This window comes from Oncorhynchus clarkii, chromosome 7 (genome assembly GCF_045791955.1).
Source record: "Oncorhynchus clarkii lewisi isolate Uvic-CL-2024 chromosome 7, UVic_Ocla_1.0, whole genome shotgun sequence".
Lineage (NCBI taxonomy): Eukaryota > Metazoa > Chordata > Actinopteri > Salmoniformes > Salmonidae > Oncorhynchus > Oncorhynchus clarkii.
This window is the reverse complement of record NC_092153.1, coordinates 71,341,954-71,414,042: the sequence shown is the minus strand read 5'-3', so window position 1 is coordinate 71,414,042 and position 72,089 is coordinate 71,341,954. Positions and strand designations below refer to the sequence as shown.

Below are 72,089 nucleotides of genomic sequence, written 5' to 3'. Positions count from 1 at the left end.
GAGGTGCGGAGGGCTGCCTCAATCGACATCCACGTCTTTGGCGCCCAGGGAACGGTGGGTAGCATTTCGCTACACCCGCTATAACATCTGCTAAACATGCGTATGTGACCAATACAATTAGATTTGAATTGCCTTGTTCAGGGGCAGAACGATAGATTTTTATCGAGGTGTATTCAAAAGGACTACTCCTGACTTTAAGTTGTTAAAACCTGTTTGGGAAAGGCGTGCCGCTAGTGGGACACCTCGACAACATCTGGTGAAATTGCAGAGCGCCAAATTCAAACTAAATTATTATAAATATTTAACATTCATAAAATCCCAAGTGTAATACATTAAAATAAAGCTTAACTTCTTGTTAATCCAGCTGCTGTGTCAGATTTCACAAAGGCTTTACGGCGAAAGCAAACCATGCGATAATCTGAGGACAGCGCCCCGCATACAAACACATGAAAAACATATTTCAACCAGGCAGGTGCGATACGAAAGTCAGAAATAGCGATATAAAACATGCCTTACCTTTGATGATCTTCTTCTGTTGGCACTCCAAAAGGTCCCAGTTACATCACAAATGGTCCTTTTGTTCGATAATGTCCTTCTTTATATCCATTAAAACTCAGTTTAGCTGGCGCGCTTCAGTCAATAATCCACCCAGTTTCCCTCCATCAAAATGCATACAAAACGAATCCCAAATGTTACTAATAAACTTTAGGTAACCTAATATGCAAATAAACAACAAAATTCAAGAAGGAGAATTGTTATTTTCTTTGCCTGAGAAAAATACCAAAGAACACGCTCTCCTCCATGCGCTTGGAAACACTACAGCCAAAATGGAAGCCACCAAGAAAAAGTACATTTATTTTCCAAAAACCAGCCTGAAACTCTTTCCAAAGACTGTTGACATCTAGTGGAAACCCTAGGAACTGCAATCTGGGAGGACTTGGCCTTATAATTAAAGTGCTATAATAAAAGTGTCCTCGGGTTTCGCCTGCCATATCAGGTCTGTTATACTCACATACATTATTTTCTCTAGAGTGTTTTCTATCCAAATCTACCAATTATATGCATATCCAAGTGTAACAGTATAAATTTAGACCGTCCCCTCGCCCATACCCGGGCACGAACCAGGGACCCTCTGCACACATCAACAACAGTCACCCACGAAGCATCGTTACCCATCGCTCCACAAAAGCCACGGCCCTTGCAGAGCAAGGGGAACCACTACTTCAAGGTCTCAGAGCAAGTGACGTCACCGATTGAAACACTATTTAGCGCGCACCACCGCTAACTAGCTAGCCGTTTCACATCCGTTACACTAGCATATTCTGGGCCTGAGTAACAGGCAGTTTACTTTGGGCACGCTTTTCATCCGGACGTCAAAATACTGCCCCCTACCCAAAGTTAAACAGTTACAACGCATTGGTTTAAATAGTGCTAATATTACATTGATGTTTGCCAAATAGTGTGCTCATATGACTGTACTGTTAATGAATATTGCTGTTAGTAATTCTCAGTGCAGTATTTGACCATTTCAACCAACATGCTATGACACAAACTAATAATAATCACCTTTACAAACTTATTGTCGAGTTAGAAGCATAGGCTTTAGGTTAAACACATACAGAAGGGCTGCTGCTATGATTCCAGAAAACCCCTGCATACATATCCTGTAAATATATGCAGAGATTCGGCAAACTGAACCAAGACGTCATTGGAGCATTCAGTAATCATATCCTGGTCATTCATTTTTTGATAATTCCCTGGTGCAATGGAAGAAAATAGCCGAAAAACACACGCATTTCTCCAGAAAAAGATTTTAGGCTATGTCTGAAAGAATGAATCAGGACAACAACTCAAACTGATCATGGATAAACATCGCACAGCATTGCGCTACAGAAAACAACCCTAAAAGTTACTTCTAAAACCTTTTTATGGTAGAGAAAGTAATAACTTGAGGTATGACACAGCAAATAACAAAACAACAATATACTAAGGCACCAAGGTTACAAAGTACTTTTTTTTTAGATTAACAGAGTCGATGTTTCACAGATGGCGTATTCAACCAATTATTGAACAGATTTGACGATACGCACGTTAGGGTGGAGCTTGTCATTTTCTTCATAGTTTTGGGGAAGTCTTCAAGCAAGTTTGGATGACCAACTTCCATGATCAGGGTTTTTACAGTGGACAAACTGTTTAGCCTACTATTTTTTGTCTATTTTCCTTGACATATTTGTTTTATATAATATAGCACAATGTCGTGTTATCAGAGAACAATTACAATGTTGACGTTGTATGTGCAACTTTCAGTCACAGTAGCAGGAGGATGAAAGATGTAATGGATTTCAGAAGTAGTGAAAGTTTTAGGACACAAACGAATTCTTCAGGTACATTTCTTCATGGAAGTCACTGTATTCTCTATTTTCAACTAGAATATAGGCATATATTTCGGATGCAACGTCTACAACACCTCCCCTTTAATTTGTCTGGGTTCTACAATGTAACCCATCATGAAACTCCATGCCATTCACACAAGCTTACAAACAATTACAATGGCAAAGTCACAATAATCACAAGAATGGCTTCAGATCAAAGTCTACGTTGAGACCGAAGGGAGCAAGAGTCTTTAAGTTAAATAAGTATTTTGTGACTTTGCCATTGTAATTTTTTGTAGCTTGTGTAGTCTAAAATGAATCTATGATCGTTTGCTATCCATGTGTTTTTTGTATGCTGTTCTTTGTATGCCATTTTAATATTTCAGAATTAATCAATGATATTAGGCCACTCTTGGCCGTGATTAGACACCTGTGTGTCTTTTGACACTATATAAACGACTCATCCCGCAGTGTTTGTGATTATACCCTGAGGATATTACATTTTTGCATCTGAGCTCCTAGAGGGTGCGGCTCTCCTTTATTTTCAGAGTGATGCACAGCCATCAGCGTTTGGACTCACATTTCACAAATTTGCCCAGGTAAATCCTTTTGACTGTGTAACGGACAGGCTTCCTTTGCTTATTGCTTGTTACTGTTCATGTAGACCGGCTTTGTGGTAGTCTATACGTGTGCCCACGCGACATTTGTAGTCAAAGTGGAAGACTTCACAGCTATCATATCATGTCCTCAACACTATATATATTTTTCTCTCGCTCTCTCATGTCCTCATATTTCCCATTGCACTATTATCTATATGATCCTTTGGGACACAGGTGGAGGCGGGGACTGATTTCCCCCATCTGACGTTCTTCCTGCTCACCCACAACATTCGGCCTCCAGGGGGCACCAACCTGTCTAAACTGGCCATCAGGGACTTCGTATCTGAGATAGCACCCTTTCAGAGTGGGGGAGATGGTGGTGAAAGGCTTCCAGACCTTCACCATCGACTCACTTCCAGATATACAGTACCAGTCAAAAGTTTGGATACTCATACAAGGGTTTTCTTAATTCTTTTTTTTACAATTTTCTACATTGTAGAATAATATTGAAGACATCAAAACTATGGAATCATGTAGTAACCAAAGTGTTAAACAAATCTAAATCTATTTTATATTTGAGATTCTTCAAATACCCACCCTATGCTTTGATGACAGTTTTGCCCACTCTTGTCATTCTCTCAATCAGCTTCAATATTACTCACTGGTCACCATGGCAACACCCACTCGTAGTACGCGCTCCAGCAGGTATATTTTACTGGTCATCCCCAAAGCCAACACCTCCTTTGGCCACGTTTCCTTCTAGTTCTCTGCTGCCAATGACTGGAAAGAATTGCAAAAATCACTGAAGTTGGAGACTTATATCTCCCTCACTAACTTTAAGCGTCAGCTGTCAGAATAGCTTACCGATCTCTGGAACTGTACACAGCCCATCTGTAAATAGCCCATCCAACGAACTACCTACCTCAACCCCATATTTGTTTTTGTTGTATTTCTACTTTTTTTTATTTTTTATTTACACATCCTCATCTACACATATATCACTCCAGTGTAAACTGATAAATTGTAATTACTTCTCCACTTTTGGCCTATTTATTGCCTTACCTCCTTGCTTAATTTGCACACACTGTATACAGATTCTTCTATAGTGTTATTGACTGTATGTTTGTTAATTCCAGGTGTAACTCTGCGTTGCTTTTTGTCACTTTGCTTTATTTTGGCCACGTCGCAGTTGTAAATGAGAACTTGTTCTCAACTGGCCTACCTGGTTAAATAACGTTGAAATAGAAAATGAGGAATGCTTTTCCAACAGTCTTGAAGGAGTTCCCACATATGCTGTTGGCTGATTTTCTTTTTTCCTTCACGCTGCGGTCCAACTCATCCCAAACCATCTCAATTGGGTTTAATTCGGGGGATTGTCGATGCCAGGTCATCTGATGCACCACTCAATCACTCTCCTTCTTGGTCAAATACCCCTTACACAGCCTGGAGGTGTGTTTCGGTTCATTGTCCTGATGAAAAAAAAATGATAGTCCCACTGTGCGCAAACCAGATGGGATGGCTTATCACTGCAGAATGCTGTCATAACCATGCTGGTTAAGTTTGCCTTGACTTCTACTTAAATCACAGACAGTGTCACCAGCAAAGCACCACCACACTATACCTCCTCCTCCTCCATGCTTCACGGTGGGAACCACACATGCAGAGATCATCCGTTCACTTACTCTGCGTCTCACATACACACAGCGGTTGGAACCAAAAATGTCTAATTTGGACTCATGAGACCAAAGGACAGATTTCCACCGGTCTAATGTCAATTGCTTGTGTTTCTTGGCCCAAGCAAGTCTCTCCTTCTTATTGGTGTCCTTTAGTAGTGTTGGTTTCTTTGCAACAATTCGACCGTGAAGGCCTGATTCACGAAGTGTCCTCTGAACAGTTAATGTTGAGATGTGTCTGTTACTTGAACTCTGTGAAGAATGTATTTGGGCTGCAATCTGAGGTGCAGTTAACTCTAATGAACTTATCCTCTGCAGCAGAGGTAGGTCTGGGTATTACTTTCCTGTGGCGGTCCTCATGAAAGCCAGTTTTCTTGATGGTTTTTGCGATTGCACTTGAAGAAACTTTAAAAGTTCTTGACATTTTCCAGATGAACTGACTTTCATGTCTTAAAGTAATGATGGACTGTCATTTCTCTCTACTTATTTGAGCTGTTCCTGCATTAATATGGACTTGGTCTTTTGCCAAATAGGACTATCTTCTGTATACCACCCATACCTTGTCACAACACAACTGATTGTCTCAAATGCATTAAGAAGGAAAGAAATTCTACAAATGATCTTTTAACCAGACACGCATGTTAATTGAAATGCATTCCAGGAAACTAACTCTAGCTGGTTGAGAGAATGCCAAGAGTGTGCAAAGCTGTCATCAAGGCAAAGGGTGGCTACTTTGAAGAATATCAAATATATTTAGATTTGTTTAACGCTTTATTTTAGCTTCTACATGATTCCATGTGTAATTTCATAGTTTTGATGTCTTCAATATTATTCTACAATGTATAAAATAGTAAAAATAAAGAAACGCTAGAATGAGTAGGTGTCCAAACTTTTAACTGGTACTGTAAGTCATGAGAAATCTGTCTCTCCTCAGTCTGTCTGTCACACAGGTCGTGTTAGGTAGCCATAAAACGCAAGAAGAGTACATTTTTATTATACATTTGATTGAATGTCGGTACTACCTGGACCTGTCTAATAACAGATTATGAATGGTTAGGTACCACCTGAACCTGTCTAATAACAGATTATGAATGGTTAGGTACCACCTGGACCTGTCTAATAACAGATTATGAATGGTTAGGTACCACCTGAACCTGTCTAATAACAGATTATGAATGGTTAGGTACCACCTGAACCTGTCTAATAACAGATTATGATGGTTAGGTACTACCTGAACCTGTCTAATAACAGATTATGAATGGTTAGGTACCACCTGGACCTGTCTAATAACAGATTATGAATGGTTAGGTACCACCTGAACCTGTCTAATAACAGATTATGAATGGTTAGGTACCACCTGAACCTGTCTAATAACAGATTATGAATGGTTAGGTACCACCTGAACCTGTCTAATAACAGATTATAAATGGTTAGGTACCACCTGAACCTGTCTAATAACAGATTATGAATGGTTAGGTACCACCTGAACCTATCTAATAACAGATTATGAATGGTTAGGTACCACCTGAACCTGTCTAATAACAGATTATGAATGGTTAGGTACCACCTGAACCTGTCTAATAACAGATTATGAATGGTTAGGTACCACCTGAACCTGTCTAATAACAGATTATGAATGGTTAGGTACCACCTGAACCTGTCTAATAACAGATTATGAATGGTTAGGTACCACCTGAACCTGTCTAATAACAGATTATGAATGGTTAGATACCACCTGAACCTGTCTAATAACAGATTATGAATGGTTAGGTACCACCTGAACCTGTCTAATAACAGATTATGAATGGTTAGATACCACCTGAACCTGTCTAATAACAGATTATGAATGGTTAGGTACCACCTGAACCTGTCTAATAACAGATTATGAATGGTTAGATACCACCTGAACCTGTCTAATAACAGATTATGAATGGTTAGATACCACCTGAACCTGTCTAATAACAGATTAGGTTCACTTTTGTTTTCTGTTTCAAAAGGTTCTGCTAGTGTGTCCCACTGAACAGGACCTCAGGCTCCACTTGAACTATCAAACATGACCATTGTGAGAATGATTACAATATGGATTTTTACATTGGTTTGGTTGTGTTTCTACAGCTGGGTCTCATTATGTTGTGACATATACTGCCCTCATCAATGGAATGGAATTAATGGAACAGGGTCAAACGTGGATTCCGTGTGTTTGATACCATTCCATTAATTCCATTCCAGTCTTTACAATGAACTCATTCTCCTATAGCTCCACCCACCAGCCTCCTCTGATAGGCATTATTTCAGGGTAACTTTAACTGTTCTCGCTCCACAGAATGGCGTCAGTATGTTTGGTCCAGCGGTGGCTAATTTAACACTAAGGGTGAACTCCATGGACAAGGTAACTTAGTATGGACTTTTTAATACAGTAGCCTGCCTCACCTTACAGATGTTTTATTACAGTTATCAGGTCACAGGTTTGGCCATGACCCTGATACTAATTTCCTTCTCTATATTGAATATTATGTAAATATCTCATATGACCTACTTTCAGAGTCACCCCAATCACGGTGTCCACTTTGCTGACTTCTTTCGTAGCTCTGTTTTTTCCTGTGATTTACTCCTCCCGTGTATGATAGTTTTTGCCTGCCTCACTAACGACGCCTTTTGCCTGCTTGTACTTTAGCCTATCGGATTTCCTGTTATCTACCCATTGACGGATTTTCCCCAGACTACGTTACTAGCCTTTTCCCTGCCTGTACTGTTGTCCTTTTGGACCAGTGTGTATGACCTAACTGTCCCCTGGACCCAGCTACCTGCCTCCTCCTGTGGTCCTTTGTAATAAACACCTGCTGCGCCCTGCGCTTGAAACCAGCTCTCTGTCTCCCCTCGTGTTCATTACAATTGTGTCTTATACTCTAGGCTTATATGATATATTTATATTCTGACTAGACTGAAGTAGTTGCAATTTAGTCAGCATCATTATGTCAGGATGCTTAGAAGTTAAGGTACAGCCTGCTGGGGGCTACCTCCAGTCTGGAGAGCAGCCATGTTCAGATGTACAAGGATGTGATCCCCACCCTGCTGGTCACGCTGCGCTCCCAGAATCACATGTCCCAGCAGGCTGAGCAGCGCCTCCTGAGCGTGCTTCACAGCCAGCTGATGGGCATGGAGGGCAAGCTGAAGGAGGCGCACGTGGTGCATGGCAGCCCAGTGTAACCTGGAGACCATGGAGCAGATGGCGGCAGAGCACTGCAGAGAGGCCCAGGAGAAACCCGGGCAGAGGTGCTGTTTCAGCATGCCGGCCAACAGGTACTGTCTGTAGGGGCTATCGCCAATCCAAAAATCACTGGCTCATGTAGAGATCAATGTGACTTGTGGACAAGAAATTGGTTAAACATGCCAGAAATGGCTCCTACGGGCACAGATGGAGAACCCACCCCCTAGTCCAGGGCTGGCTTGGCTAACACTGTTCCTGGAAAGTGTGGGTGTGCAGGCTTTTGCACCAGCATTGTGCTAACCCCCCCTGATTCAGCTAATAATGCTGAAGACAATGGTTAGGTGATTATTTGAAGCAGGTGTGGACTGGAGCAAAAGCCTGCACACTGAATAGCTCTCTATGGCACAAACAATATATATTTATATTTAGACAGGCTAAATAAAGTATTTCACACTTTTCCTTGACTCTGGTCTGGTTGATTCTCCAGGAGCTCCTCCAATGCAGTGCCCTCCTGGAGAAGCTCCAGCGCACCCTGCTGGCGAGACACGAGGAGGAAGCTGCCAAGGTCCAGAGGCATATTGTGGAGTGGAGGAGAGTAGAGCTGCACAAAATCTTCTCCGAGGTACACGAGGAAGCCACCAGGATGGGCGAGCTGGAGAAGACTGTGGCCAGGAGTCTCCTGCATGACTGCTTCACCTACCAGATAAGCTAGTGAGCCAGAGCCTATATCTGGTTTACGTTCAGTATGAACAAACAGACGAAAACGGGCAACAGAGAAAGCATTTATATAGTACATGTTCAGGTTGTAGATATAGTTTTTAGAAATGTTGTGTGTGTGTGTGTGGTGTTTGTGTGTGTGTGTGTGTGTGTGTGTGTGTGTGTGTGTGTGTGTGTGTGTGTGTGTGTGTGTGTGTGTGTGTGTGTGTGTGTGTGTGTGTGTGTGTGTGTGTCTGAATGTTGTTTCGGGCTCGGGGAAATACTGTGAAACGGAAACTAGTTGTGCTTCTCATTTCATGGCATCTCTTCAATCAATCAAATGTGTATATATAAAGCCCTTCTTACATCAGCTGATGTCACAAAGTGCTGTACAGGAACCCAGCCTAAAACCCCAAACAGCAAGCAATGCAGGTGTAGAAGCACGGTGGCTAGGAAAAACTCCCTAGACAGGCCGGAACCTAGGAAGAAACCTAGAGGAATCAGGCTATGAGGGGTGGCCAGTCCTCTTCTGGCTGTGCCAGGTGGAGATTATAACAGAACATGGCCAAGATATTCAAACGTTCATAGATGACCAGAAGGGTCAAATAATAAAAATCACAGTGGTTGTAGAGGGTGCAACAGGGCAGCACCTCAGGAGTAAATGTGAGTTGGATTTTCATAGCCGATCATTCAGAGTATCTTTCTAGGGAGTTGAAAACAGCAGGTCTTGGACAAGGTAGCACGTCTGGTGAACAGGTCAGGGTTCCATAGCCGCAGGAAGAACAGTTGAAACTGGAGCAGCAGCACGACCAGGTGGACTGGGGACAGCAAGGAGTCATCAGGCCAGGTAGTCCTGAGGCATGGTCTTAGGGCTCAGGTCCTCTGAGAGAGAAGAAATAGAGAGCATGCTTAAATTCACACAGGACACTGGATAAGACAGAAATACTCAAGATATAAGAGACTGACCCTAGCCCCCTGACAGATAATCTTTTGCAGCATAAATACTGGAGGCTGGGACAATGCTGGGGGAAAAGGCCCAAAAAATTATACAGACAATGACTTCATCAAACAACACTGTTTCAAGATGCATCAGTAACATGGCAGGAGATGTATTGAAGCAATTACTGCTTCACATACAAGGCAGTGAATTATATGCATTACAGCTGGATGAGTAAACAGACGTGGCGGGCCTGTCCCAGTTCCTGCTATATGTCCATTACATTTATGGGGGGTCAATTAAGGAATATGTCCTCTTCTGCAAACCACTGGAAACCAGGACAACAGGACAACAGGAGAGGATATTTTAAAGTACTGGACAGCTTTGTGATAAATGGACTTTGGTGGTCAAGATGTGTTGATATCTGTACTGATGGTGCAAAAACCATGACTGGGAGACATAGTGGAGTGGTAATGTGCATGCGAGCAGTTGCTCCCGACGCCACTTGGGTACACTGCAGCATCGACCGAGAGGCTCTTGCTGCCAAGGGAATGCCTGACAGCTTGAAAGACGTTTTGGACACTAGAGTGAAAAGCAAGGCCCCTGAAGGCCCCTGAACTCTGGTGTATTTTATGCATTATTCACTGATATGGGCAGCGACCTTTTAATGCTTTTACAACATACAGAAGTGCGCTGGTAATCAAGGGGCAAAGTATTGACACGTTTTTTAAAATTGAGAGACGAGCTTAAAGTTTTCTTTACTGACCATAATTTTCACTTGTCTGACCACTTGCATGATGATGAGTTTCTCACACAACTGGCCTATCAGGGTGATGTTTTTTTTCTCTCCTGAATGATCTGAATCTAGGATTACAGGGACTCTTCGCAACTATATTCAATGTGTGGAACAAAATTGAGGCTATGATTAAGAAGTTAATGCTCTTTTCTGTCTGCATTAAAAAGGAAAACACACAGGTCTTTCCATCATTGTATGATTATTTGTGTGCAAATGAACTCAAGCTTACGGACGATGTCAAATGTGATATAGCGAAGCACCTATTTTAGCTGGGTGCGCAACTACGCAGATACTTTCCCGAAACGGATGACACAAACAACTCGATTCGTTATCCTTTCATGCCCTGTCTCCAGTCCACTTACCGATATCTGAACAAGAGAGCTACATCAAAATGGCAACAAGCGGTTCTGTGAAAATTGAATTTAATCAGAAGCCGCTGCCAGATTTCTGGATAGGGCTGCGCTCAGAGTTTCTTACCTTGGCAAATCGCGCTGTTAAGATACTGATGCCCAGGCCTCCCGGGTGGCGCAGTGGTTAATTAAGGGCGCTGTACTGCAGCGCCAGCTGTGCCACCAGAGACCCTGGGTTTGTGCCCAGGCTCTGTCGTAACCGGCTGCGACCGGGAGGTCCGTGGGGCGACGCACAATTGGCCTAGCGTCGTCCGGGTTAGGGAGGGCTTGGCCAGTAGGGATATCCTTGTCTCATCGCGCACCAGCGACTCCTGTGGCAGGCCGGGCGCAGTGCACGCTAACCAAGGTTGCCAGGTGCACGGTGTTTCCTCCGACACATTGGTGCGGCTGGCTTCCGGGTTGGATGCACGCTGTGTTAAGAAGCAGTGCGGCTTGGTTGGGTTGTGTATCGGAGGATGCATGACTTTCAACCTTCGTCTCTCTCGAGCCCGTACGGGAGTTGTAGCGATGAGACAAGATAGTAGCTACTAAAACAATTGGATACCACGAAATTGGGGAGAAAAAGGGGTAAAATTCCCCAAAAAGAAAAAAAGATACTGATGCCGTTTGCAACCACGTACCTATGTGAGGGTGGATTCTCGGCCCTCACTAGCATGACAACTAAATACAGGCACACACTGTGTGGAAAATTATGAAGACTGAGACTCTTTCCAATACAACCCAACCCAGAGTTATGTGCATCCTGTCAAGCACACCCTTCTCATTAACCTGTGGTGAGTTATTCACAATTGTTGATTAACAAATAAGGTTATATATGTAAGATGGCTAAATAAAGAGCAAAATTGTTGATTATTATCATAGTATTTGTTCCCTGTCACTGTGACAAAACTCACACATTCTTATGTTTAATAAATGTATCGTATAGTGTGTGAGTGTGGCAGGCTTACAATGATGGAAAAAGCAACATTTGAGAGTGCGCTGACCCTGGTGCTAGAGGAGGTACACAGCTGGAGGTTGAATGTTTGAAGGGGTACGGGACAATAACAAGTTTGGGAACCACTGCAATAGAGAATAGAACTCTTGGAGCAGTTTGTGCCGTGCAACATATGTTTAGGCTTGTGTCTGTCAGTGAATCACACCAGCACAATGTGTTTCTTGTCAGTAAACGCTGAATGCAGTTTGTTTCACATCTTAAAGGCTTATAAGACACATTCATCATGTCAGTTGAATCATGTATTTTGGCTCCTATCAACGGAAATTGAATATGGCCCCTTTTTGCCATTGTAACTAGCTACCTGTCAAACAAATAGCCAGCCACAAACATAACAGCATTCATTTAGGAATCTAGTAGCAAGCTAAGACTTTATTGATCATACAGGGGGGTGCTGGCATTTCTGTACACATGAGAACGTTTGGCTGAACCAGCGAAAAGACCTACCTGCAAAAGTTTGGTTATTCCCCCAATTTTACAGCACTGTTGAAGTAGTGAGACCAATCAATGGGATCTCACTGAGGAGGAAAGAATACTACTTCTGTGCATCATATGTTCCCATCTGCCTATGATACATTGGCTAGGAGCATGGAACACTTCTGTCAACGTCCTGTCTGGCCTGGCCAACATTCTGTTTGGACTCTGTTGTTCATGTGAATAATGCTCTTTGTTTGAGGACGCCTGGCCTGGGACTTGGCCTGTCTATTCAGGGCAGTTCATGAGAATGTTAACTTAAGTAGCATAATGTCCATCTACATCTGCTTAGTTACCCTGGCCATCAAGTGAATCATTTATATAATTAAATGTATTTTTATGACTTGTATTTGACAGGGACCATGTACAATAAAAAAAAATCAAAACACATCAAGGGAAATGTGATGCATTGTAGATGTATTCTTGATATAACTAGAGAGTTCATTTCCTTCTCCATTCTGGGCTGTTTTCTCAGGTGGCCAGGGGGAGCAGGTAAATCTCTGCTTGTCAGACTGAGGGAGGATATGGTGGAGAGGAATTTCTCAGCCCACGCAACGGACCAGGACCGAAACCAGTGAGTGGAAGACAAAGACCCTCAACTTTCTTCTGGAGCTTTTATTTCCAATGTGGATACACTTTATCTAAGGCCCCAATTAAATTCTCAGAATATTGACCATTTAGATTTTGTATTTAACCTTTATTTAACTGGGCATGTCAGTTAAGAACAAAGTCTTATTTACAATGACGGCCTACCAAAAGGGAAAAGGACTCCTGTGGGGACGGGAGCTGGGATAAAAAAAAGTAAGATATAGGACAAAGCACACATCACGACAAAAGAGACACCACAACACTATATAAAGAGAGACTTAAGACAAAAACACAGCAGGGTAACAACACAACATGACAACAATATGGCACTAACACAACATGGTAGCAGCACAAAATATGGTACAAACATTATTGGGCGCAGACAACAGCACAAAGGGCAAGAAGGTAGAGACAGCAATACATCACACGAAGCAGCCACAACTGTCAGTAAGAGTGTCCATGATTGTGTCTTTGAATGAAGAGATTGAGATCAAATTGTTTGAGTGTTTTTTTCAGCTCTTTCCAGTCACTAGCTGCAGCAAACTGAAAAGATGAGCGACCCAGGGATGTGTGTGCTTTGGGGACCTTTAACATAATGTGACTGGTAGAACAGGTGGAGGATGAGGGCTGATAGGTAGGGAGGAGTGAGGCCTAAGAAGGTTTTATGAATAAGCATCAACCATTGGGTCTTGCGAAAGGGTATACAGAGATGACCTGCTTAAAGAGGAGTATAGAGTGCAGTAATGTGTCCTATAAGGAGCATTGGTGGCAAATCTGATGGCCGAATGGTAACGAACATCTAGCCGCTCGAGAGCACCCTTACCTGCCAATCTATAAATAACGTCTCCGTAGTCTAGCATGGGTAGGATGGTCATCTAAATCAGGGTTAGTTTGGCAGCTGGGTGAAAGAGTTGAGATTACGATAGAGGAAACCAAGTATCGATTTAACTTTAGCATGCAGCTTCGATATGTGCTAAGAGAAGGACAGTGTACTATCTAGTACTTGTATGAGGTGAATACCTCAAGCTCTAAAACCTCAGCGGTAGTAATCACACCTGTGGGGAAAGAGGCATTCTTCTTACCAAATCACATGACCTTTGTTTTGGAGGTGTTTAGAACAAGGTTAAGGGCAGAGAAAGCTTGTTGTACACGAAGAAAGCTTTATTGTAGAGCATTTAACACAACATCCAGGGAGGGTCCAGCTGAGTATAAGACTGTATCATCTGCATATAAATGGATAAGAGAGCGTACTACTGCCTGAGCTATGTTGTTGATGTAAATTGAAAAGAGCTTGGGGCCTAGGATCGAGCCTTGGGGTACTCCCTTGGTGACAGGCAGTGGCTGATACAGCAGATGTTCTGTCTTTATACATTGCACTCTTTGAGAGAGGTAGTTAGCAAACCAGCCCAAAGACTCCTCAGAGACACCAATACTCCTTAGCCGGCCCACAAGAATGGAATGGTCTACCGTATCAAAAGCTTTGGCCAAGTCAATAAAAATAGCAGCACAATATTGCTTAGAATCAAGGGCAACGGTGACATCATTGAGGACCTTTAAGGTTGCAGTGACACATCCATAACCTAAGTGGAAACCAGATTGCATACCAGAGAGGATACTATAGACATCAAGAAAGCCAGTCAGTTGATCATTCAAGGTTTTCCAGCACTTTTGATAAACAGGGCAAAATAGAAATTGACCTATACAGTTAGGATCCGCTTGATCTCCCCTTTAAATAAAGGATGCACTGTGGCTGCCTTCCCAGAGAGGAGCGACAAGTTTAAAAGGTCAGAATTAGGCTATCCCGATGATAGGGGCAGCAACCTTAAAGATGAAAGGGTCTAAACCATCTGACCCAGATGTTTTTTGGGGGAGAAACTTTGTAGCTGGTCAGGGGAAAAAGAGGGAGGGGCATCGGGGCTATTCACATTAGAAGGGAAGGGAGATGAGATGTTGGACAGGCAAGGAGACATGGCTGAGTCAAATAGGAATCTTGACTCAATGAAGTGGTGATTAAAGTGCTCAGCCATGTGCTCCTTGTCAGTAACAACCACATCATCAACATTAAGGGATATGGGCAGCTGTGAGGAAGAGGGTTCATTCTCCAGGTCTTTAACCGTTTTCCAGAACTCCTTGGGGTTAGACCCATAGAGAGATGGTTATTATAGGAAACACCATTATAGGAAACACCAGACTGATAACTATCAGGATTATTTGTGAGGTTAACATCGAGGAGAGTAGCCTTTTCTGGGTGTTTGTAGTCATACCTTGGTTGGTAATAATCTGAGAAATAGTTAGGGAGTTCCATTGTTTTAAGACTTGGTCAGGTGGTTTAACTTCTTACGGCTGAGATCCCGTTAACGGGATCAATATGACAACAGCAGGTGAAAGTGCAGGGCGCCAAATTCAAACAGAAATCTCATAATTAAAATTCCTCAAACATAGAAGTATTTTACACCATTTTAAAGATACACTTGTTGTTAATCCCACCACAGTGTCCGATTTCAAAAAGGCTTTATGACGAAAGCACACCATTTGATTATGTTAGGTCAGTACCTAGTCACAGAAAAACACAGCCATTTCTCCAGCCAAAGAGAGGAGTCACAAAAAGCAGAAATATAGATCAAATTAATCACTAACGTTTGATGATCTTCATCAGATAACACTCATAGGACTTCATGTTACACATGTTACAGAGAGCCGCATCAATTTACAGAAATACTCATAGTAAATATTGATAAAAGATACAAGTGTTATGCATGGATCTTTAGATAAACTTCTCCTTAATGCAACCGCTGTGTCAGATTTCAAAAAAGCTTTACCGAAAAAGCACACCATGCTATAATCTGAGTACAGCACTCAGAGACCAAAACAAGCCATACAGATATCCGCCATGTTGTGGAGTCAACAGAAGTCAGAAATAGCATTATAAATATTCACTTACCTTTGATGATCTTTATCAGAATGCACTCCCAGGAATCCCAGTTCCACAATAAATGTTTGTTTTGTTCGATAAAGTCAATTGTTTATGTCCAAATACCTCCCTTTTGTTCGCACCTTTAATTCACAAATCCAAATTCCCGACGCGCAGGCCAGACGAAAAGTTTTAAAAAATCCATTACAATTCGTTGAAACATGTCGAACGATGTATAGAATCAATCTTTAGGATGTGTTTAACATAAACTTCAATAATGTTTCAACCGGAGAATTACTTTGTCTTTAGAAATGCAATGGAACGCAGCTACCTCTCACAGGAGCGCGCCTGAATGAGCTCATGGCCTTCTGGCAGACCTCTTACTCAATCAGCTCTCATTCTCTCCTCCTTCACAGTAGAAGCCTCAAACAAGGTTCGAAAGACTGTTGGCATCTAGTGGAAGCCTTAGGAAGTGCAATCGGACCAAATTTACACTGTATCTTGGATAGGCAAAGAGTTGAAAAACTACAAACCTCAGATTTCCCACTTCCCGGTTTAATTTTTCTCAGGTTTTTGCCTGCCATATGAGTTATGTTATACTCACAGACATCAACTTGGAGACAACCGAGCACTGAAAGTGATCCTTGGTAAAGATTGCCACTACACCCCCTTTGGAAGATCTGTTATGCCGAAAAAGGTTATAACCAGAAAGGTTAACATCAGTATTCAAAACACTCTTCCTTAACCATGTCTCAGTAATGACCAACACATCTGGATTCGAGCTGTTAACTCACACTTTCAATTGATCCATTTTAGGTAATACGCTTCTAGTGTTAACGTGCAGAAAACCCAGGCTTTTACGAGAGCAGAAATCAGTGAAGCAGATATCAGAGCACAAGTCAGAATTGGGGCTAGCAACAGTAGATGGGCCAGAGTGTACATGCACATTTCAAGATATCAGCAGCAGTAGTACAATCATGGCACTGCATATGACAGGGAGAGCTCTGCGGTGTTGATTTATGACATTTGAATGTGCATTAGATGGCAACAAGATCATATTGTACAGCAATTTCATCAGGTAACATGAATACAAAGCTGCCGAGAGGTGGTTAGAATAGGATGGGAGGCCAAGAGTCTGTGTAGTCAATAGAGAGTCAGAGGCCCAAGTGAGAACAAACAGTCTGTCCCACGGTTGGGTGAACAAGAAAGTTCATAGTCAACAAAGCATGCAGGAGTCAAGAGGCAAATAGCATAAGTTACAAGAAAAAAATATAACGACTTTGTGCTAGCCATTGTAAGTTCAGAGTCACTCGCCTCAACAGTGCGTGTGTACTGGAGGTAAGCGAAAGCTCGGGAGAGAGGGTGGAGTGTGGCAAGGGTACCTGTACCAGACAGGGGGAGACAGGCCAGGGCAGACGGTGAACAGCTCGCCAGGTGGAATCCAAGCAGCAGTGCAGCAGGCAACGGGAGTAGGTGTCACACCAACTTGGGAGAAGCTTTTTTCTGGAGGCAGATTTCTTGTAGAAAAAAACAGTGGATGGTCTCTGAACAGCGGAAGGTGGCTTCAAAGGCCTTGACTCCTGCAATTGTTGGGCTCAAAGGCTTTGACACCTCTTACTTCACACCTCATTGCTAATTGAAGTTGTATCTGTTCTGTCCTAGCAAGCTTTGCAGCTTTAACTTAGCATTCAGTCCCCATAAAGTAAAATATATCATTGTAATGTATTCTTTTATTTTTTCTTGGCTTTAAATAAAGCATCAGACCAAACATTACTCACTCATTTCCAGGTTGGATGGTGTCCTCAGGTCTCTGCTGTTTGTTTGCCAGAGCACCCACTGTATAGCTTGGAAAAATGAATCCTTGGTAGTAGGAAACCTTCCAGGTAATTTTGTCCAAAATCAAATTGTAGGTTGGGAGTTTGATCTGGAGTGAAGGTTGTGCTATGGAGGGTAGCATCATGTATATGTCCCTGCCAAAAAATCCAAGTTTATCTATCTTTTTTGTAAAAACATGCTGAAAAAAGCAGGAGCTCACATGCAGCTGTGTTTCTCTCTCTATCTCCCTCTTAAACGTATCAATACAATGCTAACGAGGACAGGTGGGTCTGTGTGAATTTAAAAAGGTTAATACCTCAATAATGATAAAGCATAGCGACATTGAGTGGTACATCCATTTTGGTCCCAAAATAACAAAAGCCTTTGTGAACCCTAATTGAATTGAACATATGGGTATGTGTGCTAATTACAGTACATTCAGAAAGTATCCAGACCCCTTTTTCCACATTTTGTGACGTTACTTCCTCATTCTAAAATTGAATAAATTGGGGGTTTTCCTCATCAATCTACACACAATACCTCATAATGACAAATCAAAACAGTTTTTTTTTTTATTCTTGCAAAATATTACATTTACATAAGTGTTCAGACACTTTACTCAGTACTTTGTTGAAATACCTTTGGCAGCAATTACAGCCTTGAGTCTTCTTGGTTATGACACTACAAGCTTGGCACACCTGTATTTGGGGAGTTTCTCCCATTTTTCTCTGCAGATCCTCTCAAGTTCTTTCAGTTTGGATGGGGTACATCGCTGCACAGCTATTTTCAGGTCTCTCCGGAGATGTTCAATCGGATTAAAGTCCAGGCTCTGGCTGGGCCACTCAAGGACATTCAGAGACTTGTCCTGAAGCCACTCCTGGTCTGAAAGTCCTTTAGGTGCCTTTTGGCAAACTCCTGGCGAGCTGTCATGTGCCTTTTACTGAGGAGTGGCTTCCATCTGGCCACTCTACCATAAAGGCGTGATTGGTGGAGTGCTGCAGAGATGGTTGTCTTTCTGGAAGGTTCTCCCATCTCCACAGAAGGACTCTGGAGCTCTGTCAGTGACCATCGGGTTCTTGGTCACCTCACTGAACAAGGCCCTTCTCCAACAAGGCCCTTCTCCAACCACCAAGGGTCTTGGTGGTTCCAAACTTCTTCCATTTAAGAATGATGGAGGCCACTGTGTTCTTGGGGACCTTCAATGCTGCAGAAATGTTTTGGTACCCTTCTCCAGATCTGTGCCTCGACATAATCCTGTCTCAGAGCTCTACGGTCAATTCCTTTGACCTCATGGCTAGGTTTTTGCTCTGACATGCACTGCCAACTGTGGGACCTTTCCAAATCATGTCCAATCAATTGAATTTACCACAGGTGGACTCCAATCAAGTTGTAGTTGTAGAAACATCTCAATGATGGTCAATGGAAACAGAATGCACCTGAGCTCAATTTCGAAGTCTCATAGCAAAGGGTCTGAATAGTTATGTAAATAGGTATCTGTTTTTTATTTTTTTTAAATTTGCAAACATTTCTAAAAACCTGTTTTAGTTTTGTAATTATGGGTTATTGTGTGTAGGTTGATGAGTAAAAATTGTTATTTAATCCATTTTAGAATAAGGCTGTAACGTTACAAATTGTGGAAAAAGTGAAGGGGTCTGAATACTTTCCGAATGCACTGTAGGTGCTTCAGAATTCCTAAGGAAATGTCATGATCTTCATTTTCCAGGTTTCAGGAGAAGAGGCAGAGCCTGCTAGAGAGGCTGTTCCTCAAACCCAGACCTGAGGCTCCCAGGGACGACATTCAAGTGTTGGTCCAGGAAAAGGGGAGGGAGGGAGTTCTTCGACCCACTCCACAACAACCCACTCCCAAACCAGTCGCGACTGGAATGAGCCAAACCACAACCTCGGAACAGCTCCAAGACTTTGTTCCGATTTCAGTGGGAGGAGGAGTAGAGGTGGACAGTGAAACTGTGTTTGACTCTACTACTGCAGCAGAACCCTCCACCTCTGGCCTGGGGAACGATGCAGTAGTACTGGACATCCCCACTACGGGGGAGATGGTGTTTGTGTTCCACACCCCGCTGGAACCCCAGAACACCACGGGAGCCACCAACAGGAAGAGGAAGAAGAGGAACTTCCTTAATCTGTTGGTGGTTTTAGACGACCAACCCTGAGTTTGTTGGTCCGGATTGGTCGTCTAAAAATTGGTCATAGGATCAATTCTGGGTACAGAAGATTCCTACTGGTCCTATACTGTAGTACCAAGTCTGGTCCCAGATCTGTTTGGTGTGACAAGAAACAAATAAGTCATTACAGATGACAATGGCCAAAACAGCATAAACAGATCTGGGACCAGGGTAGGGGGGACCCTGTTAGATTCTGCTATGTGGTCTTAAATGTCACACCAGTATGTTACTCACTGATGGTATGATAAAAATGAACAGAATTATTTATAATAATTTTGTTGAAATAGTCAGCAAGCAATATAAAATAGTCAGATAGTTGCAGGCTTTGTCTTTAGGCAGGTAGTTATTAGAACAAATGAGTTGCACGTCTTGTTAAATACATATTTATTCACTATTATCAATATTTTAACACATTTCATGAATGACATTATGATAAATTAATTACATTTTTATCAAAAACATTATTTTAGTGTTCTTGTCAATTGTATGTTAAACATCTGCAACAGTGCAGTCATCTTATAGCTCTGTTTTTGGCCAGTTCCAAAATATATATTTTTAACACATTTCAACCAATGTGTAATAACTATCAATACATTTAAAAATATATATATATTTAACCTTTATTTAACTAGGCAAGTCAGTTAAGAACAAATTCTTGTTTAAAATGACGCCTACCCCGGCCAAACCCTAACAACGCAAGGCCAATTGTACGCCGCCCTATGGGACTCAGTGATACAGCCTGGAATCGAACCAGGGTCTGTAGTGACGCCTCCAGCACTGAGATGCAGTGCCTTACATGCTGACCAAACCACATGCACACGTGCGTTCACATGCGCTTTGCGCGCTAGTTGATTTTGTTCATCTACTCCAAAAGCGATCAGAAAACGCAGGTTGAAATATCAAAGCAAACTCTGAACCAATTATATTAATTTGGGGACAGGTCAAAAAGCATGCTAGCTTGCTGTTGCTAAATAATTTGTCCTTGTAATATAAACATTGGGTTGTTATTTTACCTGAAATGCACAACGTCTTCTACTCCCACAATTAATCCACAGATAAAACGGTAAACCAAATTCGTTTCTCGTCACCTCTTCCTCCTTCCTTCAGACTTATTTTACTTCTTTGGACTTTATATGGCTGTTGGCAAACAACTTTACAGTATTACTATAACCGAACAGTGTGGACCTAAGTTCATCTTTCAATCACCCAGGTGGGTATATGCTCCTAAAAACCAATGAGGAGATGGGAGAGGCCGGACTTGCAGCTCATTGAGCTTCACATAGAACCAATTTCTATTTTAGCGCCTGGCCACGCAGACACTCGCGAGCAATGTGGGTGCAATGATTGAATAACAAGTATGTGTAAATGTATTTTGCAACGCTCACTGCACAACTCTTCGAACATATCGACAGCATCATTGTGCAAAATTGTAATGCAATGACTGTCGGTGTGTCCGAAGCATAACGCCATGCCCAAACCAGACGCGTCGCGTGTGCGAGTGTTGCAAAATAAATGTACACATACATGCGTTATTCAATCATTGTACTCTCACTGCTCGCGAGTGCCAACGAGCGTCTGCGTTGTCAGGAGCATGTCCTGCCTCTCCTATCTCCTCATTGGTTTTTAGAAGCATATACCCATGTGGGTGATTGAAAGATGAACCGAGGTCACTTGTGGTAATGCACCTTATTATGAAAGTTAGTTACCAATCACCATATAAAGTCCAAAGAAGAAAAAGAAGAGTGGAAGAAGGAGAGCTTACTTGAAATGGTTTGGTTGACCGTTTTATGTGTGGATTAATTGTAGGAGTAGAGGACCTTCTGCATGGCAGGTGAAATAACAACTTAATGTTTATATCCCTGGACAAATTAGCTAGCAACAGCTAGCTAGTTAGCTAAATAGGACAAATTAACTAGCAACTGCAAGCTAGCTAGCTAAATTGCCATAAATGTTTAATGCTTTTCGACCTGTGCCCAAATTAATGTAATTGTTCAGTGTTTGTTTTGATATTTAACAAGGTAAAGACAGTTTCAAGTTGGATATTCGCGCTTTCAAACATGAATAGCCTTCAAACCACTTGAGCCACAGACTCCAAATAAGTGTCATGATGTTGGAAAAATTGTGCACAACATTGCACAGATCTTAGTTTCACGATTTGGACATTCATTTGCTTTCCAAAGCAAATAAACATGTGGAAATGTGAGCAGCTTTTTGTATTCCTAGTTGAATTAGTTAGGGAGCATAAACAAAGTACAAGGTGCAGAATGTCCACTGACTACCCCTCTATATTGCACACCCTTTAGTTTGTCCATTTTCATCTCACACGTTTTTACATTAATTTTTCAAAATGTAAAACTTCAATAGCTCCTTGGTCATGTGACCTACTGGACTCAAACAAACTTTAGAATGTCCAAAGACTAGCTTTATATATTGCACACACTTATTTGTGTACTGTAAAATCACAGTGTAATGTACATTTTTCATAGTTTTAAATGTCAATAGCTCCTTGGTCATGTCAATTACACACCTAAGAAACGTGCAGTGGATATGCACACATATTGCATAACCTTTAGTCATGTATCTTCTATATTGTTGTACATTAATAAACTCAGCAAAAAAAGAAATGTCCCTTTTTCAGGACCCTATTTTTCAAAGATAGTTAGTAAAAATCCAAATAACTTCACAGAACTTCATTGTAAAGGGTTTAAACACTGTTTCCCATGCTTGTTCAATGAACCCTAAACAATTTATGAACATGCACCTGTGGAACGGTTGTTAAGACACTATCAGCTTACGGTAGGCGGTAGGCAATTAAGGTCACAGTTATGAAAACTTAGCACACTAAATAGGCCTTTCTACTGTCTCTGAAAAACACCAAAAGAAAGATGCCCAGGGTCCCTGCTCATCTGTGTGAACGTGCTTAACTTCTTGCTCCTACTTGAGACGCAGACGTCTCAAGTAAGCACCTGGAAATGCAAATGCGCTACGCTAAATGCTAAATGTACTCGTTAAAACTCAAACGTTCATTAAAATATACATGTAGGGTATTGAATTAAAGCTACACTCGTTGTGAATCTAGCCAACAAGTCAGATTTTTAAAATGCTTTTCGGCGAAAGCATGAGAAGCTATTATCTGATAGCATGCAAAACCCCAAAATGCCTGAAGGCGACGTAAACAAAAGAATTAGCGTAGCCGGCGCTACACAAAAACGCAGAAATAAAATATAAAACATTCATTACCTTTGATGATATTCTTTGTTGGCACTCCTATATGTCCCATAAACATCACAAATTGGTCTTTTTCCCAATTAAATCCGTCCATGAATGCCCAAAATATCCATTTGTATAGCCTGTCTGCATCACAAAAAAAGCTATCTTCCAACACGCAACATCATGTTTAAAAATTATATAAGTTGCCTATATTCTTTGACAAAACACTTCAACCTACTTTTATAACCCAACTTTAGGTATTTGTAAACGTTAATAAGCGATCAAATTGATCACTGGGCGATCTGTATTCAATAGCAGCTACAAAAGAAAACAGTGTCCATTTTTCAATCTTCCAAAATCGATTGAGGTAGGCTGGATGGTATCACGGATCTATTGATAATGTCTCAATGGATTTTTGTCAATGAAAATGGTGACATCGTGTGGAAGCTGTAGGAATTGCATCCGTCTCCATATTAAATTTGGTTTCCTTTAAATAATCCATGAAAGGGGCGCATGGATACTTTTTTCAGATTTCAGTGACCAGTTTTTCTTGCGCTTTTCGATGAAACACACGCTCTGTTATAGTCACAGCCGTGATTTAACCAGTTTTAGAAACTTCAGAGTGTTTTCTATCCACACATACTAATCATATGCATATACTATATTCCTGGCATGAGTAGCAGGACGTTGAAAAGTTGCGTGATTTTTAACAGAATGTTTGAAAAAGGAGGGGGTAGGATAAAGAGGTTAAGGCATGCTGCGGGGAGTCATGAGGACTGCAAATGTGACCAGGGCAATAAATTGCAATGTCCGTATTGTGAGACACCGCTACAGGGAGACAGGAAAAACAGCTGATCGTCCTCGCAGTGGCAGACCACGTGTAACAACACCTGCACAGGATCAGTACATCCGAACATCACAACTGCGGGACAGGTGAAGGATGGCAACAACAACTGCCCGAGTTACACCAGGAACGCACAACCCCTCCATCAGTGCTCAATTCTTCGCAATAGGCTGAGAGAGGCTGGCTTAGGGCTTGTAGGCCTGTTGTAAGGCAGGTCCTCACCAGACATCACTGACAACAACGTCGCCTATGGGCACAAACCCACTGTCGCTTGACCAGACAGAACTGGCAAAAAGTGCTCTTCACTGAAGAGTTGGGGTTTTGTCTCACCAGGGGTGATGGTCGGATTCACGTTTATCGTCAAAGAAATTAGCGTTACACTGAGACCTGTACTCTGGAGCGGGATCGATTTGGAGGTGGTCCGTCATGATCTGGGGCGGTGTATCACAGCATCATCAGACTGAACTTGTTGTCATTGCAGGCAATCTCAACGCTGTGCGTTACAGGGAAGACATCCTCCTCCCTCACGTGGTACCCTTCCTGCAGGCTCATCCTGACATGACCCTCAAGTATGACAATGCTACCAGCCATAATGCTCGTTCTGTGTGTGATTTCCTGCAAGACAGGAATGTCAGTGTTCTGCCATGGCCAGCGCAGGGCCCGGATCTCAATCCCATTGAGCACATCTGGGACCTGTTGGATTGGAGGGTGAGGGCTAGGGCCATTGACCCCAGAAATGTCCAGGAACTTGCAGGTGCCTTGGTGGAAGAGAGGGGTATCATCTCACAGCAAAAACTGGCAAATCTGGTGAGAAGAAGATGCACTGCAGTACTTAATGCAGCTGGTGACCACACCAGATACCGACTGTTACTTTTAATTTTTACCCCCCCCTTTGTTCAGGGACACATTATTCAATTTCTGTTAGTCACATATCTGTGGAACTTGTTCAGTTAGGTCTCAGTTGTTGAATCTTATGTTCATACAAATATTTACACATATTAAGTTTGCTGAAAATAAACACAGTTGACAATGAAAGGACGTTTATTTTTTTGCTGAGTTTATTAGTTTGACAATTAGGGGGTTCAGTCCAGTGTTGTGTTTACCCTTTTCTTTAATATTTATCTATAATAATTGGTAGTTCTAAGTACTTATTTTCCTTGTTTAAAAAAAAACTTCTACAGTATTTAACAGCGGTACACAATAGGGGAGAGACAGATAATATCTCCTTTTATCATTAATATCCACCTTAAAGGAAAAGGGTTGTTATTAATTGTCCAAATGTTATTAATTGTCCAAAGCAGGGAGGGAGACTGAGCTAGTAAGGTAGGCTGCAGTGGGTTTGCTGGTCAATACATATACTGAACATTTAACCACAGTAATGGTGGCCAGAAAATCAATGAATAACATTGGGGGGGGGGGGGTCGAACAACACGGCCCGGAAGTGGCGGGTGAACTCTGGATAGTGGTCCCTCGCCGAGTCTGGAGACGAGGACGTTCACGCACTCACCTCCCGAAGGAGTCGGGTGCATGGTTGCCAGGAAAAGCTCCAGCTGGAGAAAAAAAACTTGCACCGACCCATCGTACTCCCTCGGGAGCGCGAGCCGAATACCAATGGGACCGGATAGCGCCGGAGAAGGTGGTGGTGCTGGTTGGAGTGTGGCCGGTGGAGGGGCAGGCAGGCCTCCTCTCTCCCGTCTCCATCATCGCCATCACTTGATCCATAGCGGTCCCGAGACGATGGAGAATGGCGGTGTGGTGTTGCACGCGCTCCTCCATAGAAGTGGAGAGCGTGTCAGCTCCTGCTGATTCCATAGGGGGGTGCGGGATTCTGTTACGTGCTTCCTAACCGAGGGAGGTGCAGGAATCAGGAGCAGGAGAGCAAGGAAATCCCAGTGGCAAAATAGTTTATTGACCAGTCCCAACTCAACTACAACATGGGACTGAAACACGCCCAAACGAGGTTGCCACACACACAGGGAATAAAGTGCTACACACAGAGGAGAAACCTCTACTCCTAAACTCAATACCAAACGGCACAACTACCGTGAGAAAAGAAACCCCTTGGTGCAGACGCACCCCACAGGAAACAATCCCGCACAAAGACTAGCGGAGGTAAATATACCCACCGAAATCAACTAATAAGACACAGGTGTAAACAATACAAACAGACACAAACGAAAAATGGATCGGTGGCAGCAGGTAGGCGACGACGATCGCCGAGCACCGCCCGAACAAGTAGAGGAGCCATCTTCGGTGGAAGTCTTGACAGTCCCCAAATTAATATAATTGGTTCAGAGTTTGTTTTGATATTTTAACCTGCGTGTCGGGATCGCGTTTGGTGTGGGATGCCAAAATAAATGTATGCACGATGGTGCCGGTATTGGTTCCGTGTTACACGGAAAACTACAGTCGAATATCCGTAGAATAACCAACTTGAAACTGTCTTTACCTCGGTTTGATATTTCAACTTGCATGTCGTGATCGAGTTTGTTGGGGGACAAAATACATTTTCGCGAATCCGGTATGGTGTTAGGTAGGTTTTAGTAATGCTATAAAGTTGGTTGCCAACAGCTATATTAAATCCAAAATAAGATGAAACCAGAGGAAGGAGAGAGATCAATAAAACGGTAAACCGAATTCCTTTCTCATCTGTGGATGAATTGTCGGAGTAGAGGACCTTGTACATTTCATGTGAAATAACAACCCAATGGTTATATCACACGAGAAATTAGCTGGCAACAGCAAGCTAGCTAGCTAAATTGCCATAATTGTTTAATTATTTTTCACCTGTCCCCAAATTAATATAATTGGTTCAGTTTGTTTTGATATTTCAACCTGCATATCCTAATCGCTTCTGGTGTGGGTGAACAAAATCAATTAGCATTTTTGGTTAACAATATATGCATTAATACATTTTGATTGTTACAAAATGGGATGATGCACTTTGTTGCGCATCAAATAGTGTTATTTGACGTGTATCTTTTTTGACACGCAAAGACCCAAACGGCGTATCGTATTCCATACACTTGTTTCCAAAATGCATTGAAGAGTGAAATATTTTTCTTCGACGTCATCATCACTTTTTTTTTCGGTCCAACTATAATCTGCAAAGGTGCTGGGCGAAGCACACTCGTGTTGTAAAGCTCTTGCCTAAACACAATAAGCCTGTTTTGACCGACGCAACAACGGTTGAAAGATGAGACTCGCACTTTTGTTGTGTTTCTTCAGTTTTATTTGGTTGGCTGACTGTGCACCACCGACATGCTATTCCCGAGTGCTCGGCTTGAGCAAGGAAATAATAGGCCTTTTGGGAAAACTACACAATTATCATCGCACGGTGAGCTATTCCAAATTACATTATTGATTTGATAAAACCGTTTCCTAATGTATCCAAATGTTTTCTAATTGTAACTTTTTATGTTGCAGAAAACATGCGTTGAGATTCTTCCCAAGATGTTTCTGGATGTGCAAGTGAGTTGTTATAGTTCAACATCATCCTGTTGTGAACAAAAGGTTGATTCTCAAACGTCAGTATTTAACAAATGTTTGACAGTGAACCTGCATCATATTTGATGTCTCATTGGGTTATGTTGCAGCAACTGTAATGAGTTGGTGATGCAATACCTACGTTTGCAGTAGACTAGAAGATGCATACATTCCATAATGTTGTTGGATGCCAGCAAAAGCTTAAAAACATATCTTGCCAATTGATTTAAATTCATATAAAAACATTGTTGTACCTCAGTAACTGAACCTGTTTGTGAAACTTTTTCATTCAAAATCGTAGAATATCCATTAAGCTATAGGATTTACAATGCCATTATTATTTCCCTATAGAATTCGTGCATCAATACCAAGCTCCGTGACTTCCTCTATGTCATGGAGAACCTTCCTACGCAGTACTGCAGAGAGCGACCCGGGATTGTGTTGTTGAAGCAGAAAGTTACCAACCTGTACAGAATCATCAACAGAATCTGTTATCGGGTATGTCTGCTCAGCTCTGCAGGGGAATGAACCATGCTGTCTCTCATAGCCAGAATAATTTATTTTTTAAGAAAAAAAAAGGTCTTTCATAGCCTACTCTGGATGTGGTGCAGGGAATAACTAGCCTGGTTCCAGGTCTGTTTGTGCTGTCTTGCCAACCGTTATATAACGACAATGACCACATGAGTTGGAGCATTTCTGATAATTGCTTCTGTAGTTTATTATCTGTCGACATTTCAGTCAGCTGTGCATCTGCATTCTGCCGTTGGAGATGTCGTGTATGCCTTAGTGTGACTGTTTGACCTCCCCACAGGACCTAGTGTATTTTACAGATGACTGTGAGGCCATTGAGACTGGCCAGAGTACCCCTCACTACAGAGAGGACAGGCTCCAGATGCTGGTGGAAGAGAAGAGATGAGCCCATCCAGAGACAAACACGCATACACAGGAATATAATTGTGAGGGCATGTAAACTCTGTTTCACTCACACACACACATAGATAGCATCACACACAACTGTAGCTAAAAAACATGCCAACATAGTTTAATTTCTAACCTTTAAGCCTAAAGATTTGAGGTTTTTGTCCAAGTGAGGTCTCATGTTAGATGGCATGTGACTGGTTACATTTCAAATGGAGAACTTTCCACAGGAAATTAGCTGAATACCAGCTATTCTGATGAAAACCTTAAACCAGAATAAACCAAAATGTTTGTGTACCTCACTTACCGCTGCTTACCTACCACACTGTTCAAAAGGCATGCCTTATTTATCCAAATATCTTGTATGTTTCCATAACTCCTCATACATACTGAGGTCCCAGCTCCTACATCCCTGAGAAAAGATTGATTACCTCATGCTGATTGTATGACTAGGCCTATTCTTTAACCTAAACTCTAGTAATGTATCTTGTTCAGATATAGGCTATACTTAATCATGATTGCATTTTCTTGTAATTGGTGCAGTAGGCTATTCATATGTGTAATAGTTATATGTGTGTAATAAAACAACTTTTTTAATGCTCGTGAGCTTTCAAATATGTTGTGTGAGTAGCAAGCACAATTGCAATTGATTGCAACCATTCGCTACCATGTCTCAACTTTACCTGTTGTGCTTGCCTGTAAATATTGGTTGTTTTGCCAATCGGACAATGTTTCTCAGACTGTTAGGATTCAAACAAACATAATGTTTCTTGCAGAGATGAAGTCAAGACTCTAGAGAGGGGGGGGGAACACACCCTCTGGCTTCCATATGGAAAAATGTAGTTTCCTTCACTTCTGAGTTGTCACTCCTAGTTAAAATACTCTGATAAGAGCTGGTACCTGGTGGTGTATCTTGACCACATGGGTTGAGAGACTACAAAAACCATCCTCTTGTCCCAGACCGAGACATTGTTTTCCAAGACCCTTACCCTGTGTATCGAAATGATGTCCCAGACTTGACATTGTGTGCCAAGACCATGAGATGAAGACTTCACCTCGGTTTCACTTGACAAAGTTTGTCAAGTGAAACCAGACTAATAAACATTGGTGTTGTGATACTATCTGCTTAAACACACAACATTTGTTGAACAGAAACCACCAAATTATGAACTCTATCTTATTAGCTATTATACTGCTTTACTGAAATATTGGTGCAGTATTTTTCCACTTTCTTTGTAACATACAAACCATATTCTCTTGCTCATCCTCTGTCTTGCTAGCCTGTTAATCTAGGTGATTGTGTTTCCACACCCCTTTGGGATCTGTTGTAGAGTACTCTTTATTATCCCCAGAGGGCTATTCATTTAGCACAGAGTACATGGCAATAAATATACATCAAAACAACACATGCAGCGATATGTACACAGCTAACCGTATTAATATAGTTTATTGAGAAAGCTGATAGCAGCTGGCATGAAGGAGAGTTTTGACCTGTTTGTTTTGAACTTGGGGAGCCTGTATCTGCGCTCTGAGGGAAGCAATATACTGTATATTCATCAAACAAGGGATGCTGGGAGTCCCTCAGAATGGATTGTGCCACTATGACTTTCAGGTGGTTTGGAGAGGCTTTGGCCGTCCAAGGTGACCATCACATAATTCACTGTTTATGTTTAAATGCAGTGACTCCGTTCCAGTCTGCTTTAAAGGAGCACTCTGCTATTGCTACATCCATTTTTATTGTACTTTTAAATTCATGTTTTATATTCTTGAAGAATATATCTTATAAATGACTAATGAGCTTAGTTCAATTGTCTTACCCCATGAGAACCCAAAATATGTTTTTTTACTCTTTTGTTTGTAAACAAAGTAATTGTAAACCAACACTGTATAGCCTCAAAACATGGTTAAAACTACAATGTTGATCTCATTGATGCTTAGACCTTGCAACATAGCCCTTTCTATGAATTTGAGAGTGGTATAACATTTATTCAGTCCCATCCCTTAGCTTTTTAACAAATCAGGGGTGGGGTTTACCGCTTTGTTATTGTTTGAACTTCTGATTGCCCCTTTAAAGGAAGAACCCTTAAACCAGAGACAATGCAGTTGAAGTAGTGTGTTACAGTAATGTAACAACAAACAAAAAACAGGCTGAAAATGTTAGGTTTGTAATACTCATTGTAATAGAATGAAATTAAGTTTATTTAGGGAAACATGCAACCTTGTTAAAAAAATAATTCCTCTTTAACCATCAGCATGTGGCATGTTTGGAGGTCCAATCCCCTCCTATTAATATAGCATAATTGCAATGCTGATTGATAATCATTACAGGGTAACATATTTGCCTTATCCAACTTTTATTGTGTGTCATTATGCCAAAAAGCAAACAAACACTCACGCACGGGGGTCCGGGGGTCAGATTATGTTCTGTGACATTGCACTAAAACAATGCATGTGCCACGTTGTAAAGCTCAGTAATTTTGCCAAAGGGTGGCAGAAACCATTCTCTGGTTTGCTGAATTAAATTGGCCTGTAAAAGAAAGATCAGACACTTGTTGTTTATATTAAGGGCTTGCTGAAGCAGTATTTATGTGCGTTTTAATGCTTTTATTTATGAGGGTTTCAGGCAATTTTCCATCACATTTACAACGTTAGTGTCTTAAAACAAATACTGCCTCATTAGTTCACATAAGAAAATATTTCCCTTTAAATTTTCTAACTGAATGGCAAGCAATCGTAATTATACCTAAACAAACAAATTTGGCCACAAATAGATTTGTGTTTCATTGTATTCCACCCTCTTCGAGTTGAGCAGGACTCCTAATTACATTCAATGTCTGATAAAGGCTTTGCCCCTCTTGTCATTGGCATTACGTAGTTTGTGCACGTTGCAACCTTTTTATGCAGCTTTTAACACAAGTTAAAACAATTATTTAACAAAATGACATTAGAGGAGGTGTGGTTGCCATTCTTTTCAGTATTCCAAATGGGGGATGGAACATCTATGATGTGGAATTGGTCAGAACTACTCTGTTCTAACCACTAAACTGTTCTTCTTCTTCGGGATTGGTTTGGTGGATTGCATCCAACTTAAAGGCGCATACACAACCTATTGTAATAAAGTGTGAAGCCAGGCACGGCCTACCTACAGTAAATTCTCTTCAATATTCCTGTTTCTAAAAGAAACAGTTGCACCATCAACTAGCCCTTCTCCTATATTCCACTATTTCATACAAAAATATAAATCACTACCCAATTAACTCTTCTGCAGTAAAATCTCATACATCCAGGTATTTCTGGCGTTGCCACCTACACTCATTAAAAACCCACTACCCCATTCCACTACTTTGACCTTATCTGCTCCTGCACCATGCCAACGGCCTGGGAGGATGGGACACCACCCCTCAACACACCCTGGAACTCTTCTGAAGTCAAATCTCATACACCCAAATACTTCTCTGCAGCTGCCACCACAACATCTATTTACTATCCATTTCTGTGGTACAATTGATAACCATGGCTATGAACGCTAACGCGAAGCCAGCCTTACTGAAGCATAACTCACTCGTTACCCTATCCCTCTGTATTGGCACAAATCTACTACTCACTGGGTTCCTCACAGGTTCCCTCACTCTTGACCCCTCCTCCGCCACTTTCTTCACTGCCTCAGCATACAACACCCTCTAAACTACTCTGACTCTGGCCACTTCAATCTGCCTCTCTCGGACCGGACACTTCAGATCCCCAGCAGCATGTGCACCCTTACAATTGACACACAACTTTATCCACTGAAACTACACAATTCTCTGTCCCATGCCGGCCTGCACACTTCCCACATCTTAGAATCTCTCTCCTACACATTGCCGTAACATGACCATAAATGTTGCACCTGAAATAGCGTAGTGGATTCTGCACAAAACCCCTAACAGGATAACTGATATATCCTAACATGACTCTGTCTGGTGGAGAGTGACTCAAAACTCAAAAGGACTGACAATGACTCCTCTGTTTCACCCCGCTCCCCACTGGGTTTCCGTCACACTAAACGGCGGGCATCACAAACACCAGGAATGTTCTACTTCAATTGCTCCACCTCCACACCTAACGCTACTCCAGAAATGACTCCTTTCAATGGTGCCCTGTTCCTAAGAGCAAAGAAAGAAACAGCAGGGTAGCATAGTGGTTAGAGTGTTGGACTAGTTACCGGGAAGTTGCAAGTTCAAACCCCCGAGCTGACAAGGTACAAATCTGTTGTTCTACCCCTGAACAGGCAGTTAACCCACTGTTCCTAGGCCGTCATTGAAAATAATAATTTGTTATTAACTGACTTGCCTCGTTAAAAAAAAACAGATCTTGACCCAAGTTGCGTGACACACCTTCTCCCTCTGGTCAGAAGTAACACAAACAAATATCACAAGTCCTCTACAGGTTACCTTCACAGATTCAACTACACACAACTCCTTTCTCACCCACCCTGAAACCACAAATGGATCTGCCAAAAGGCAAGGGGTTCTAACCACTTCTCCTTTGAGGTTTATTGACAGACTACACTAATAAAGTGTATTGCCGCCACCTACTGTGTGGGGCAGTAAAATAACCCCAAAAACAAAATATGTTTTGTATGAACAAATTCATACTAACTACCAAAAACAAAACACACTAACCAAAAGTCCAATGTGCTCCCTACACAGGCTCATAAATCTGGCACCCCTTGCAGGTCTCCCGCTGTGAATTCTTTCAGGCCCAAAAACTTTACTGCCGCAGCCACAATGATTTCCAATTTTTGGGATTTCTTTGACACTTGAGCAGTATAATTAATAACCATTGCAATACAATCCACAAAATCCACTTTTTAACATATCCACCTTTTTCACACCTTTTACAATTATTTAGCTTGTCTCCACGTGGGAGATCCTATAACCCACCCTTACTTTTGCAACACAGTAAAAATAGCGCCGGAAGAAATGGCAGCAGTTTTACGGGCGCCCAACCAATTGTGCTATTATGTGTTTTTTTGCATTATTTATAACTTATTTTATACATAATGTTTCTGCAACCGTATCTCACGGAAAAAAAGAGCTTCTGGATATCAGGACAGCGATCACTCACCTCGGATTAGACAAATATTTTTTTCTACAACAAGGAGGACGCACAGGACATTCTCCAAACACCCAACAGGGCCGACATCCCCGTTATTTGCAAGAGGAAGCGACGCAGGTACAGAGGACAAAGAGCCCGATGCCTCGTCAGGACCCGGAGAAGTTGAGTGGGAAAGCTGCCGTTACCGTCAATACTACTCGCCAATGTGCAATCATTGGACAATAAATTAGACAAGGTACGATCACGAATATCCTACCAGCGGGACATCAAAAACTGTAATATCCTATGTTTCACGGAATCGTGGCTGATTGACGACATGGATATTTAGCTAGCGGGATATACGCTGCACCGACAAGTTAGAACGGTAAGACGGGGCTGGTGCACAAAATCTAAGGAAGTCTCTAGATTATGCTCGCCTGAAGTAGAGTATATTGTGATAAATTGCAGGCCACACTACTTGCCTAGAGAGTTTTCAGCTATACTTTTGGTGGCTGTTTATTTACCACCACAGACAGATGCTGGCACTAAGACCGCACTCAGTCAGCTGTATAAGGAAATAAGCAAACAGGAAACCACTCACCAAGAGGCGGCGCCCCTAGTGACCGGAGACTTTAATGCGGGGAAACTTATATCAGTTCTACCAAATTTCTATCAACATGTTAAATGTGCAACCAGAGGGAAAAAAATTCTAAATCACCTGTACTCCACACACAGAGACGCGTACAAAGCTCTCCCTCGCCCTCCATTTGGTAAATCCAACCACAACTCTATCCTCCTGATTCCTGCTTACAAGCAACAATTAAAGCAGGAAGCACCAGTGACTCGGTCTATAAAAAAGTGGTCAGATGAAACAGATGCTAAACTACAGGACTGTTTTGCTATCACAGACTGGAACATGTTCCGGGATTCTTCAGATGGCTTTGAGGAGTACACCACATCAGTCACTGGCTTTATCAATAAGTGCATCGAGGACGTCGTCCCCACAGTGACTGTACATACATACCACAACCAGAAGCCATGGATTACAGGCAACATTCGCTCTGAGCTAAAGGGTAGAGCTGCCGCTTTCATGGTGCGGGACTCTAACCCGGAAGCTTATAAGAAATCCTGCTATGCCCTGTGATGAACCATCAAACAGGCAAAGCGTCGATACAGGGCTAAGATTGAATCGTACTACACTGGCTCCGACACTCGTCGGATGTGGCAGGGCTTGCAAATTACTACAGACTACAAAGGGAAGCACAGCTGCGAGCTGCCCAGTGACATGAGCCTACCAGACGAGCTAAATCACTTCTATGCTCACTTCGAGGCAAGCAACACTGATGCATGCATGCATGAGAGCATGAGAGCATCAGCTGTTCTGGACGACTGTGTGATCACGTAGCCGAGGTGAGTAAGACCTTTAAACAGGTCAACATACACAAGGCTGTGGGGCCAGACAGATTATCAGGACGTCTGTTCCGGGCATGTGCTGACCAACTGGCAGGTGTCTTCACTGACATTTTCAACTTGTCCCTGATTGAGTCTGTAATACCAACATGTTTCAAGCAGACCACCATAGTCCCTATGCCCAAGAACACAAATGCAATCTGCCTAAATGACTACAGACCCGTAGCTCTCACGTTGTAGCAATGAAGTGCTTTGAAAGGTTGGTAATGGCTCACATCAACAACATTATTCCAGAAATCCTAGACCCACTCCAATTTGCAGATCCACAGATTATGCAATCTCTATTGCACTCCACACGGCCCTTTCCCACCTGGACAAACAACACTTAAGTGAGAATGCTATCAAGGCAAGGGCTGATTTCAAGGTTTTACTGCTAACCTACAATGCATTACATGGGCTTGCTACTACCTATCTCTCTGATTTGGTCCTGCCGTACATACCTACACGTACGCTACGGTCACAAGACGCAGGCCTCCTAATTGTCCCTAGAATGTCTAAGCAAACAGCTGGAGGCAGGGCTTTCTCCTATAGAGCTCCATTTTTACGGAATGGTCTGCCTACCCATGTGAGAGACGTAAACCCGGTCTCAACCTTTAAGTCTTTACTGAAGACTCATCTCTTCAGTGGGTCATATGATTGAGTGTAGTCTGGCCCAGGAGTGTGAAGGTGAACGGGAAAGCTCTGGAGCAACGAACCGCCCTTGCTGTCTCTGCCTGGCCGGTTCCCCTCTTTCCACTGCGATTCTCTGCCTCTAACCCTATTACAGGGGCTGAGTCACTGGCTTACTGGTGCTCTTCGATGCTGTCCCTAGGAGGGGTGCATCACTTGAGTGGGTTGAGTCACTGATGTGATCTTCCTGTCTGGGTTGGCGCCCCCCCTTGGGTTGTGCCGTGGCGGAGATCTTTGTGGGCTATACTCGGCCTTGTCTCAGGATGGTAAGTTGGTGGTTGAAGATATCCCTCTAGTGGTGTGGGGGCTGTGCTTTGGCAAAGTGGGTGGGGTTATATCCTTCCTGTTTGGCCCTGTCCGGGGGTATCATCGGATGGGGCCACAGTGTCTCCTGACCCCTCCTGTCTCACCCTCCAGTATTTATGCTGCAGTAGTTTGTGTCGGGGGGCTAGGGTCAGTTTGTTATATCTGGAGTACTTCTCCTGTCCTATCCGGTGTCCTGTGTGAATTTAAGTATGCTCTCTCTAATTCTCTCTTTCTCTCTTTCTTTCTCTCTCTCGGACCTGAGCCCTAGAACCATGTCTCAGGACTACCTCACATGATGACTCCTTGCTGTCCCCAGTCCACCTGGCCGTGCTGCTGTTCCAATTTCAACTGTTCTGCCTGTGATTATTATTATTTGACCATGCTGGTCATTTATGAACATTTGAACATCTTGGCCATGTTCTGTTATAATCTCCACCCGGCACAGCCAGAAGTGGACTGGCCACCCCATATAGCCTGGTTCCTTTCTAGGTTTCTTCCTAGGTTTTGGCCTTTCTAGTGAGTTTTTCCTAGCCACCGAGCTTCTACAACTGCATTGTTGCTGTTTCGGGTTTTAGGCTGGGTTTCTGTACAGCACTTTGAGATATCAGCTGATGTATGAAGGGCTATATAAATACATTTGATTTGATTTGATATTCATTGACTACAGCTCAGCGTTCAACACCATAGTACCCTCAAAGCTCATCACTAAGCTAAGGATCCTGGGACTAAACACCTCCCTCTGCAACTGGATCCTGGACTTCCTGACGGGCCGACTAAAGGTGGTGAGGGTAGGTAGCAACACATCTGCCACGCTGATCCTCAACACCTCTAGCTCCCCAGGGGTGCGTGCTCAGTCCCCTCCTGTACTGCATGTTCACCCCCGACTGCATGGCCAGGCACGACTCCAACACCATCATTAAGGTTGCAGACGACACAACAGTGATCAACGACGAGACAGCCCATAGGGAGGAGGTCAGAGACCTGGCATGGTGGTGCCAGAACAACAACCCATCCCTCAACGTAACCAAGACTAAGGAGATGATTTGAAATACACAAGTATTACAGGAAAAGGAGGACCGAGCACGCCCCCATTCTCATCGACGGGACTGTAGTGGAACAGGTTGAGAGCTTCAAGTTTCTTGGTATCCACATCATCAACAAACTAGAATGGTCCAATCACACCAAGACAGTCGTGAAGAGGGCACAACAAAGCCTATTCCCCCTCAGGAAATTAAAAAGATTTGGCAAGGGTCCTGAGATCCTCAAAAGGTCCTACAGCTGCAACATCGAGAGCATGGGGGTAAAAACTGTTGAGAAGCCTTTTTGTCCTAGAGTTGGCACTCTGGTACCGCATGCCATGCGGTAGTAGAGAGAACAGTTTATGACTGGGGTGGCTGGGGACTTTGACAATTTTTAGGGCCTTCCTCTGACACCGCCTGGTGTAGAGGTCCTGCATGGCAGTCAACTTAGCCCCAGTGATCTACTGGGCCGTATGAGCAATTGCCGTGGTACGGCAATTGCTCATACGGCCCAGTAGATGCAGGACCAGGCGGTGTCAGAGGAAGGCCCTAAAAATTGTCAAAGTCCCCAGCCACCCCAGTCATAAACTGTTCTCTCTACTACCGCATGGCATGCGGTACCAGAGTGCCAAGTCTAGGACAAAAAGGCTTCTCAACAGTTTTTACCCCCAAGCCATAAGACTCCTGAACAGGTAATCAAAGCCTCGCTACTATATATAGCCTATCTGTCACGACTCCTGCCGAAGTTGGCTCCCCTGCCTGTTCGGACGGTGCTCGCGGTCGTCGTCACCGGCCTACTAGCCGCCACCGATCCCTTTTCCCTTTTCTGTTAGTTTAGTCTTATGAGTTGCACCTGTTCCTATTTGTGTTTTCTTGATTTGCTTACCTATTTAAGCTTGTGAAGCCCGCCCTTGTTTGTGCGGGATTATTTTGTGTTCACGTTTTGAATCATAGGTGTTATTGTGCTCCGGACCGTGTTACCCTGTGTTTTGGGTTGGTCAGTGTTTTCAGCCCTGTGTTTTGGGCATGACCATTTTGTGCCGGAATAAATTTTATTTTTCCGTGAACCCTCTGCTCTCTGCACCTGATTCCTACCTTTCACACCTAGTCATCTGTGACACTATCTTTTACTGTTGTTTTATTTCTTTACTTACCTATTGTTCACCTAACACCTTTTTTGCACTATTGTTTTGAGCCTGTAAGTAATTATTTCACTGTAACCGGGCTTGGCACACCTGTTGTATTCGGCACACTACAGACCCTGGTTCGATCCCGGGCTGTATCACAACCGGCCATGATCACGAGTCCCATAGGGATACGCACAATGGGAGCAGCGTTGTCCTGGTTCTGGGGGGGTTTGGCAGGGGTAGGCCATCATTGTAAAATAAGAATTTGTTCATAACTGACTTGTCTAGTTCAATAAAAAATAAAATAACTCTGGATCCTATTCCCCACCACAGTTGCAACACTGACGTTCTTCACTTCAATTTTCAATACACTCGTTCCATCTGCAAACATTTGCAACATGGCCAAATCCTTTTCAGTTATTGCATTGTATTGGCTTGTGGACAAATGCTCTAACTGCATACTTTACATAACCAAACTTTACATGGGCAAGGTTGTGCTCTTTATCAAAAAACTAAAGAACTGACAGTTCTAACCACTTGGTAACAACTGAAGCATGTATACTATCTGACCTTGCAGCCTAGTTTCACACTTTATTCAGTGTGATTATAATGATTTAACCTTATTGTTACAGGCCTTGTTTTTCCATGTGTATATCAGGATGAATGTTAGAACGTTGGGCGCACCGATTGGTGGCCTGGTCCCATATCCACAAGGCACCTCAGAAAAAGGTGTTAGGAATCCTGTTTTAAGACAACAAAAACCTCTCAGCTCAGAGTAGGTTTTAGGGTGACAAGACACTGCCCAGACAAACTAAAAGTTTATCTCAGCTGGTAATCATGACAGTTTGAGGTAATGCAACGGAAAGATAGCGATGAAGCTCATCGGTTATTCCCCAATTTGCAACAATGGCAATCGCAATGAGGTGAGGCATCGCCATCTGTGAACTCTATAGCATAGACTAGTGGTTCTCAACTAGTTTTACCTGGGGACCCAAATTTGACAATGACAATTAAGTCACAACCCAATATTATGGACTGTTGATGATTACATTTTGTCTAAAGTTTAGACAACCACAGTAAATGTGACTGCACAAAAATATTATTGATATACTGACAAGATACATGTCCCTCCGCCCTAATGCCATGTTCAAAACCACTGGGAACTTGGAAAAAAAATTGCTTTGACTGGGAAAACATTTTTGGAACGGTCATCCAACTCGGAAATACAACTCGGGAACTCAGACTCTTTCTAGAGCTCCGACTTCCCGACTTGAAGATCACTGACATGAATATTTTACTTTGTATTCTTTAGAGTTCCCAGTTGTCATGAATGCACCATATCAATGGGAGTCTTTGTCTGCAAAGCGGCATGGTGGGCTGTCTAGCTCCAACCTATCCTTTCGTTGGATTGCTGGATACATTTAATTATTGTAATCCTTTTTAATATTCGATGAAGGTTGTTGACGCCAACCGCCTGTATTCAATCGAAACAACTCCGATATAAAGTGTTTTTTCTCAAAGTTGCCGGGATGTTGCGTTTCCTACTTTTATCAGTACACTTACAATTTAGGCATTACGAAACTTAAAATCAGTCAAATACATGTCACGTAGCAAATAAGCCATTAATTTCTTGGTTGACCAAATTCAACACTAATTGGGATCCATACAAAAACTAACATACACAGGTAGCTTTCTTTTTGAAGTGATTTGTTTGTCAATAAGATGAAAATATCTTGACTGGTTGAGTTCATGCCACATTTAAAGGTAATTCATTTTTACCGTTTAAATTACGTCTTTATTATTAGGCCCATAAAAAAAACAATAGAGTCCCACAAATGTCATGGTGTAATTCGCACTCTGGCAAGAACCCCTGACTCGCTGCATGTTTCTATTATCAAGACACCTGCTGGTAACTCTTAACTGGTTAGGACAGCTCATGAGGTGTTTATTTATTTTTTTATCTTAGGACCAATTTTCTTCTCTGAGAAGCTTTGTGTATATGGGCCCAGAATTCCATCAGTCCTGCAATAGTGGATTTCCTGTCAGCACTTTTAGAAGTACATTTGATCTGCACAGAAGAATGTCCAGGATGGTGAGAGTTGACACTTGATTAAGAAATAGTCTATTGGGTTATGTGTACGGGATCAGAGTTGATCAGAGTAGGTCAGTGTTGATCAGAGTAATTCAAAGTAGGTCAGAGTTTATCAGATTTGGTCAGAGTTAATCAGAGTTGGTCAGAGTTGGTCAGAGTAACTCAGAGTATGTCAGAGTGGATCCGATTTGGTCAGAGTTAATCAGCGTTGGTCAGAGTTGATCAGAGTTGGTCAGATTTGGTCAGAGTTAATCAGAGTTGGTCAGAGTAATTCAGAGTGATTCAGAGTTGGTCAGAGTAATTCAGAGTTGGTCAGAGTAATTCAGAGTTGGTCAGAGTAATTCAGATTTGGTCAGTTAATCAGAGTAGGTGAAAGTTGGTCAGGGTTGAACAGTAGAACAGTGAACAGTTCACTGGGTGAGATCAATTAAAACCAGCAGGACGCAGGGCCTGAGTTGTGCACCTATGCACGAAAATATATTAGTCAACATTTTCAGAGAATTTAGAGAACGTTAGGGTCACTGTTTCTATGAGACATGTTGTCATCTTATGCATTATTACCTATAATACATTTCTATAGTTTCATAAGGAGCCATGAGCTATTATAAATACTTCGGGCATGTTTTACAATGCATATTATCACCAGTGTGCTTATTGAATACTATGGCATTCAGGCAACATTCTGTTAGTATTTCTTATAGAGACTGCTTTAGAATTACTTGAAGGACATTTCCGTGTTTTAGAGAGCATCATCATTTGGTTTATTTGAGTTTCATAATTTGGTTTAGTAGATTATGCAACATCTGTCCTCATTTATTCTCCTTCCATTCATCCCAGTCATAACACAGAGGACACTCCTGACCCCTAGTGGATACCAGAAGTCATGACACAGAGGACACTCCTGACACCTAGTGGATACCACAAGTCATATACCAAGAAAACAGAATGTAATATATGCGCTACTCTAGTCTAGAAATCTAGTAACGCTAATGCTGCCTCAGAAAACACCATCAATCTGAACTTCTTCTCACCCGAGTGTTATTGTTTTCTCTTTCATCTGAAGATACTTTAGTCTGATGCTTAGCTTAATGTCTGATAGTGCATATCTAGGCGTGATCTTGACTGAAGGTCCATTACAAGACACGGGCAAACTTCGCTATCTAAGGTTACAGTCTGGTTACAAGTCTAATAACTGTAACCTATAACACAGTTTTAAAATAATGCCCATTCTTTTTAAGATGTGTTTTATATATAAATGGAGGGAATTTAATTTTCAAATTCCCTGACTTTATGGCTAAAGTATTTTGACTGCACATCGGGAGGTGTCTTGAAGGTGTATTCAGTGAGTTCTGCGCAACAGACATAATGCATGTGGCCTTTCTTTATTACTATTCAATTCAAATCAAATTGTATTTGTCAAATGCGCCGAATTCAACAGGTGTAGACTTTACGAGCCTTTCCCAACGATGCAGAGTTACAAATAAGAAATATAAATAAGAAGAAAATAGTAATAAAATACACAAGAAGATACTGCTGCAAATGTTTACTTCTCCCTGCTTTCCGAGGAAGGCGTTCTGGACACCCGTTCGTTCAAACGTCCGAAGTCGTCATCTATTTCTAAGGATCAGTCTTAATTTGCTACCAGTTGATTCATGTTTCTCAACAATGAAAATGAAATTCAATATAATGTAGTAGTTGTAGGTATTACCTGGGTAGACTATATTTACATAGTAGGCCTAATTATGCAGGTACAGTGTACACAATCCATACATTTTACTACAAGATTAGACTCCAATAACATTGTATAGATGTTCAAATGAACTCAATTCAACGGGAGGTGTAAACACAATTGATAAAGGTTTACTTGAAAATCCTATGCCCGGAAAAAATGGCTTTGGGTTGCACAAACTTCACACAGGTAACAAGAGCATACCGTGCTTAAAAATGCGCAAAAAAATGTATGTAGGCTTATTGTCCTTATATTTAACGTATTGTTTTGTTTGATTATATTTGCGTAAAGAATAAAAATACCACGTTATGTTACTATTTAATTAAATCATGACTAAATTATATATCGAAAGAACAATATTATTTATCTTTCCCAGTGGGCATACGCACTACACATAGGGCTACGTCCGTGAACATGCACATTTCATGAATTCTGTGAAGTGGCCTGAACAGGACTATTGACGTTTACAATAACAACCGTTGTAAAATGCAAGTTGTATTCCTAAAATCATGCCATAAATGATGCATGCCGATAGGACTCTCGTGGGGGACTCATGGGCCTGCACACTTTTGTTCCACTTTTGATTCAACTAATCAAGGGCTATAGGTGATTAGGTGATTTGTTAAATAAGGAATAGCCTATAGTTCATAGTGCTGGGCTAGAACAGTGGTCCCACCCCCCAAACAGTCCTTTATCGAACAGGCAGGCGGGATGGAGGCTGCTCTCTCGCGTTTTCAACACAAGGTGGTGTTGTGGTATTTGAAACGAGATGAGGAGAAAACATTCACGCTCGCGACTGCTTGTGTCATTGCTTTGGAAAATACGAATTATTAGCAACACTTTATATAAAGTGTCCCTTTAGCCATGTATAGGTTATAGAGTTCTACAATATGTGTAATCAGAATATAATTATGCCTACGTGTGCGTCACTCCAGGTACGCGATCCTACATAAAATATTGATTTAACCAAACTGTCCAAATTTCTGTGACTGATATTGTATAGTAGGCTAGGTACAAACATGATATGAAAAGTCATGGCATTAGTGTAACTTGTAAACTATTGAGTGTAAGCCAGTTATTAACGGATTTAAACGAGCGTCAGAGTAGGCCACCTGCAATAATAATAGGATGTACAAATTGAGTCTGTTCAATTAATGGCTATAGCTTAACATATACTGGTATACATTAGAGAAACAATTATTATATAAGTTGTATATGATGTATACAATAAGGTGCATTGTAAGATAACTAAGTGTGATGGATACATCGCCCTCATAAAGCAATTCGAGCATAATTTATTTCAGCAATTCTGCTTGTGTTAGGTTTGAATTAGTTATATTGTAGTTTTGGTTGCTATTCGTGACGGTATATTGATACAATGCCGCATATCGCTATATGAATTGTCCCAATTTAAAATGTTCCATTATGATGGCCCATGCTATAGTGCATGGTCACGCAGACTGCTTTTTTAATGTGCCACTAAAAGGAATGCTCAACTTTGACCCAATAGGTAAACTGTATTAAATTGAACATCATTTTCTGTTTTTTTTCCCCCAGACATAGACACACGTTTCACATTGCCTGTAGATAATAGGCCAGACCTTGATGCGCTGACACTAGTAGTCAGTCGCTTGAATAAGGGTATAATAACCTATTGCCCATATTTTGATAAAGGATTGGAAATATTAAATTATAGTTTAAGTTTGCAGTTGTCTAAAAAACACTATTTTGCTCAAAACATGTTTGTTTCCCCTTTAGTGTGTGCAGGCCTACTTTACTGTATTTATACTTGGGATATCGCTTTTCAACAGTAAAAGTTCAAAAATCGCTGGTGGACGACTTTAATGCTTGTAATCGAATGGTTTTACGTTCTCACAAAATTAGGATGTTCATTTGCCTATAGCCTATGCATTTGCCCATGCGTTCATGGCATTACCTGGACAACAATTTCCATACCAAACAGCATACATTCTGAAACATTAGAATGCAAAAAATGTGGCATTGTGAATATTTTTTACCAATATAATATTCATATTACCCACCACGGCGTAGTGATCAGCTTAATATGTGAAGAGGAAATAAGCATACTCAACAATATACTATAGACCTAGCTATTTTTGAAAATAAGAAAATAGTCTAATTTATGATCATTATTTGAAATACATTCAGATCAGTAGAGGAAGCATCCTAAACGTGTCTGCCTCGATACCGATGAATAACTTCTTATTCATTGTACTTATCTTTTTTATTTTTATTTTACCAAAATCCCAAAAAGGCACTAAAATAATTGCCATCCTTCTCCCTTGACAATGGGATATCTAGTGTTTCTCTCCTCGCTACCCGTTGTGATCCTTTGGAAGACATAGACAAGCGAGTTTTGTTTTATTTTTGGCTCCAGGCAAGATAGAGGGGGAAACGAAAGAAAGACAGTCTTCTTGAAAGAACCGACACATCCCCTTTGGCTCTTTTGTGTCAAGTTTTTCCCTTTCAGTCGGAGCGTTCATCCGTATGATTCTCAACTTATTGTCATTACTTATTTATTAATTGATGCCTCCTGGGTGAAATAGAGCGATTGACTCGCCCCGAGGCACTTTACAAGCCTATAGCAAAAAAAATGTCAGGACAGTGTAGTCCTATAACATAGTATCTTCGAGCGAATCTCGGGCCAATTCAACTTCACAATAACATAACAGCCATAGCCTATACATCTACTGTTGTTTATCCGGTAAAATGAGCGTTTTTTCTTCGCCCACGGAAACGGGTGGCCTTGTTCTCAATAACTTCGTGTGAATGCTGAAGGGGTGAAGGAAAGGAAACACAAGCAGGGAAGAACTGTTACACGTCACCCTCATTGACATTTTAGGAATAAAAGTTCCGCCTTGCCTGCAGCCTCGCTGGAGCCGGTCTTCCTCTGCTGCAGATTGTCTTTGTTCATTATGGCAATTATTTTACTCAAATGTAAGCCCTGCCTGAATGGTACGGCCGGTCAAAGCCGCCTCTAGACCTTGGAGCGGGCTGCAATTCGCCCACATTAGTTTCCTATTTTCTAAAAGTCTTCGTGATTGCAGCAATTGACATGGGCATTTATTAGGTTTTGAAAAATATTCCCTCTCTGTGCCCAATTGAGGAATGACAAGAAGCCTGTATTTATGTGTCGAATGACACACGTCTGCCTAACACCATGGCTTATCCATAACGTAGGTGTCACCTGGCTAATTATAGTCGATAATGACATTCCACCGAATCGTTTACAGGCAATTTAGCACTAAACTCAATTTCTAATTTACCGGAGTGTTTAAATCCGCACAATTGATAGTTGTACATGTTGCACCCCCCTGAGCTTTTCTGGCGCCAACAAAATCTGAGTGAGTTATTTCAAAGCAATGGACAACAGCTGTATAAATACATTCCGCGTTTTGCTCAGCGAAATGACATTTGACAGGTCTAATTCATAGCTGTAACACTTACACTGCGATGTTCAAGAAACGGCTGCTCTTTCACAATTACAAAAATATGGGTGAAGGACATTATAAGCTGGCTACCCCACAGTGCTTACACAGAACAAGCATGCATGCCATTTGCTTATATTCGGTCTTTGCATAGTCGCCTGTGTGTGCATTTATTTTCAAAGTTCCTGCATTTTTAACTTAAAAAGGCTTCATTTTGAATTAGGCTACTTTGCCACAATGATAGTGGAAATATCAGGCATAAGTCCTACTTTCGATTGTACGTACAATAAACCATAGCATTCAGAGCACACATTTTTAATAAACCTACGTTCTGTTGATGAAGTTAATGGACAGAAAAATGTACTAACATTTAAGAGTAGATTGGTCTGAAATATAGCCCACTAGGCACAGACGTGGTCAATTCAACGTCTTCCACGTTGGTTCCACATTCATTTAAATGACGTGGAAACAATGTTGATTCAACCAGTGCGTGCCCAGTGGGAGACTACTCTTCCTCACATTTGCCTGCACGTTAGTTATTTTCCCTATATATATAAATATATATATATATATATAAGTAATTTCTCTGACTGTTAGTTATTTTCCCTGCATATAAGTAATTTCCCCTGCATGTCAGTTATTTCCATTACATAAGTTATTTTCCCTGCATGTTAGTTATTTTTCCCTACATTACATGTCATTTCCCCTGCATGTTAGTTATTTTCCCTACATATAACTAATTTCCCCTGCATTTGAATTATTTCCCCTATTACAAATAGTATTTCAATAGCCTGTAGTTTTCCAACCACTGTCTACACTCATTGAACTCGATATTCTCTGACGTCGAAACCACATCATTATGGTTACTAAATGTTACCTTAAATCAACGACTTGTAACAAAACTCTGGTGCAATGTTTTAAATACTCAATAACTGCTGGCACGTTCGAGTTTCAATTAGGCCTACATATCATATAGGCTATTCTAGTCATTTGTACTGTCAGTCAACACGAAGAACTGCTCAATGAAAAATAATAAACAATTTATTGTTAATTTATGTCACAAATATATTCAATATAAATGAGGATATTTTCCAAATATACAGTATTTTACAGTACACAAATCCCTTCTGAAGGGAATCATTCAAACAACAGACAGTGCTGTTATAATATATAAAAAATGCTGTGGTTCTTCTAATTTAACAAAGAGCGTTCATTGACTTAGGATTCAGTAAGCCACTATTTTATGCATTGACAAAAATGCACATGAAAAGTATAGCATCTTAGTCTGTAGTGACAACAGCCCACATTAGTGATGAAAGCCCAACCTACCTTTGGGTCTTATGTGTGTTGGTGCAAAACCCCATGCTGGTGCGTAGAACGTTGGGATGGTCTAACTTTAACTTTTGGGTGGACTCGGGTAGCCAGTGAGAGTTTTAGTGACCCAATAATCAACCGTGGCATCAAACTAATGACAAAGTAGATGTATATACTTGACATACCGAGGAAAACATAGCACTACTACAAGGCAGTCCTTACTCATGACTATCCAGTCAAAATATTTAACACCAGATAGTATTTTGGCGATGTGGTTCTATGTTGAAGCACTTCATAGTCTAAATGGCACAAAATAGGTCCTTCCTTCAGGCGAGGTGATACATGCTGTATCCGACATGAGCTGCATACAGTCCCATGGGAGACACTGGCAGGGAGTGCCTCTGAAAGTGGTGCGACCCTCCATAAGACGAGGGGACGTGTGCGCTGAACGGAAAGGAAATCCCGAACGCTGGAGGCAGCATTGGTTTGGCTGCCATTTTCAGTTTTTCCAGTTCTGCCTCCTGGAGCCTCTTAGATTTGGCTCGTCTGTTCTGAAACCATATTTTCACCTGCGTCTCCGTCAGGTTGAGCGAACTGGAAAACTCTGCGCGCTCGGCGATGGAGAGGTACTGCTTCTGTCGAAACTTCCTCTCCAAAGCCAGGAGCTGGGACGTGGTGAAAGGGGTCCGGGGCTTTCTGTTGGTCTTGTGCTTTCTCAGTGGACAGGAGGGGGGACTTAGCCTTCCTGCAATAACCAAGACAAAAAACATCGTTAAAACCCATGCTTTCAAGGTGACGGAAATGTACAAATTGTGTTGTTTTGATGTACAGATTTAATAATAAACACTTTATGGAACTGCAGCGTGATTTTAACATAAGAATTCGTTAAAGCAGATACATTCGAAAATGCCTCATTATTGTGTCCTCATTACTGCAATGATACAGGCCAAACTAAAACCAAACTCATTACAACATTGCTATAAATAATGCAACACGTTTCACCCAATTGCACCCTGTAAAGCTCTATGGGGTATCGCAGTTGATTTTACGCACACATTATGGAAGGATAAATAGAAAGAGACCGCTTACGTGGAGGAGTAGGCGAAAAGCGAGGGCTCTGTATCCAAGAATTTCGGTCTTGACTTTCTGGACTCTCGGGTTTAACCAATGCGTCCTCTTGCATGTTCATGTCGCCTACTGAGAACAGCGACCCGATGGCCAGGGAGGGGGCCGAGTTATCCAGTCTCGAAAGCGAGCCCATCCTTGAGCCTAGCGTCAGGGATGACCCCGACATGGATGATCTTTCTGGAGATGAAAAGTCTCTGCTCGGTTTCCTGTCGGCCATCAGAGCCTCGACGCTGAAGGGAAGAATCGCTACTTTGGGCTTTATCCCTTTCTCCTCTGCCACCCTGCTCAAATTGGTCTGCATCTCTCCTGTGCCAACGAGACCCGAACGTGAGGGAATGTCTTCTGTTTTCAAGCCACCGGATAAAGCTGACATGGCAACAGTTGGGGCCATACAGATTCGGCCTTTACTTGGGGGTAAACAATCGAAGAATTTAAAAGTTGAGTCACAGAAATTGCTGGATTGCTCCTATGCTAGTGGCATCCTCATGTTTATCTGAACACTCTGGCGAGCACTGCTATAAGGCAGGCGTATGGACGCCACCGTCCAATCAGATGTGAGGTGGGTGGGACGTAGATAAGCCATTCGATTAGGAAGGAATCTCAGCTAAAACTGATGTGATGCTTGGTTATTTGATTGGCAGGGGAAAATAAATATTTTAGGCTACATTTTACAACTTAAAGTAAACAAAACTTGTGCAAATACTTAATTTGGAATGGTATAACATAAATGGGGGGGGGGGAAATACTTTTCAATACTATAATTTTTCAATACGATCATTTATATTACAATTTTGAATATTCTTAATATTATTGATGTTATTATGTCAGTGGTGGTGGTACTCTTATAATATCGGTAACTGTGGTTATTCCTGCTTGCGCTGTCAGAAAAATAGGCCCATCAGAGGACGCTATAAGTTTAATGTTTTATTGAACTTATTATCAAATCGTTAAACAGGCTGATGTAGTCTATATAGGTTTTTATACTATTTACTTATCTCATGTCTTGTACGACTTTATTATGCTATTATGTTCAACAGTTAAAGTGAAATAGAAACTCTCGAATGTTGGCCAACATTTACTGTCTTCCTTTATGTGATCGGCCTCTTGCAAAGCAATTTTTATTGATGGCTGCAGGGCTCTAATCATATTGAAACAATCATATATTACTGGGATCTTTCCCTTTGACTACAACCATTAAGGTAAACAATTATGTGGAGTCAAGGAAGGTGGTGGAGGCAACCGTGGAGCCTATGTTCAATTCAAGCTAAGGCTGTCATTGATTTACCTGTCTACTCTGCGTATACTTGAATAGTCCTATTCTAATAGATATGTGTGTATCATGTTTTTTTTATATATATATATAGCGAGATATAGGGCCAACGCTTACTCAGTTGTTTGTTCTCTATTATTTATCTGAAATTGATTAATTACCTATTTTCCTCATTGACGCACGCACGGTGTCGTGCAGTTATAACTCTATAGAGTAGGGTATTCTTTCTCTTCATTTTTTCTTCACTAAAATGAAGCACAGCTCATGCAATCTTAATTGTGTACGAAAATCACGAATTTAACTATTACTATTTCGTGCAGTCTATTTAGCTATCTGGAAAGCGTCTGCGTCGCTAATTGCTAAGTATAAACAATCTGTCACGATTTGTCAGTCCCTCTAATAGGCAGACAAGTTATGTTGTTTTTAGGCGCCAGCTTCGGCATGATCAGAGGGTTTGACTTTAGGGAGACTATTGAAAGTCTTTAACCCGCATCAAGAGCGCAACCCGCCTCCTCCTTGCCCGCCCTAGCCTTGGGACATTACTATTCAGCCCGAAAAATTAGCTTTCTCAGCCGATCGCACGCCATTCCCAACTATTTAAATGGGTCGCTATAGCTAGTGTAATAATAGGCTACTCAGAAGAAAAGGTCAATGCTTCCCAATCCCACTACTTATTTTCAGAGAGTCCCTTGCTGAAAAGGATTCCTAGGAAGCAACGTATCTAGGTTTCCCTACAGTGGTTAGTAGGCCTAAAGGGAACATGGTGATTTAGCTCTGAAGCTGTCTCAAGTCCTGAGAGTAAATTCTTGTTCTATCTTGCGTAACTACACCATTCAAAGTGACATGATGACAGTTGAGGTAGCCTATCAATAATTTATTCTGTTGTTAGGTGTGTTATAACTGTAATATCTACCATCAACTGTAAATTGTTTCCACTTTTGTTTTGGGATCAATAGGTCATTAATTCCTTATATAACTAATACAATTACACGCAAATGTGTAATTTAGCATTTCCTTCATTCTACATCCGGTGCTCAGGGGGAAATACATCTGCAACTATGTATGTTTTTGGAAACACTTAAATCCATAACCAAGAATGAGTGGCACTGCGTGGTCACCGCGTGCTCTCTTTGAAGTCGCTGGGATCTCATGTTTTCCACGTCTGTTTGAAGTTGAGTCCTCCGACGAGCGCCTGCTCACGGCTCGCGCGCACTTCTCCATCTTCGAACACGCACTCGTAAAATGGTCCGCGCGAGTAAACACAAATAGGCACACATGATATACATTAACTCCTCTGGTCAACCGACTGCATCCGTTCTTGACGCTTTAATCGATGTATTTTAACAGGTCTGGGGACACAGAAAGAGAAAGGAGCGACTTTGTATGTTAAATCTCCCCTTGATGCGCCAGAGTATTGTGTAAAGACTTTCTTCCTTGTTTACTTGAGTTTATTTGTGTTGTGAACAGAGGGATAGTGGTGGAGGAAAACAATGTTGGGGGCAATTAGCATCCCAAACACTATGCCCTTTCAAAATAATAATTTGCCAGGGAAAAGAGGATTACCATACCGTTTCATTTAAATTCCAAGGCAACAAATGAGGGCTGAGCTGCAATACAAAACAACTGTAAGCCTCATCTGAGCTTTGTTTAACTTTCTAAGCTACCTTTGATTTGGAATCAAGAGGCAAGGAGGCAAGACAAAGAGACATTGTGGTCCCCTCTGAAAGTTGTCTTAACCCTTTTCATGCAAAGTGTGACAGTTTTGATTTAATACATAAAAGTCACTGTTGATGTCAAAAGGCATTTCAGGCAAAAGAAAATGACTTTCATCTGGACATATTCAGGTTTTAAAACCAAACACTAAGTTGCTTGTGAACATTATAGCTTTTTTTTTTAATTGCTGATGCTTGTGGAACTATTTGGCAGTGGCATAATATCCTAATGTTATGGTGTTATTTTTCTGTGCATTTTTATAAAATAATCAATGAGGGCAAGTACATTTGATGCATTATAGCCATGCTTTATGGACACCAACCCCACATGAGTTGTCTCACTGACTATCGAACTCTGGCAAACTTTTGGTGTGTCACATTCCATGATCAGGTCTCTTTAAGAAATCACTGAGCTTAGCACAGAATGGTATGCCTAATTTTGAGTGGCCTAAATTAATTTGATCACCACATTATGATGCACTTCAGAAATATGAAAGGGACAGCCAACAGCCTCCTCCAAGATCTCCATAATTATAGATAATGTATCCTATTTCAAAGCAGCTCGCTCAGTCAGGCGTAACGAGGCACTTTGCTGCCAGTAAGTAACAATCAGAGTCATATGTATATATATATAGATGGCTCTGGTAACAATGCCTCACGGTCATTTAAGTTTCAAAATGCCATGCAGTCTCCAAAACTTGCAGACTTGTCTGAAGTCTGGTTGGCAGGTTTATGTTCAAATTCGCCTTTCTCACTGACGAAACAAACCAATGAAGAAGTCATAATGTTAGAACTTAGACATGGTACATATACAGTGCCCTTGGCAGGGATTACAGCTGAAAGTTTTTCTGGGTAAGTCTCTTAAGAGTTTTGCACACGTGGATTGTACAATATTATTTTTTAAATTATTCAAGTTCTGTCACGTTGGTTGTTGATCATTTCTAGACAAGCATTTTCAAATCTTGCCATAGATTTTCAAGCCAATTTATGTCTAAACTGTAACTAGGCCACTCTGGAGCATTCAGTGTTGTCTTGGTAAGTAACTCCAGTGTATATTTGGCCTTGTGTTTTAGTTATTGTCCTGCTGAAAGGTGCATTTCCCCCCCCAGGGTCTGTTGGAAAGCTGCCTGAACCAGGTTTTCCTCTCTGATTTTGCCTGTGCTTACCTCTATTCCATAATTGTTTTTATCCGAAACAACATCCAAGTCCTTGCTGATGTCAAGCATACCGTAACATGATGCAGCCACCACCATGCTTGAAAATATGAAGAGTGGTAGTCAGTGATGTGTTGTGTTGGATTTGCCCCAAACATTAAGCTTTGTATTCAGGACATAAACTTAATTTATTTTTCACATTTTTAGCAGTTTTACTTTATTGCAATACATGTTTTACTTTAAACATACATGTTTTGGAATATGTTTTTCTGTACAGGCTTACTTCTTTTCACTCTGTCATTTATTCTAGTATTGTGGAGTAACTACAATGTTGTTGATCCATCCTCAATTTTCTTTTATCACAGCCATTAAACTCTGTAACTTGGGGCTCCCGTGTGTCCCAGCATCGTCCGAGTTAGGGTTTGGCCGGTGTAGGCCGTCATTGTAAATAAGAATTTGTTCTTAACTGACTTGCCTAGTTAAATAAAAGTTAAATAAAAAACATCCTAAAAGTAACTGTTTTAAAGTCACCATTGGTCTCATGGTGAAATCCCTGAGCGGTTTCCTTCCTCTCCAGCAACTGAGTTAGGAAGGATGCCTGTATCTTTGTAGTGATGGCGCCGGAGGGGATGGCTACCATTTTACGGGCTCCTAGCCAACTGTGAGATTTTGTAAGTTTTTTCGCATTGTTTGTTACTCATTTTATACATCATGTTGCTGCTACCGTCTCTTATGACCGAAAAGAGCTTCTGGACATCAGAACAGCGGTTACTGAACTCAAACTGGACAAAGCTTTTTTTCTTTAATGAGCGACCCGAAGGATATGGTGCTTTGTCGAGACAAGGCCTAAAATGAGTAGGCAAATGATCACTATCCTCTGTATTATTGGCCAACGTGCAATCATTGGAAAATAAACTACACGATCTACGATTAAGACTATCCTACCAACAGGACATTAAAAACTGTAATATCTTATGTTTCACGGAGACTTGGCTGAACGACGACACAGATAATATAGAGCTGGCTGGCTTCTCTGTGTTTTGGCAGGACAGAACAGCTACGTCTGGTAAGACGAGAGGCGGGGGTGTGTGCCTATTTGCCAACAACTGCTGGTGCGCAATGTCTAATATTAAAGAAGTCTCAAGGTATTGCTCGCCTGAGGTAGAATATCTCATGATAAGCTGTAGACTACACTATCTACCAACAGAGTTCTCATCTATATTATTTGTAGCCGTCCACAAACCGATACTGGCACTAAGACCACACTCAACGAGCTATATAAGGCCAGAAGCAAACAAGAAAATGCTCATCCAGAAGCGGCGCTCCTAGTGGCCACGGACTTTAATGTAGGCTAACTTAAATCTTAAATCTACCAGCATGTCACATGCACAACCAGAGGGAATAAAAACTCCAGACCACCTTTACTCCACACACAAAGACGCATACAAAGCTCTCCCTTGCCCTTCATTTGGAAAATATGAACATAATTCTATCCTCCTGATTCAACCTTGCAAAGCAAAAATTAATGTCGGAAGTACCAGTCACTCACTCAATACGGAAGTGGTCAGATAACGCGGATGCTATGCTAGAGCTTCCGCTTTCAAGGAGCGGGACACTCATCCAGACGCTTATAAGAAATCCCGCTACGCCCTCAGATGAACCATCAAACAGGCAAAGCGTCAATACAGGACAAAGATTTAATCCTACTACACAGGCTCTGACGCTCGTCGGATGTGGCAGGGTTTGAAAGCTATTACGGACTACAAAAGGAAACCCAGCCACGAGCTGCCCAGTGACGAGAGCCTACCAAACGAGCAAAATGCCTTTTATGCTCGCTTTGAGGCAAGCAACATTGAAGCATGCTTGAGAGCATTAGCTGTTCCGGACGACTGTGTGATCATGCTCTCCATAGCCTATGTGAGAAAGACCTTTAAACAGGTCAATATTCACAAAGCCATGGGGCCAGACAGATTACCAGGACGTGTACTCAAGGCATGTGCATACCAACTGGCAAGTGTCTTCACTGACATTTTCAACCTCTCCCTGGCCGAGTCTGTAATACCTACATGTTTCAAACAGACCACCATAGTCCCTGTGCCCAAGAAAGCGAAGGTAACCTGCCTAAATTAATACCGCCCCGTAGCACTCATGTCGGTAGCCATGAAGTGATTTGAAAGGCTGGTCATGGCTCACATCAACAGCATTCTCCCGGATACTCTAGACCCACACCAATTTGCATACCGCCCCAACAGATCCACAGATGATGCAATCTCAATCGCACTCCATACTTCCCTTTCCCACCTGGACAAAAGGAACACCTATGTGAGAATCCTGATCATTGACTACAGCTCCACATTCAACACCATAGTGCCCACAAAGCTCATCAGTGCAAATGTGCAAATCCAAGATAGTTGCCAATCAGCCTGTCCGTTTGCATGTGCGATCCTGGAGATCAGAGTTGTAAGGGTTCTTATGTTTTAATGACCTTGATCCTGTTTACAGAAGCAAATACTTTTTATGTGAAGGTGGAAGCTGTATATAACAACAATTATTTTATGAAATGTACTTGTACAAAGATTTCAGATTGAGAAGGCCTTTATTTTTTTTCTGCACCTTTCTGGAGTTGGAGCTTGCTGTGTCAGGAGCGTCTGTCTGCGCGCAAGGCCTGCTACGGGAGCTCATGGGTGCACTGAAGACTAGGACCGGAGAAGCGGTTATCGGATTGGAAAACCTGATGCAGGTGGGCGGTGGCAAAATCTACCTTGTTCTACACAACGTCTACCGGTCGTTGCTCACCTGTGCTGAAATACCTGTAAAAAACGTCATTATGTATCTGTTACTGTGCCTGCCTCTTTACTCAACTCCATCCTTGTTTAAATAGGCTGAATGATCAATGGGTGAGTGAATTATCTTCGCCTTATGCCCTACAATTTGTAAACACTCTGACGAGACCATCATGTTAATACCACCAGGAACTTGTTCTCTCTCTGCAATTACATTTGTACCACTCTCAAACGCAACTGGACCTACACTTGATGGCATACTTGCTGAACAACTAATCAAATGGCCACACGGACTATTTACTTTGACCCCCCCCACTAATTACCTCAACTAACCTGTACCCCCATACATTGACTCAGCACCAGTACCACCTGTATAAATCATCATTGTTGTTATGTACATTTATTGTGTTACTTTTTCATTGATTCAATATTTTTGTTTATTTAGCAAATATTTAATTAACTCTATTTCTTGAACTGCATTGTTGGTTAAGGGTTTGTAAGCAATCATTTCATGGTAAGGTCTACTACACCTGTTGTTGTATTTGTTGTATTTGGTGCATGTGACAAATACAATTTGATTTGATTTGACTGGTTGTATTGACACACCATCTAAAGTGTAATTGAATAACTTCACCATGCTCAAAAGGGTGTTTCATCTCTGCTATTTTTTTGTTTTTGGTGCCCTTTGTGAGGTATTGGCAAACCTCCCTGTTCTTTGTGGTTGAATCGGCAATTGCTTGGCCTTTGACCGCAAGGCACTACTAAGGTTAGTGTGTACGGCCCAGTACATCACTGGGGCTAAGCTGCCTGCCATCCAGGACCTCTACACCAGGCGGTGTCAGAGGAAGGCCCTAAAAATGGTCAAAGTCCCCAGCCACCCCAGTCATAGACTGTTCTCTCTACTACCACATGGCAAGCAGTACCGGAGTGCCAAGTATAGGACAAAAAGGCTTCTCAACAGTTTTTACCTCCAAGCCATAAGACTCCTGAACAGGTAATCAAATGGCTACCCGGACAATTTTCATTGTGTGCCCCCCCCAACCCCCCTTTTTACTCTGCTGCTACTTTGTGTTTATCATATATGCATAGTCCCTTTAACTATATGTAACAGATGTATATGTACTCTCCATGCGTTGTGTTTTCTCAAAATAAATCACTTCGGCCAGTGGTCCCAGTTGAGCATTTATTTATGTTGTTAAATGGGAAACAGCAGGTTAGTTGTGCAGGGCTGAACGGTATTGATGGCTGTCGATGGCAAAATCTGTAGCATGAAGACAACTGTGTTAGCAGTGGCTTATGTGACCATTACATCGGTGTATGCTAGCTAACACACTTATTTACAGCAATCATATGCCAAAGCACATCCCGGAAAGCCCCTCAATCCCTAACAGGTACCATATACCCACACATGTATAAATGAGTAACGGACAGCAAACTTGTACGCATTGTAAAATAGAAATTAGAAAAACGTATTCAGAATGTGACCTACCCCTTGCATCACATTTTCATACTGGGGAGACCTGACGATCACGATCTCCCCCTATCTGCAAGCGGGGCCAATCACAACACACCTTATTGTCATCAGAGTTGAACTAACCAATAAGAATGCTTCAACATTAAATACACATTTCTTTAGAGGCAAGTGGAAACATAACCAACCCTGTTACATTTACATTCATGTACATACTACCTCAATTGGGCCAACCAACCAGTGCTCCCGCACATTGGCTAACCAGGCTATCTGCAATGTCTCCCACCCACCACCCGCTAACCCCTCTTTTACACTACTGCTACTCTCTGTTCATGTACTACATGTACATACTACCTCAATCAGCCTGACTAACCGGTGTCTGTATGTAGCCTCGCTACTGTATATAGCCTGTCTGTTTAGTGTTGTTTTATTTCTTTACCTACCTATTGTTCACCTAATACCTTTTTTGCACTATTGTTTAGAGCCTGTAAGTAAGCATTTCACTGTATTTGGCGCACGTGACAAATACAATTTGATTTGATTTGAATCTGTGTTTGACATTCACTGCTCAGCTGAGTGACCATACAGATAATTGTATGGGTACAGAGATGAGGTAGTCATTCAAAAATCACATTAAACACTATTATTGCACACTGAGTCTTTTGTATTTTGCATTTTATTAGGTTCCCTATGACCTGTTGCAAAAGCAGCACCTACTCTTCCTGGGGTCCACACAAAACATGAAACATGACATAATACAGAAGAACATTAATAGACAAAAACAGCTCAAGGACAGAACTACATCTATTTTTTAAAAAGGCACACGTAACCTACATATCAATACATTCACACAAGCTATCTAGGTCAAACAGCCTCCCCTTTCAAGCCTCCCCCTTTCTCCTCCAAACATAATGATGGTCATTATGGCCAAACAGTTCTATTTTTGTTTCATCAGACCAGAGGACATTTATCCAAAAAGTACGATCTTTGTCCCCATGTGCTGTTGCAAACCGTAGTCTGGCTTTTTTATGGCAGTTTTGGAGCAGTGGCTTCTTCCTTGCTGAGCGGCATTCAGGTTATGTCAATATAGGACTTGTTTTACTGTGGATATAGATATTTTTGTACCCGTTTTCTCCAGCATCTTCACAAGGTCCTTTGCTGTTTTTCTGCGACTGATTTGTACTTTCACACCAAAGTACGTTCATCTCTAGGAGACCGATCGCGTCTCATTCCTGACCGGTATGACGGCTGCGTGGTCCCATGGTGTTTATACTTGCGTACTATTATTTGTACAGATGAACGTGGTACCTTCAGGCATTTGGAAATTGCCCCTAAGGATGAACCAGACTTGTGGAGGTCTATAATTTTTCATCTGAGGTCTTGGATGATTTCTTTTGATTTTCCCATGATGTCAAGCAAAGAGGCACTGAGTTTGAAGGTAGGCCTTGAAATACATCCACAGGGACACCTCCAATTGACTAAAATGATGTCCATTAGCCTATCAGAAGATTTTAAAGCCATGACATCATTTTCTGGAATTTTCCAAGCTGTTTAACCTCTCTAGGCTAGGGGGCGGTATTTTCATGTCCGGATGAAAAGCGTGCCCAAAGTAAACTGCCTGCTACTCAGGCCCAGAAGCTAGGATATGCATAATATTAGTAGATTTGGATGGACAACACTTGGAAGTTTCTAAAAAAATTGAATGATGTCTTTGAGTATAACAGAACTTTTTTGGCAGGAGAAACCCCGAGGACAAACCATCCAGGAAGGTGACTGTGCATTTAATGGGATTTCTATGTGGATCTAGATTTCTAAGGCACTTGCTTGCAGTTCCTATCGCTTCCACTGGATGTTAACAGTCCTTAGAAATTGGTTGATGCTAGGGCTGTTCAGAATGAGGGTCAAGTCTAGTGTACTGTTGTGGTTGGGGCGCCTGACCTGAAAGCTCACTCCACTTTGTTTTTATCTGCTATTGAATGCAGTTTATACCATCTTAAATTCTATCGATTATTTACATTAACCTCTCTAGGGTATGTGGGACGCTAGCGTCCCATCATGCCAACATCCAGTTAGGTTGCAGAGCGCCAAATTCAATTACAGAAATGCTCATTATAAAAATTCAGAAAACAAAACATATTGTACATAGGTTTAAAGATTAACTTCTTGTTAAACCAACCACAGTGTCATATTTATCAAATGCTTTTCGGCAAAAGCATACCTAGCCCAGAACATACCTAGCCCAGAACATAGCCCAGTTGACAAATTATTACAAACAGTAACCAGCCAAGCAGAAGCGTTACAAAACTCAGAAATAGAGATAAAATTAATCCCTTACCTTTGATGATCTTCATATGGTGGCAATCAGAAGACATTAATTTACTCAATAAATGTTCCTTTTGTTCGATGAAGTCTCTTTATATCCGAAAACCTCCGTTTTGTTAGCGCGTTTTCTTCTGTAATCCACAGGCTCAAACTCAGTCAAAACAATCAGACAAAAAAATCCAAATTGTATCTGTAAAGTTCATAGAAACATGTCAAACGATGTTTATACTCAATCCTCAGGTGTTTTTTTTAGCCTAAATGATAATGTAATATAATATTTAATGCGGACAATAACGTTGTTAATATTAAAGGTAAACAAGAAATGCACATGCGCCTTAAAAAAGTCACGTTAGGGTCCACTCGTTCAGACTGGTCTTACTCCCTCATTTATAAGAATACAAGCCTGAAACGATTTCTAAAGACTGTTGACATCTAGTGGAAGGCATAGTAACTGCAAATGGAGTCCTAAGTCAATGGATACTGTAATGGCATTGAATAGAAAACTACAAAACCAAAAAAAAAATACTTTGGGTTTTCGCCTGCTAAATCAGTTCTGTTATACTCACAGACACTATTTTAACAGTTTTGGAAACTTTAGAGTGTTTTCTATCAAAATCTACCAGTTATATGCATATCACATCTTCTGGGCCCGAATAGCAGGCCGTTTAATTTGGGCATGCTTTTCATCCAAAATTCCGAATGCTGCCTCCTACCCTAGAGAGGTTAAAAAATACCTAAAGTTGTATTAGGAAAGTTGTTTGAAATGTTTGGACAAAGACTACAGGTAACTTATTAGATATTGTGTAGTCATGTTGCGTGAGTTGGAACCAGTGTTTTTCTGGATCAAACGCGCCAAATAAATTGACATTTTGGAGATATAACGACGGAATTAATCGAACAAAAGGACCATTTGTGATGTTTATGGGACATATTGGAGTGCCAATAGAATAAGCTCTTCAAAGGTAAGGCATGAATTATATAGTTATTTCTGAGTTTTGTGTCGCGCCTGGCGGGATGAAATATGATAGTCTGTGTTTGTTTGATGGGGTGCTGTCCTCAGATAATAGAATGGTTTGCTTTCGCCGTGAAGCATTTTTGAAATCTGACATGGTGGATGGATTAACAAGTAGTAAAGTTTTAATTTGGTGTATTACACTTGTAATTGTATGAAAGTTAAACATTTCTAATAATTTAATATGAATTTGACGCTCTGTCATTTCACCGGATGTTGTCAAATCGATCCCGTTAACGGGATTTGATCCCTAAGAGGTTTTAACAAGAAATTTGTGGAGTAAAAACAAGTTTTAATGTTTCCAACCTAAGTGTATGCAAACTTCAGACTTCAACTGTATCTGTTTAGTTAATGACAGTAGCTCAAATCAAATTATATTTGTCACATGCTTCCTAAACAACAGGTGTAGACTGACAGTGAAATGCTTACGGCCCTTCCCAACAATGCAGAGAAAAGAGTTGTATGTGTGTATGTGTGCGTGTGTGTGAGAGAGAGTTGGTTGCATTATTGTTCTATATTAATACATTGGAAAGTTTTATTGATGTGAGTTGGTGCCTGTTTGATGACATCTGGTTGACATCAGATTTAATTAATTCATTATTTCAATTAAATCCATTAAAGGGGCAATCTGGGATTGGTACATCCATTTCTGGACTTTTAAATTATTAATATACAGCCATTGATTCTTGAAGAATGTAACTTAAAAATGCCTCATGAGCAATGGTCTTACCCAACCAGAACCCAAAATATAAGCTTACTGCATTCTCCATGGTCCAGACTTACTATCTGATAATAATGACTTAAAATCTCATAATAATGAGTGGGGGGAGCTTAAATTACATTTGGTCTTAAGTATCCTGCCATGACAGGATCATTTGACTAGAAAATGTCTGATTCAAAGTGATTTTATTTTTCGTTGAGTACCTCTTATCTAATTCCCCGACCGGTCTTCTTCCACTGCTAGACATCTCATCATACCCAAATCCAAAGTTCACCGTTTTGGCAACAGGGCATTTTCCAGGGCAGCACCCAGACTATGGAACTCCCTGCAAACAATGGTTATGTAATTGATTTCAAATTACAATATGAACTTTGACTATTGCATACTTTGCTGTCACACCTTTCTTGAAAATACATTTTTATTCTGGTGTGGAGTAGGGTGAATAATGGATGTACATTAATCACATTTTTCAACGTGAGATCATCAAAGTAACGCCATGACTACTTCAAGGTCATAGGCTTTCATAATACAAATCTATAGAATATATGGATAATATCCATTCGTAACAACAACAAAAAATGTTTTAAGTATTTGCTCCAAAGTATGGTCTTGTTGTTGTGTTTTGGATGTATTGTTTTAATGGTTAATATTGTTATTCTTACAAATATATCGGCCTAAAATGTATATAACATAGGTATATTTTTTCCAAATAAATCATCTTAAGATAACCATGGAGTTTTGGGTCATTATATGGATTATTATTATTATTATCATCATTCTTTTTATTATTATAATTGCTATAATTATTAATAATATAAAGGTACAAAAATGAACCCATACCTCCAAAAAAGGTTCCTCGAAGAACTCAACATTTCAAAAAGGTTCCCCCACAGTGGCAACTCGAAAAGATTGTTTCTATCTAGAGCCTATCAAACCAATAGCGCAGCATCGTGTCCTCAGTTAGGATATTTTATTAGGACAGGCTAAGGCTTTATGACGTGTGTGTTTGCATCCCTATAGATTATATATAATGATATGATTACAGTACGTTTTATTCCTATTACCTTTCTCGAACCCATGCACTTTAAAATAAGCCTAAATAATATTTATTCCAAAAAGTCATGTGTATGTGTATATGCTGCATGGATGTAGGCTATTTAGTATAGTGTATATGTAGCCTGTGTATGGCTATTGCGTGTAGACTATTCATTAGAATGAATCAAATAAACAAAACATTAAAAAAAATAAGATCTTCATATTTTTGTGACAATGGAATGAACCGATTTAATCTTCGATATTAACATTTAAAATGTTATATCTGATTTCACCCAGGCACCCTAAATATAATATCTTACGCTGTTACTTGCTTTAAAAACATCTGCTAACAATTCTTCAAAATTGAATGATAAGATTCCCTAAAGGAACCACTCGCGTAATGATGAATACGGGTTAAGAAAATTACAGGTGAAATGAGCTTTATCAACCCATGCATAGACACTTAGGCTATACATATTGAAGTCTCAAAGTTGTTCAAATTCGCCAAGTACTAAGCGAGAGTGTGATTGGATTCACCATTCATCTCCTCACCTTTCACGGGTGACAGGGATGAGAGTGTCCCCACGGTGACAGCAAAAAATTCTCGCGGTAAAGAAAGGGGTTTTCAGTTCGCTTGTCGCCGACGCAGCGGGGGACAATATTGTTCACAGGCCAGCGTCATCCAAGTAGTATTTGCGTGACATCGTCTCCTCGAATGCTCAGAAACGCTCATAATTTGCTACAGTCACCCTCAAGCAAATCCAGGAGAGGTATCGCAGGACTGTTTCAGTGCAATGGACATGCCATGCGGAGAAAAATGGTAATAGTCATTTATGCAACATTTGTCCATCTAAGAATAGTGAAATGCCAGAATATGTAGCATAGTAAAATGATCTACTACTTTTTAAAGGAGATTTACAACACATTTTATTTCCAGTTTATTTTAAAGGCGAAGAGCATACTTTTCGTTTTTTTGGGAATCGAAGTATTATGTTATTTAAATAAAATAACTATCCTAATGAATTGGCCTACTATAAATTATTATTATTATTATTCGTATTATTATAATCTTCCTTTATAATCTTTACATTTGGTTGATAATAATAGAAACTATTAGGACATCAGGAAGATACTTATCCCAAAGCACTTGTTAATAATATTAATGATAGGGATAATCAACAAGGATAATCACATGAAATCGCACTCTGTCGAGTCGTCATATTCAGCTTGTCTGAGTCTACATTAACTCAACCTACCATATTATGCTATTATAATATATCTTCACATGCACTCCCTCGCTCTCATACACTCCCTCGCTCTCATACACACACACACACACACACACACACACACACACACACACACACACACACACACACACACACACACACACACACACACACACACACACACACACACACACCTTAAAGTTGGTCATACATGATCGATCCTATAAGCAGCACATGACCTCTAGATGACATGAAAAGACAAATAATTTTAGGATGAGAACTGCCGAATCTGTCGCCCCCGCCCTTAATGTCTTGCTCCCTGTCCCCTGTAAGTGTTAGATAAAACCGCTTAGCTCGTTGGATTTACAACATTCCATCCTTCAATCAACGACATCTCAATTACCCGATGTATTGGTGTGAAATTGAATTATTGCCCGTTATTTCTCTCACGCCATTAAACAAAAAGCATACTAATAAAATAATTTGCAAATCATTGGCCCGGTTAACATGATATAGGACATGCAAATTAAGGATTTAACCAACGAGAATCATGAAATGTGGTTTTGATCGTTCCCCATCCTTCTTTACACGCTTGCTGCAGTGCGCTTGTTGATTGTGAACTAGCTAAATAACGAGTCGAAGATGCTAATGATTATGTAAATGAAGTCATTAGAATGCTGTCACCCATAATTCTTTATAATCCAAAAACAAATTGCTTAATTGATAAACACTTCACCTCCTAATATTTCAATGACGGGATCAATCAAGGTAGTCCAGGTATAGTAGTAGTAATAATAATAATACTGCAGTATAGCATTATGAGAGAGACAGAGAGAGAGATAGAGAGATAGATGGCAGTATGCATTATATACATGTATAAAGGCTTGTGCTATGTCATGACTATGTTCTCTACTACTACTACTGTAATCGATTACAACAATTAGACACAACATTAATGGAATTTGCAGTGCTATTAATTTGTTGTCATGAACTAACATTTCACCTACATTTTCCATTTTGACAAAACTTTGCAATTAACAGTCATATGGAGAATTTCATGACATGCACTTTCTTGTCAAGAGACAAGACTGACTAAATCCCGTTTTTCAAGGTTTCATGTTACAAAATCGATGAGTCCTTTTATATGAATCCTATATTCATATATTTCCTGGCATTGTTTGTCACGGGATAGAAAGGAACAATTTAACTGAGGAAATTAATGTAGAAGTGCTGTTTTTGACACTCAGACCTGTTTAATAGATCCTCAACTGACACAATGCACTGAAATGCACTGAAAACAGTTTAAACTATTCAACTTCACTATTTACTAAAAACAATAGCTACACAATACAATGTATGATCTACAAATCATCTGTATGCAAATGTTGTCATCCTACTGTACATACTAGACCTATCATGTATGGTAATACCACATAATAATTGAAAAATGCCATATTGTGTTTCAATCTCTATGAAGTCTAGAATTACAGGCATTTCACAAACAAAAGTAAAACATTATGTTATTAATAGGCCTAATGTCTTTCTGAAAATGTTGCCTCTGCTATTACATTTTAGCCATTTAGCAGATGCTGGTATTCAGAGTGATTTACAGGAGCTATTCGGGTTAAGTGCCTTGCTAATGGGCACACTGACATATTTTTCACCTAGTTAGCTCAAGGATTTGAACCAGCAACCTTTCGGTTACTGGCCCAAAGCTCTTAACCTTTAGGCTAGCTGCCATGCCACTAGCTCCCTGCTATCTCCCTTTCAACCCAGAAACTAAAGCAATTCCCCAAATGAAAGGTGCAAATACATATCCAAACGAGGATGATAATCTAGACAAGTCAAAAAACAACAACAACTTTGATCTAAGTAGTAATTATGGAGTCACATTGTTTCCAATTATTTAGATATAAAGAAAAACTCTGGGGTCGTTTTTGTGCCACATTGTGATATCAGCGTTCTAATCCTGTCTTGACATTCTAGTGCCACACTGTAGATCTTCATCAGACTCCCCTTTGACAAACCCAAACCCCCATTTTGGTTTGTTCCATCCTTCCTTAGATCTGAGGAAAAGGAGATAGACTGGAGAAAATCAAAACTACAAAGCGTCTGTAAATGAGGGGTTGTCGGCTATGGAAGGAAACACTCTCCTGTCCCCCAGATCACAAAGTAACAGACTTGGCTCCAACATAATCTCACAAGACTCAACAGTCTGCAGCCCACGTTTATCCACAGGGGGTTGAGCTACCCAACCCCAGCCTCATCGTCAACCCCTGTCTCAACCCTCCCTTTTTCCTGAAAACAGAACTCTCCCTCACAGTGACCCTGTGCTGACTCCAGCTTCCCAATCCTTTAAATTTGGGGCTAAGCCCGAAATGATGAGGAGCCGGGCTTTGTCACAGGTGATGTCCTCTGCCTCTCTGTGTTTCCCCGTGGCAAGGGAGAGCTTGGGTAAAGTCGCAGGAGATCCTCTCCATGTCTAATGGAGGCTAAATGGGGCAAGAATTAAAGCCCACACAAAGGGGCCTGTGGATGGAGCAGGAGTTCCCACAAACCAAGCAAGCCATAAAAGGGTCTTCTTCTTCTTCCTTTTCTTGCACCAAAAGGCTAAATGGTGAGTGTTGGAAGTGTAGGTTTTAGAAAAGTTGAAGTCCCTTAAGCAGTGAATGAGGGGTCCTCGAGGTGAATGGACTCCCTGACCAATCAGGCATATTCATAGCAGTGAGACAATAATAGCAATAGACACTCAAAACCTCCAAGGGTTGCCACTAGAGTTGTGCACCCCTACTTTGTCCATCTGGCAACTCACTGTCTTATTCTCTGAGGCCGGTATTCTATTGAAGAAGTGGCATTCAGAGGTGTACTGTGGAGGGAGTTGACTCATGTTATGCAAATTGACAGTTAAATGCTGACTTGGGAAATAACACTAGGGGTTAATTCCTCCGATTCTTCAGAGGTTAAAAATCTTACTATCGTGTAATAATAAAAAATATATATATAAACATCAAGGTTTAAGTGACGTGTGTGTATTTGCCTATGTTTTGCCAAGACTTACGATTACATTTCCTGTCCAACACATTCACATAGAGGAGGCTGTCCACATGCTTACACACACACACACACACACACACACACACACACACACACACACACACACACACACACACACACACACACACACACACACACACACACACACACACACACACACACACGCACAGGCACAGGCACAGGCACAGAGCTCTCAGCGAGGAGGTCGCCTGAGACAGTGGCACCACACAGTCGGATCCCATCCCGGCAGGAGATACGGTATATTTAATTTAATACTATTGATTTTGACACTTTCAATTATGGCTCCGGCGTTTATGGGCCTTGGATCTACTGATCTGTGATGCAGGCCCTATCAGTGTGGGACCACATGGACGGGAGGGCTCTTTGTCTCCCTTATGGGCAGACACTGTCTGCCACCGATACTGACGTATTGCCCCAGCCCCCCTCCTGCTCCCCATAATTAATTTCTCATTAGACAGCTCTTTATTGTTTAATTTGTGCCGTTCGTTATCAAATTGGGCAGATTAATTGCTACAGAATTTAGAGGGGGGTGGAAAAATACCCACTTTTAATTGCCATGGGGTTTTATGACACCCTATAGCCTTCATTTGCCCATCCCAGACATATAACTCACTAAGTATTTTCCCCCGACTTTCTGAAGAATGAACTGGAGGGGTAAATTCTTTGTGAAGATCAAGGTGCCATCAAAGAAGCTTGTTAAAGGGGTTCTCATTAAAGGGTTTCTCAGTGATATATTTCCTCTTGCAGTCCTAATTGCAAAAGTCAGCCTTACAAATTAATGTGTTTATTTATGGCTGTGGCCTTTTGCTTGTGTTGTGTGTGTGTTGTTGTGTTGTGTGTGTGTGTTGTTGTGTGTGTGTGTGTTGTATTGTGTGTGTGTTGTTGTGTTGTGTGCGTGTTGTTGTGTTGTGTGTGTGTTGTGTGTGTGTGTGTGTTGTTGTGTTGTGTGTGTGTGTTGTGTTGTGTTGTGTGTGTGTTGTTGTGTGTGTGTTGTGTTTGTGTGTTGTTGTGTGTGTGTTGTTGTTGTGTTGTGTGTTGTTGTGTTGTGTGTGTGTTGTTGTTGTGTTGTGTTGTGTTGTGTTGTGTTGTTGTGTTGTGTCGTGTGTGTGCCCATTGTGCCGGGTGGTCGGCAATGAGACTGGCTCACTGTAGCTATAATCAGGAGGCAGGCTTTAAAATGGCAATAATATGAACTCAGGTTATTCATTGAGATTATTATTTGGAGGCTTGTGTGTGTTTGTGTATTAGATTATTAGGCTCCATTTACATAGACAGCCCAATTCTGATATTTTTTCCACTAATTGGTCTTTTGACCAATCACATCAGATCTTTTCATATCAGCTCTTTTTTTTTGAGCTGATCTGATTGGTCAAAAGACCAACGAGTGAAAAAAATAATCAGAATTAGGTTGCCTGTTTAAACGCAGCCTTAGACTTTATTTTGTAAGTGTTTGCATGTGTATCTTATTCTAACAAAATTACATGTTGGGGAAATCGGTGTGATGTAAATATATGGGAAAACTCAGTTGAAGGAGTTTTTCCTCTTTATTATATAGTATGCACAAAAAGCCACCCAGTCGAGAGGGTAGCCAAGATGAGTCGATGACATTGACAATGTTTCATCACTTTCCTTTGGCAGATTATATATCTTCCCCTACACAATCCCCAAGTAAGCGCACATACTGCATTGCTTGGGATAGAGCACAAATTAACAGAAATACAAGTGAGATAGATACTGTAGTGTACATTATACAAGACATTGCATGACGTTTGAAATGTTTCCAAAGTGTCCTTTGTGTTTGGATTGAAAAGGAGTTGACAATGACAAGACATACTGATTTGGTTTTCCACAGGTGTGGTCAAGTTCACATCAAGTGCATTCAATTCAATTGATTTAATGACCCTAATGCCAAATCATGGCAGACTTAATTTAATGTATTAGAATTCTGATTCATTCATTCCAGTCAATTCCCTCAGTTGACTGGAATTGAAGTATAATTGACTCTGGTAGGACCTCAGGTAAACTGCTATAGCCTTCCAGTTCAATTCAGAAATGTTGATCATGTTTTCAGCACATATTTAATTGGTGAGTGAAACACTAGTGGCTTTTAACACTTAATAACTGGACACTTTTCTTCACTTTGCCCAGGCACCTTGTTAACTACTCTTTCTAAGCAAAGCTTAAGTGAAAACAGATAGGAATACTTCCAACCACCGCTTAGAGGGGTCAAGTTTTGCTGAGCTGATTTACAAAGAACAGAATACTTGGTTTCAAAAGTGTAGGAGCTTGAAACAAGAATTGTTTAGTCATGCCTTGGTGGTTGTGTAAATTATAAATGTTAGTCATTCAGAATCAAATTATAGTCACCCAGTGTCTTCTATGGAAACAATGAATATATTAACAGCCAATGAGCAAAGAGTTCATGGAAAGAATTGATTGGTCAACAATTTTCTACAGTATTGCTGTTGACAAATGTAACTAAATGGAAAGTGTATAAAAACAAAATCAACTCTCATGTTGATCATGTTTTATCATGTTTCGATGACATCATCATTTAATGAGAGCATTGATGTCAAAAGTAAGATAATTACCGCTGGTGCCGTGCCCCGATACACCTTAGCAATTACCACATCATTCAACGATTATGGTTCATTATCTTTGTCAGCAGCCAGTAACCCAAACAATGGAGTCAAGCATAAACCTATGAGCTAATTGCTTACAGACAAAAGTAGATCTGGAGCCGAGGAGGGGCCATAGACTTTGTTGTGATAAAGTGTAGTGTAACTGGGAGGTTGAGTTACGGAAATATGAGTCATTAATTTCTCACAAGTTTCAGATGGACATAGTCAGACGTACAGCTACACCACCAAACACTGTGAATCATGCAACTCTAGAAAGGATATGAAAAACCAAACTATTAGCTATAGTAAAACATACTAAATGAACCATTAGCTATAGTAGAATATACTAAATGAACCACCAGCTATAGTAGAATATACTAAATGAACCACCTGCTACAGTAGAACATACTAAATGAACCACCTGCTACAGTAAAACATACTAAATGAACCACCAGCTATAGTGGAATATACTAAATGAACCACCTGCTACAGTAAAACATACTAAATGAACCACCTGCTACAGTAGAACATACTAAATGAACCACCAGCTATAGTAGAACATACTAAATTAACCACCAGCTATAGTAGAATATACTAAATGAACCACCTGCTACAGTAGAACATACTAAATGAACCACCAGCTGTAGCAGAACATACAAAATGAACCACCAGCTGTAGCAGAACATACTAAATGAACCACCAGCTGTAGCAGAACATACAAAATGAACCACCAGCTATAGCAGAACATACAAAATGAACCACCAGTTGTAGCAGAACATACAAAATGAACCACCAGCTATAGCAGAACATACTAAATGAACCACCAGCTGTAGCAGAACATACAAAATGAACCACCAGCTATAGCAGAACATACTAAATCAACCACCAGCTGTAGCAGAACATACTAAATGAACCACCTGCTATAGTAGAGCATATGAAATGAACCACCAGCTACAGTAGAACATACTAAATGAACCACCAGCTATAGCAGAACATACAAAATGAACCACCAGCTTATAGTAGAACATACTAAATGAACCACCAGTTGTAGCAGAACATACTAAATGAACCACCTGCTATAGTAGAGCATATGAAATGAACCACCAGCTACAGTAGAACATACTAAATGAACCACCAGCTACAGTAGAACATACTAAATTAACCACCTGCTATAGTAAAACATACTTAATGAACCACCTGCTACAGTAGAACATACTAAATGGACCACCTGCTACAGTAGAACATGCTAAATGAACCACCTACTACAGTAGAACATGCTAAATGAACCACCTGCTACAGTAGAACATGCTAAATGAACCATCTGCTACAGTAGAACATGCTAAATGAACCACCTGCTACAGTAGAACATGCTAAATGAACCACCTGCTACAGTAGAACATGCTAAATGAACCACCTGCTACAGTAGAACATGCTAAATGAACCATCTGCTACAGTAGAACATGCTAAATGAACCACCTGCTACAGTAGAACATGCTAAATGAACCACCTGCTACAGTAGAACATGCTAAATGAACCACCAGCTACATTAGAACATATTAAATGTGAGTGTAGGCTCTTCTTTATAGGGACATCAAACTATTTTTCCACAAAAGTAATCCTATTAAGATGACCAACAACAGACCGCATGGAATCAAATCTGGTCATAGAGTTTAGTGATAAGGGAAAAATAGCATTCCTCCTTCAAGCAAGACACAATTGAATTTATATGCAATGCAATCAGTTTGATCTGAAGGATAAAATTATATTTGACTTATCCCAGTATAGCCCTGTGACCAGCTCTGATTGAGAGCCAGGCTCTGTAGTCCATCACAGGCTCTTTAAAGAGCCTAGTAGTACTGTTCAACCACCCTGAGCCCACGCTATCCCACTTGTCCTCCTTGCACCATCACAGCAACCTTATAAGGCTGCATGATTCCTCTGGAGCTCTGGAATAGATGGGCTTACTTGCATACTTTGTGTATCTCTGCATCATCCCCTCATTCCCCTTATTATAATTAGTTGAAGATGAGGATCCGCTGCTCAAATGTTTAGGCTTCTACAAGGAAAGGGCAACTGTTTTGTAGTAGGGTTTATGATTTTGGCCGAGTTCATTCAAGGAGATTAGAGAAGTTATTCCAACACTTTCCACATCTCTGTCATTCAGTTCAATAATGCATTACAAAAGACTGATGGTCCAAAGGCCTAGGCCCGTTTTTACAAAACATCTCAGAGTAGAAGTGCTGATTTAGGATCAGTGTTTCCTTTTAAATCATAAAGAATTAAAGGGGGTACCTGATCCTAGATCAACACTGAGACACTTGGTGAATGGGCCCAGGCCTATCAGCCCTAGTTCCAAGGGGCTGTTCAAAGACATACTATTTGAACACACTGGTACTGGTAGTTGTGTGTCCATTTGAGCTATTATATCAGAGGGTTTATTTGTTTATTTGTGCAGTAATAATATCAAGATCATTTAAATTTCAGTGTTGCCATGACATTGTTATTAGAAATATATAACCTTTGACCTATTTAGATATTACTACACATGACTCAGGTTGAAATAGTTGTAACTTGAGTATCTGCAGCAACAGTAGTAATGCCCCAGAACATTTTCATGGGCCTCCCTCCCTCTGCTTGAGTCATACAACACAAGTATTCTCCCTCAAATGCCAGTCTCAATCTTTCTTACACCACCCCTACACACACACACACACACACACACACACACACACACACACACACAGGCTTACACAGGGGCCCCATCATGAAATGGGGTGCGTGGCTAATTATAGCCGCGCCAGTTTGCAATGGAAGGCGAGCTTCTCGCTGTGTGGTGGAGCCACGGAGGCTGCACAAACATCTCCTCAGAGACCCCGCTCTTGTTTAATGAAACATCAGCAGGAGCCTCACAGGGGCCCTGCAGGACGGGACGCACACAGAGGCAGCTAAAACCCAGTCTGATGGACAGTGTCAGAGAGGCCATGCCAATTATGTTCTCAGCAACAATCTATCCCCCCCCTCCTTCCCTCCCGCAACCCTGAGCCCCTCAACCCCAGACAAAGAATAACATGGAGAAGATATGCTTACTAATCCCCCCCAAGCCAAACAGGAAAAGTGTATGGATTTATTTGCTTAGTCATCGAGTAGGTGTTTCAGATTGAAGTGGTGGTGGTGGGAGGGTGGTGGGTGGTGGAGCTGCTTAATGAGGGCTCACAGATGTCAGCTGTTTATGTTTGCTGTGATTGAATCGCGTGAGAGAGGCCCGACATCGGCTTCAATGCCGCTGCTCATTCGGACTTGTTATTGTGGGAGTAGCTAGCTAGCGACTTTTAATGGCCGGACAAGCCTGGGTTTGAATGTATTTAAAGAACATACTCTGTTTTGCTACTTAATTCTTATAGGCATCCCTTTGCGTAAAGCTTGATCCACTTGAGTGTCCTGAGAGCTGAAAGTTAGACAGCCCTGTGCTTCCAGACGTCTTAGAATGCAGAACTGCCTGGAATGCATTGGAAAACCATGAATTGCATGCGTTAGTTACCATTGCCCTATTTGAATACTTCACCCTTCTTTCTTTGAAAATGCATCTTTCTAGCCTTACTTCTTTTTAAAATGGTAGCATTAGAATAAGTGAAAAATAGCTACATTTAACCATTATAGCTATGTCACCTTAGCTGACATTAGTTTATCTGAAATGTTCCATCAAAGTCTTTAATGAGGTCATGAGAAGGGAAAGAACAACTTCCAAAAGGACTAATTCGAGGCAGAAAGGAGTTAGCACACAACAAATACAGTCAGAAATTGATTTATGTTAGCTCACTTTAATCCAATGTACAAGATGAGAACAGGTGACTGACGTTTTGCCATCAAACTGACATCTTCCTCAGAGTGACGTGACCATTGCACTTAACTCCTATTTATAGCCTAGTGGACCATTGAGACACAACAAAGGAAGAAACAAGGTCCTCAGTCTCCCTACTGCTAGTACAGGGATCACATGCCTCTCCACTGATTTGCTCTGTACAGATCCTACTGCCGCTACTTCTGCCTGAGTGAGAATGTGATGGATAGCTCTGCTGATGGTCTTGTACAACGAACTGGCAAAGGTACGTCGTTCTACAGACAGAGAGTGATGGTCTCTCATTAGTCAATTACTGTAATGGTGTTACGCGTACATATCACCTGTGTAACAGAATG

General features: G+C 41.2%; 2 protein-coding genes and 1 pseudogene across 2 annotated transcripts; 1 reads left to right on the top strand and 2 right to left on the bottom strand.

Annotated features, from left to right (window-relative positions):
* Positions 1-3,376, bottom strand: part of LOC139412674 (evC complex member EVC-like) — an 18,711-nt pseudogene extending 15,335 nt beyond the window's left edge.
* A 23,428-nt stretch (positions 3,377-26,804) lies between these two features.
* LOC139414438 (cytokine-like protein 1) lies at positions 26,805-28,333 on the top strand. The gene is made up of 4 exons (XM_071162354.1): positions 26,805-27,044; positions 27,134-27,178; positions 27,545-27,691; positions 28,005-28,333. Exons 1-4 carry the CDS (start codon positions 26,904-26,906, stop codon positions 28,107-28,109), a joined length of 438 nt encoding a protein of 145 aa, XP_071018455.1. The 5' UTR covers positions 26,805-26,903; the 3' UTR covers positions 28,110-28,333.
* Positions 28,334-46,071: 17,738 nt separating this feature from the next.
* LOC139414437 (homeobox protein XHOX-7.1-like) lies at positions 46,072-47,981 on the bottom strand. Its single transcript, XM_071162353.1, has 2 exons — positions 47,452-47,981; positions 46,072-47,107 (listed from the first exon to the last, which is right to left on the bottom strand). The coding sequence occupies exons 1-2, from the start codon at positions 47,879-47,881 to the stop codon at positions 46,689-46,691; spliced, it is 849 nt and encodes a 282-aa protein (XP_071018454.1). The 5' UTR covers positions 47,882-47,981; the 3' UTR covers positions 46,072-46,688.
* Between the last annotated feature and the right edge of the window lie 24,108 nt (positions 47,982-72,089).

What these genes read in the sequence shown, in the direction of transcription:
- LOC139414437 (XM_071162353.1), bottom strand. Translation starts at nt 47,881, where the DNA reads ATGGCCCCAACTGTTGCCATGTCAGCTTTATCCGGTGGCTTGAAAACA. An exon ending in CTTTTCGCCTACTCCTCCAC is followed by an intron (nt 47,108 to 47,451) that starts GTAAGCGGTCTC and finishes TGGTTATTGCAG; the next exon opens with GAAGGCTAAGTCCCCCCTCC.
- LOC139414438 (XM_071162354.1), top strand. Translation starts at nt 26,904, where the DNA reads ATGAGACTCGCACTTTTGTTGTGTTTCTTCAGTTTTATTTGGTTGGCT. An exon ending in TACACAATTATCATCGCACG is followed by an intron (nt 27,045 to 27,133) that starts GTGAGCTATTCC and finishes TTTATGTTGCAG; the next exon opens with AAAACATGCGTTGAGATTCT. An exon ending in TCAACAGAATCTGTTATCGG is followed by an intron (nt 27,692 to 28,004) that starts GTATGTCTGCTC and finishes ACCTCCCCACAG; the next exon opens with GACCTAGTGTATTTTACAGA.